Here is a 67,992-nt window from a genome sequence, read left to right as displayed (position 1 = left end):
GGGAAGACGTAAGAAGTGTCCGTGTAGTCATAGCAATGACAGTGCCCTTTTAACTGACTTCAGAAGAGTGGCCAACATTTCTCAAATCTGACTCCATGTCAGGGAAATTGCTGTAGAATGGGCTCTGTTCCACTTAGAGACAAAATTTCAACTCCTATAGAAACTATAGACTGTTTTCTATCCAATAATAATAATAATATGCATATTGTACGATCAAGGATTTTGTGGGAAGCCGTTTCAAAAATTAGCCAAATTAGCATAAATAGTCTAAACAGCGCCCCCATCCCCAACAGGTTAAGGGCAGTAAGCCCGCTGGCTTTTGTGCGGGCTTGTTTCTCTGTTATTTGGTGTTGGATTGTTATGTGGATTTATAATTTTTTCCGGACAGTTTAGTCCTGTGTTTTTGGACTCGTATTTTCATGCGCCCGTGTGTTTAGGGCATGATCGTTTTTCCCTGTCTACTGGAAAATAAATCCACGTTCTTGAATCCCTGCTCTCTGCGCTTGACTCCTCCACCCAGTACTCCTAGCAGCTCTGACACAGACTTGTTTCAAAATGTTGTGCAGTAATGTCATGCTTTACTGCATTCAGTTACCTCCTTACACCATTTGCACACACTGTATACAGACTTTTTCTATTGTGTTATTGACTGTACGTTTGTTAATCCCATGTGTAACTCTGTGTTGTTGTTTGTGTCGCACAGCTTTGTTTTATCTTGGCCAGGTCGCAGTTGTAAATGAGAACTTCTTCTCAACTGGCCTCAACTGGCCTACCTAATGGTGAAATAATATATTTTTAAAAAATCAGTCTGAAACTTTGCACACATGCTGCTGCCATCTGGTGGCCAAGATTGTAATTGCACCTAGCCTCATGTCATTTTATGGCCTTTCTCTGGCATTTCAAAGAAGATTTAAAAAAAAATATTTTGAAAACAAGTTTTATTGTTTGTATTATCTTTTACCGGATCTAATGTGTTCTATTCTCCTACATTAATTTCACATTTCCACAAACTTCAAAAGTGTTTCCTTTCAAATGGCACCAATAATATGCATATCCTTGCTTCAGGTCCTGAGCTACTGGCAGTTAGATTTAAAAATTCTTTAAACCAAATGGTACAATCAAATGATGGTAAATCAGCTTTTTAGTACCCATGTGGATTGTACTTTTGAAAAAAGCTCTACTTTATTTAAGGGAACATTTTATATTTTAGTTTTACAGAATAAGCAAATTAATTGTCATTTAGCTAAAATCACACTTTATTTATTTGATTTTTAGGTAACATTATTTATATATCATGATGTTTTGATAAGAATGTTGTCACATGGAATGTGGGGTTGATTGTCACTATCAGCTCCATTATAACCATATTGTTCTGGAACATTGCCACGTCCAGTATATAATGAATCCCTGTATAGGAAAAGGGATGCCATTTGGGAAGCAGATAAATGTCTCCCCATGTTCCTAATAATCAGTGTTATGGAGGCTCTGTCACTAGCCACCACTCTGATAGAAGACATATAGCCTTTGAGGACAAAGGTACACTTCAAATACTCATGTACACTTCAAACATTCCAGATTAGATTATGAATCCCTCATTCGGGAAAAGGATACCATTTGGGAAGCAGATAAATGTCTCCCCATGTTCCTAGTAATCAATGTTATGGTGGCTCTGATCGAACAAAGGTACACTTCAAACACTCATGTACACTTCAAACATTCAAGATTAGCCATCCTGTGTGAGTGGTGCACATACCCACTATACCCCCTCCCACAAGTATGGTTGTATAGAAATGCAACGTGGTTGTGTTGCCCTCTGGTGGTTGAGTTAAGTAAGTGCGGTGGAGGAGCAGAGTTTAATTGATGGAATGAGTTGAGTATGAGTTGTGTAGCCTACTCTATGTAATAAGAGGAGATTGTGTGAAAGGGCTGAGGATTTGGATGAGGTTTGTCCTCCATGTTAATGCAGGATCAAAATTTCCTTAGGTTGTTCTTGTTGGTTCTTCATATTAATCTAATCATTATTTTCACCATATGTGTTTTATTTATGATCCTGTATCTGTGTAGTCATGTTATTATTTCATATTATGGATATTTATGATTATTACTTCTTATTTAATTTGTACTATCAGATATTGGCCTAACATTTAAAAAAAATAGATATACAGGTTTGAATGAGAACACTTAAATTTCACGGTACTGTCACTCACTATATATTAAACAGAATGGGTCGATTGCAACCACTGATGGCAGCTAGATTATAGCCAGCTGGTCTCTAATTAAACCATGGACACCCAGGATATCCCCCTCACAGCTGATTTCAATAGCAACCATCATCCGCCACCGATTTACCGCTGCTTAATTAACGTTAATGTCGGGCTTATCGTTTAGTCCTGATTGCAACAAACGGTTTTCAAGACGATTACGCCCTCTGTTGGGTGTTATCATTTTTAGTTGAGCAGATTATGGGCAACAGCACCTCTTCAACCTCAGGAGGCTGAAGAAATTTGGTTTGTCACCTAAAACCCTCACAAACGTTTATAGATGCACAATTGAGAGCATCCTGTTGGGCTGTATCACCGCATGGTACGGCAACTGCACCGCCAACAACCGCAGGGCTCTCCATGGGGTGGTGCGGTCTGTACAACGCATCACCGGGGGCAAACTACCTGCCTTGCCGGACACCTACAGCACCCGATGTCACAGGAAGGCCAAGAAGATCGTCAAGGATAACAACCACCCGAGCCACTGCCTGTTCACCCTTCTATCATCCAGAATGCGAGGTCAGTACAGGTGCATCAAAGCTGGGACAAAGAGACTGAAAAACTACTTCTATCCCAACGCCATCAGACTGTTACCGTAAATAGCCATTACTAGAGAGGCTTACATACACAGATTTGAAATTGAAATTGTTGGCCACTTTAATAAATGGAATACTAGCCACTTTAATAATATCACTAATTTTACATATCTTGCATTACTAATGTCATAGCATAGAATACAGTTTATACATATCTACTGTATGTCAGTCTATGCCCCTCTGACATTGCTCATCCATATATTTATATTAGTCTTAATTCCATTCCATGTGGATTAGGTATTTGTTGTGAAATTGTTAGATATTACTTGTTAGATATTGCTGCACTGTCGGAAGTAGAAGAACAAGCATTTTGCTGCACCTGCAATAACATCTGCTAGACACGTGAATGTGATAAATAACATTTGATTTGATTGATTTGATTGAAATAAAAATGTTTGATCCATTTTAGAATAAGGCTGTAATGTAACAAAATGTGGAAAAAGTTCAAAGGGGTCTGAAATCTTAGGTGAGTACATGGGGAGATCTCTGCAGATGATCTGGTCTAAATCACTGATACAGGTCCTAAAGTTTAACTAAGTCATTGGCCCGCCCCCGTGAGCACAGACATGATCTGGTGTCAAAGACCCGCATTTTCTATTGTTACGAATTAAACCCCCTCCTGGGGAAATCGTCTGCAGACCACGCGTACCTCAGTCAGCTGAGGGGTCAAAGGTTTGAGTTTAGACTAAGCAAACCCACAGCGTGAGCTGTGATTGCGAATAGTTATTAGATTACTAACCATACCACGTGGAGCATTGGCTACACGGCTGGAAATGGTTCAACTCTGAGACTATCGATCCCTTCAGAATAAAAGCAAATAGTAGATAATAATTACTAATCTGTAGCTAGAAATTATGTCAACCTGGGATGCGACGACCGACAATGAGACTTAATGAGCCATTCGCAGTTTCACTATGAGAACATTTCTGAATGGTACTCTGAAGTATCCATTCTAACCACGAAAGACTGATCTTCAGGGATGCAAAGAGAGAGAGACAATGATAAACTGACTCTCCAACAGAAGGACTGACGATTCCAACAGAGATCATGATGACACACTGGGCAGAAATATATATATTGATTGCAATTATTCCCGAATGAGTGAGGGTTCATGTGCAAAGGATTAGCATTTCAATTCATATAATTATAGTAGTACTGTGTGTAGTGTAGAAAACAGTTGAAAATATACCCAGCTATTCCTGTAGAAACGGTACAAGTCCCTTTCCATCACATTTTGTTGAATTAGTAAAAGCAACAATACCCGGTGCCACATTCTTGTTATTGGAAATAAGAAGTCCCCTGAATCTCCCTGGGAAAAGACACACACACACAACTTAAAAAATATATATTTTAAATTGATTTTTTCCATATGGTTTGTACTAATTAACCTTTCTAGTGTCGGTGCAGTATCCTGAATTTCCGCCTGTCTGACGTGCACAAAGTAAACTGTAAAGTAAACAAAGTAAACTGCCTGTTACTCAGGCCCAGAAGCTAGGATATGCATAGATAGAAAAAACTCTGAAGTTTCTAAAACTGTTAAAATAATATCCGTAAGTATAACAGAACTGATTTAGCAGGCGAAAACCCAAGGAAAATCGATCCGGAAAATCTTTTTTGGGAGCTTGGAATGACTTCCAATGCAATGCTATTGAAAGATCTAATTTCCACCTCTCAGATTGCAGTTCCTATGGCTTACACTAGATGTCAACAGTCTTTATACAAGGTTTTAGGCTTGTTTTTTTTTTAAATGAAGAAGTATTTGTTGTCTTTCCAAGTTGTATTTTTGCGCGCGTGAGCGTGGGCGTACTCTTCGTTCTTTTCCTTTGCTATTGAACATAGTAATCTCCGTCTGAAATATTATCGTTTATTTAGATATTAGACAACATGAGGATTAATAAAAAACATTGTTTGACTCGTTTGGACGAACTTTGCTGGGAACTTTTTAGAATCCTTTGTATGCATGATGAAGGAGGGGATTATTGAATTCAGTGGCGCCAACTAAACAGCATTTTTGGGATATAAAGAATGACTTTATCGAACAAAACGGCCATTCATTGTGTAGCTGGGACCCTTGGGATTGCAAAAAGAGGAAGATCTTCAAAAGTAAGTGATTTATTTTATCGCTATTTGTTATTTCGTGATGCCTGTGCTGGTTTAGAAAATATGCTAATGTGTGGCGCTGTCCTCAGACAATTGAATGCTATGCTTTCGCCTTAAAGCCTTTTTGAAATCTGACAATGCAGTTCGATTACCAAGATTCTAAGCTAAAGAATCATGTATGACACTTGTATTTTCATGAATGCTTAACATTACGATTTTGTATTTTGAATTTGGCGCGCTCAGATTTCACCGGATGTTGTCGAATTTGATCCCGCTAGCGGGATCTCGGTGCTGAGAGGGCGGAGAGTGGGCGAAACCACTTGACCAGGAATTGTAAGGTTCTATTTTTGGTATCTTTTGGGAAATTGTGGTTCAAATACATACAGGATCATTGAGTAGGAATTTATTTATAACATGGAATAAATACGGTTATGTTAGTACACTATAATCAAAGTGCTTTCTAGTTATTTATTCCTGCTTGTTTAAAGACATGTTGGCACCATATCCGTGCAACACCTCTTTAATCCAGGGCATAAAGAAAGGGATTTTCATGTACACATGAGGATATTGGGAATCATCACATCTCTCAGCATAATTAAAAGCAACGATACCCTGTGCCTTGTTGTTACAAATAAGAGGTCCCCATGAATCTCCCTGGAACACAGAACAACAGGAATTAGAGAACAGACATACAGAAGTGTGATTGTGAAAGGAGAATAAGTGAACACTTCAAAGACTGTTTTAGTGTTCCAGTACAGTAATGTTACACATAAATAAACACTGCTTATCTGATCAACTAAAACCTGTACTGGTTGTCCTCTACAGCATGTTGATTTGATTTGATTTGGATCTATTTTAGTCCCCATTTGGACTAATCTTCCAAGAGTCCTTAAACATTAAAATACAATGTATAATACAAACACGTGTTTGTATTATACATTGTATTTTAATGTTTAAGGACTCTTGGAAGATTAGTCCAAATGGGGACTAAAATAGATCCAAATCAAATCAAATCAACATGCTGTAGAGGACAACCAGTACAGGTTTTAGTTGATCAGATAAGCAGTGTTTATTTATGTGTAACATTACTGTACTAATTCCTGTTGTTTTCACATATAACACACTTTTACAAACATACATAATATACTAACATAATGACCCAATAACATTTAACATTTAAGTCATTTAGCAGACGCTCTTATCCAGAGCGACTTACAAATTGGTGCATTCACCTTATGACATCCAGTGGAACAGCCACTTTACAATAGTGTATCTAAATATTTTAAGGGGGGGGGGGGGGGGGGCAGAAGGATTGCTTTATCCTAGGTATTCCTTGAAGAGGTGGGGTTTCAGGTGTCTCCGGAAGGTGGTGATTGACTCCGCTGTCCTGGCGTCGTGAGGGAGTTTGTTCCACCATTGGGGTGCCAGAGCAGCGAACAGTTTTGACTGGGCTGAGCGGGAACTGTACTTCCTCAGTGGTAGGGAGGCGAGCAGGCCAGAGGTGGATGAACGCAGTGCCCTTGTTTGGGTGTAGGGCCTGATCAGAGCCTGAAGGTACTGAGGTGCCGTTCCCCTCACAGCTCCGTAGGCAAGCACCATGGTCTTGTAGCGGATGCGAGCTTCAACTGGAAGCCAGTGGAGAGAGCGGAGGAGCGGGGTGACGTGAGAGAACTTGGGAAGGTTGAACACCAGACGGGCTGCGGCGTTCTGGATGAGTTGTAGGGGTTTGATGGCACAGGCAGGGAGCCCAGCCAACAGCGAGTTGCAGTAATCCAGACGGGAGATGACAAGTGCCTGGATTAGGACCTGCGCCGCTTCCTGTGTGAGGCAGGGTCGTACTCTGCGGATGTTGTAGAGCATGAACCTACAGGAACGGGCCACCGCCTTGATGTTAGTTGAGAACGACAGGGTGTTGTCCAGGATCACGCCAAGGTTCTTAGCGCTCTGGGAGGAGGACACAATGGAGTTGTCAACCGTGATGGCGAGATCATGGAACGGGCAGTCCTTCCCCGGGAGGAAGAGCAGCTCCGTCTTGCCGAGGTTCAGCTTGAGGTGGTGATCCGTCATCCACACTGATATGTCTGCCAGACATGCAGAGATGCGATTCGCCACCTGGTCATCAGAAGGGGGAAAGGAGAAGATTAATTGTGTGTCGTCTGCATAGCAATGATAGGAGAGACCATGTGAGGTTATGACAGAGCCAAGTTTCTTGGTGTATAGCGAGAATAGGAGAGGGCCTAGAACAGAGCCCTGGGGGACACCAGTGGTGAGAGCGCGTGGTGAGGAGACAGATTCTCGCCACGCCACCTGGTAGGAGCGACCTGTCAGGTAGGACGCAATCCAAGCGTGGGCCGCGCCGGAGATGCCCAACTCGGAGAGGGTGGAGAGGAGGATCTGATGGTTCACAGTATCGAAGGCAGCCGATAGGTCTAGAAGGATGAGAGCAGAGGAGAGAGAGTTAGCTTTAGCAGTGCGGAGCGCCTCCGTGATACAGAGAAGAGCAGTCTCAGTTGAGTGACTAGTCTTGAAACCTGACTGATTTGGATCAAGAAGGTCATTCTGAGAGAGATAGCAGGAGAGCTGGCCAAGGACGGCACGTTCAAGAGTTTTGGAGAGAAAAGAAAGAAGGGATACTGGTCTGTAGTTGTTGACATCGGAGGGATCGAGTGTAGGTTTTTTCAGAAGGGGTGCAACTCTCGCTCTCTTGAAGACGGAAGGGACGTAGCCAGCGGTCAAGGATGAGTTGATGAGCGAGGTGAGGTAAGGGAGAAGGTCTCCGGAAATGGTCTGGAGAAGATAGGGTCAAGCGGGCAGGTTGTTGGGCGGCCGGCCGTCACAAGACGCGAGATTTCATCTGGAGAGAGAGGGGAGAAAGAGGTCAAAGAACAGGGTAGGGCAGTGTGAGCAGAACCAACGGTGTCGTTTGACTTAGCAAACGAGGATCGGATGTCGTCGACCTTCTTTTCAAAATGGTTGACGAAGTCGTCTGCAGAGAGGGAGGAGGGGGGGGGAGGGGGAGGAGGATTCAGGAGGGAGGAGAAGGTGGCAAAGAGCTTCCTAGGGTTAGAGGCAGATGCTTGGAATTTAGAGTGGTAGAAAGTGACTTTAGCAGCAGAGACAGAAGAGGAAAATGTAGAGAGGAGGGAGTGAAAGGATGCCAGGTCCGCAGGGAGGCGAGTTTTCCTCCATTTCCGCTCGGCTGCCCGGAGCCCTGTTCTGTGAGCTCGCAATGAGTCGTCGAGCCACGGAGCGGGAGGGGAGGACCGAGCCGGCCTGGAGGATAGGGGACATAGAGAGTCAAAGGATGCAGAAAGGGAGGAGAGGAGGGTTGAGGAGGCAGAATCAGGAGATAGGTTGGAGAAGGTTTGGGCAGAGGGAAGAGATGATAGGATGGAAGAGGAGAGAGTAGCGGGGGAGAGAGAGTGAAGGTTGGGACGGCGCGATACCATCCGAGTAGGGGCAGTGTGGGAAGTGTTGGATGAGAGCGAGAGGGAAAAGGATACAAGGTAGTGGTCGGAGACTTGGAGGGGAGTTGCAATGAGGTTAGTGGAAGAACAGCATCTAGTAAAGATGAGGTCAAGCGTATTGCCTGCCTTGTGAGTAGGGGGGGAAGGTGAGAGGGTGAGGTCAAAAGAGGAGAGGAGTGGAAAGAAGGAGGCAGAGAGGAATGAGTCAAAGGTAGACATGGGGAGGTTAAAGTCACCCAGAACTGTGAGAGGTGAGCCGTCCTCAGGAAAGGAGCTTATCAAGGCATCAAGCTCATTGATGAACTCTCCAAGGGAACCTGGAGGGCGATAAATGATAAGGATGTTAAGCTTGAAAGGGCTGGTAACTGTGACAGCATGGAATTCAAAGGAGGCGATAGACAGATGGGTAAGGGGAGAAAGAGAGAATGACCACTTGGGAGAGATGAGGATCCCGGTGCCACCACCCCGCTGACCAGAAGCTCTCGGGGTGTGCGAGAACACGTGGGCAGACGAAGAGAGAGCAGTAGGAGTAGCAGTGTTATCTGTGGTGAGCCATGTTTCCGTCAGTGCCAAGAAGTCGAGGGACTGGAGGGACGCATAGGCTGAGATGAGCTCTGCCTTGTTGGCCGCGGATCGGCAGTTCCAGAGGCTACCGGAGACCTGGAACTCCACGTGGGTCGTGCGGGCTGGGACCACCAGGTTAGGGTGGGCGCGGCCACGCGGTGTGAAGCGTTTGTATGGTCTGTGCAGAGAGGAGAGAACAGGGATAGACAGACACATAGTTGACAGGCTACAGAAGAGGCTACGCTAAAGCAAAGGAGATTAGAATGACAAGTGGGCTACACGTCTCGAATGTTCAGAAAGTTAAGCTTACGTTGCAAAAAAAAATTAAAATAAAAGATCTGATTGACTAAAATGATATAGTACTGCTGGCTGGTGAAGTAGCCTGGCTAGCAGTGGCTGCGTTGTTGAAAGTGAAGCTGGCTAGGTGACCTCGACAATTTCTCTAAATTTCTCTAAACTACACAATTATCATGGATACAAGGACAGCAAAGACAACTAGCTAACACTACGCTAATCAAGTCGTTCCGTTGTAATGTAAGTTTCTACAGTGCTGCTATTCGGTAGAAGTTGGCTAGCTAGCAGTGTTAGCTAGCAGTGTTGGCTAGGTAGGAGGACGGCAGCGCGGCAGGCGAAAATAGCTGGCTAGCTAACCGATAATTACTCAAAGCTACACAATTATCTTAGATACAAAGATAGCAAAGAAAACTATGTAGCTAGCTAACACTACACAAATCAAGTCGTTCCGTTGCAATAAATACTCAATCTGAAAAATATTGATTCTTCATCTACTATAGTCCCACAATATTTCTATCTATAATATTTAAATCGTTGTAAAATAATGTTTACATTTATATATTGAAAGGTTTCTAGTTTGCTCAGTTAATTTATTCAATTTCTTTATTGCTCTAAATCGAAATGTTATTTTGCCTATTTCTCTTTTCTGTCTGGATAACGCATAGATTGTGGACAATCTATTCCTAGTATTTACGGAATGTCTATCTCTTACCACCTGAATACCGTTGTGAATAGAACTTGGCCGTTTTAATTGATGTATATTATGAAATAAAATAAGCATGTTTTTTTTCAATTATCTTGTCGATTGATGACCAACCAAGAACATTGCGCATGACTGCAACAGAAGAACCATATCTCCACCTTAAAACAATCCTTGCTGCTTTGTTCTGTGCATTCTGCAGCCTCCTAACTTTACTTGATGATGCATTTCCCCAGACCACAGAACAGTAGTTCACCTGACTCTCAATTAATGCTTAATGTTGTTTTTTTTTACATAGATTAGTTATTTGAGACGACCATGATAAGCAGTTGTCTAGCTGCTCTCCCAATAGTTTGGTTTCTGCCACTTCTTCAATTTGTACTCCTCCCATACTTAATTGTATCCTATGCTGTTTTGGCCTTTTCTTACTTGAACAGACCAACATAACTTTGGTTTTTTTGGTGTTTAACCTGTTTGGGGTGCAAGCCCGACCTCGGACCGAAAATGACAACAGCTGCAGAGCGCGAAATTCAAAATCTATTTTTTTAAAATATTTAACTTTTACACATTAACAAGTCCAATACAGCATTTGAAAGATAAACATCTTGTCAATCCAGCCAACATGTCCGATTTTTTAAATGTTTTACAGAGAAAACACCACATATATTTATGTTAGCTCACCACCAAATACAAAAGTGGACAGACACGTATGAATTATGATTATGAAGTATGAATTATGATTGAAGTAGCATGCACAACCAACCGAAATAAACTAAAACCAACCTAAAGAGCCCAGAAAAAACGACCTCAGATGACAGTCATATAACATGTTTGGGCAAATCGACTCCCTGATATTCTCCAAATCTCCTTGTAAAGCCTGTTGTACCTGTTGAACGGATTGACTTGCTGCATAAATTGTAGTATCATCTGCAAATATAGTAGCTTGAGTTTCAACTAAGGCATAGGGAAGGTCGTTGGTATATATTAAATAAAGAAATGGCCCAAGGCAGCTGCCCTGCGGTATTCCACAGTTTAACACATGAGGGGAAGAAAATGAACCATTGATATAGGTGGACTGTTTCCTGTCAGTTAGTTATGACTGTACCCAATTCAATGCTACCTCCTTAAAACCATAATGCATTAATTTTGTTAAAATTATTTCATGATACACTAAATAAAATGCTGCACTGAAATCTAAAAATAGTACACCCACAAACTTGCCATTATCCATCGCATTGAGCCACTGGTCAGTCATGTCAACCAATAGTGGAATGGTTTTTGCGATAAGCATGCTGATTGGCTGTAATCAGATCATTCTTTTCCATGTACTCCCACATTTGTCTACTCACAATACCCTCCAATATCTTACTGAGTGTAGGCAGTAGACTAATTTGTAGACTATTGGCAGGAGTAATGGGTTCTTTGCAGTTTTTCTGAATAGGACACAGTTTCGCATGCTTCCATACATTTGCAAACATCCCCTTTTCGAGTGACCAATTCAATATGTATCTCAGTGGAACTGCAGTCTGGGGAGCAGCACAGCGAAGCAAAAAATTGTCCATAATACCATAACCTGTAGATTTCCCATCAGGTAATGACTTCAATAGGTTTAACACCTCCTCCACTGACACCGTTTGCAGACTAAAAGAGCAGATCTTGTTGCTCATAATATGATCATCAATCCATTGGACAATAGCTTGTTTGGAAGAATGTATGTCTACATTGTTGCTCAGTAATTACATTTTCTGTGTAAAAAAATCTGCAAAATGATTGGCAATATCAACTGGTTTTGTTATTATTCTCCCGTCAACCTCCACACTAGATGGGCATGATGAGATAGATGTACCAAGGAAGCCCTTAACTGTGTTCCATACCTTTTTAGAATCATTTTTACAATCAATAAAAGCATTGTTGTAAAATAACTTTTTTTCCTTTCGATTCAATTTAACTGCATAATTACGTAATGTTCGATAATAATATATCAATCAATTTCTAATTTTGACTTGGCTGCTAAGACTTTTGACATATTTCTTTGAGAAAAAGCCTCACCCAGTTCATCATCAATCCATGGAGATGGATGGGTACCAACTGTACTCTTTTTTATAGGGGCATGATGGTCCATTACCTCAGTGAGCAAATCAACAAAACATTCTGTAGCGTGGTTTAAATCATCCTCTAGATAAATCAGCTCCCAGGGAAGAGCAGCCACATCATTTAGAAATAGCTCATGATTAAATGTTTAAACATTTCTTTTGACCACAGTCCTAGGGGGTTTCTTTGGAACCTTGGTGTTCATGGTTATGGTCACAATATTATGGTCTGTCCAGCCCACTGGCATTGTTCTGGCTTTTAAGCATTGCAATGGTATATTACAGAAAATCAGATCGATGCATGTGTCTGAACGATGACCTAACTTAATTGATGATCTAGTAGTATCATTAACCATTTGTTTCAAACCACAGTTCTTGGCATATCTCATCAATGTTGTTATATTCTAATTATTGTGATCCTTCCAATGTATATTAAAATCCCCCAAGATAAATACATCTCTGTTGCTATCTGTGGCCTGGTCAAACCCAGTACATAAGTCATCCAGATAGGACACCTTAGAGCTAGGAGGTCTATACACACATCCTACCAATATGGGTGCCTGGTGAGGCAGATGTACTTGAGCCCATAGTGCCTCTATTTGACATACATTAACCTGTTTGGGGTGCAGCCCGACACCGGTACACTTATGACAACATCCAGCTCAAGTGCAGGGCGCGAAATTCAAAAGATATTTTTTTTAAATATTTAACTTTCACACATTAACAAGTCCAATACAGCATATGAAAGGTACACATCTTGTGAATCAAGCCAACATGTCCGATTTTTAAAATGTTTTACAGGGAAGACAAAATATGTAAATCTATTAGCTAACCACGTTAGCAAAAGACACCACTTTTCTAACTCCATCAGTTTCTTACTCCATCACTAGCTATCACAAATTCGACCAAATAAAGAAATAAATAGCCACTAACCAAGAAAAAACTTCATCAGATGACAGTCTGATAACATATTTATGTATAGCATATTTTTTGTTCGAAAAATTTGCCTATTTCAGGTATAAATCATAGTTTACATTTCAGCTACAATCAGAAATTGCACCGAAAGCAGCCATAATATTTACAGACACCAACGTCAAATACCTAATTACTCATCATAAAACATTTCAGAAAAATACATAGTGTACAGCAATTGAAAGACAGGCATCTTGTGATTCCAGACAATATTTCCAATTTATTAAATGTTTTACAGCGAAAACAAAATGTAGCGCTATATTAGCGTAGCCACAATATCCAGAAACACTTGGGCGCCCACGACCAGTTCACATGCACGACAGATATTAGAAATAGCATTATAAAATGTTTCTTACTTTTGGTGATCTTTCGTCAGAATGCTGGACAAGGTGTTCTTTGTCCAGAAAAGTCGTTGTTTTGAACTGGAACGGCAAATTCCCCTCTTCATTTAGCATGGGCACTTGCCAAGTGCTACATATATCTCCAACGTAATCAAAGTCAGAGAACGGATCACGGCAAAACTCCCGAAAAAATTTCAATAATCTGATTAAACTATACTGAAGAAACATACTTTACGATGATATGGTCACATGTATCAAAAAAAATCTAAGACGGAGAAGTTATTCGTTCATAACAGCTAAACAGAAGCCAAATCCATGTCCCCTTTGCGCGCTCCAGAAACCGGAAGTGGATTCAAAGAAATAGCTTTTATTCCACCTTAGACCAAGATAAACACAATTTTTTTTTTCTCACCACCTCTTGACCAACCAGGGGAAGGTGTATGAAATGTAGGTAGGCTCTTACGTCTTATGCCCATGTATAGGCAAGAAGTTGAACAGAGCATCGATTTCTGACATTCCACTTCCTGGTCAGGAAAAGTGCTGCAGAAGGAGTTCTGTTTCACTCAGAGAAATAATTCCAACGGTTTTAGAAACTAGAGAGTGTTTTCTATCCAATAATAATAATAATATGCATATTGTACGAGCAAGAATTGAGTACGAGGCCGTTTGAAATGGGCACGATTTAACTGGCTACTCAATACTTTACCTTGCAGCCATAAGAGGTTTTAAGGTCATCCCTCCTCTTAAAAGGTATATGATTCTGAATATACAGTGCTACACCCCCACCAGTCCTATTCCTGTCCCTTCTCAGTAGACTATATCCTTGATTCCTGTCCCTTCTCAGTAGACTATATCCATGAATGATAACCTTTAACGAGTCACCAACCCGGATCCGGGATCACCCCCCACTCCCCCCCACTGAGTAGCATAGCTAGCATAGCGTCACAAGTAAATTGTAGCATCTAAATATCATTAAATTACAAGTCCAAGACACCAGATGAAAGATACAGATCTTGTGAATATTTCACGCCTATTTCTTTGGCGTGACCGACAACTTCCGGTTCTCTGAATCGCGCGATTTGGAGGTGCGATTGTCTACTGGTTTGCTGCCGTTACGGATGAAAACTATCTCCGTCTCGAAGTTTGTTTGATACATGTGACCATATCATCTTAATGTATGTTTTTTCAATATAGTTTAACCTCTACAGAGTACCTAACCCGGATCCGGGAGCACCCCCCACACCCCCCACACTGATTAGCATCGCTAGCATAGCGTCACAATTAAATAGTAGCATCTAAATATCATTAAATCACAAGTCCAAGACACCCAATGAAAGACACAGATCTTGTGAATAAAACCACCATTTCAGATTTTTTAAATGTTTTACAGGGAAGACACAATATGTAAATCTATTAGCTAAACACGTTAGCAAAATGACACCATTTTCTTACTCCAACAGTTTCTTACTCCATCAGGTGCTATCACCAATTCGGCTAAACTAAGATATTGATAGCCACTAACCAACAAAAAAATTCTTAAGATGACAGTCTGATAACATATTTATGGTATAGCATAGTTTTTTTTTTTTAAATGTGCATTTTTCAGGTATAAATCACAGTTCTACATTGCAGCTGCAATCTGATATAGTGCTGATGCAGCTAGAACAATTACAGAGACCAACGTTATATAACTAATTACTTGTCTTAAAACATTTCAGAAAAAATACACAGCGTACAGACATTGAAAGCCCAACATCTGGTGAATCCAAACAATATTTCAGATTTTTTAAATGTTTTATAGCGAAATTAGCATAACTAGCTAATTAGCATAACCAGGCCAGCCAAAACCAGCTGGACGCGCCCGACCAGTTCACATGCACGACAGATATATGAAATAACATCGTAAATTGGGTCTTACTATTGCTGGTCTTTCATCAGAATGTTGATCAAGGTGTCCTTAGTCCTGATGAGTCGTTCAATCCATTCACAATGGCAACTTCCCCTCTTCATTTAGCCTGGGTACTGGTCGACTGGCACGGTCCATGTCCAAAGTTAAAAAACTCAAAGAACGGAACACGGCAAAACTCCCGAAAAAATTCTAATAATCTGATTAAACTATATTGAAAAAACATACATTACGGTGATATGGTCACATGTATCAAACAAACTTCGACACGGAGATAGTTTTCATCCGTAACGTCAGCATAACAAAAGACAATGCCACCTCTGAAAACGCGCATTTCAGAAACCGGAAGTTGTCGGTCACGCTAAAGAAATAGGTCTTATTTCACGTCAGTACAAGATAAACAAAAAATTTCTCCTCTGACGTCTTCCAGACACCCAGAGGAAGAAGAAGGAAGTGTGTTTCGGGTCATAGGTCGCGTGACCATATATAGGCAGAGCTTTGAAGCGAGCATACACATCTTGCAATCTTTTTCTGGCTCAGGGAAAGTGCTGTGAAATGACCTGTGTTTGACTCAGAGACTCAATTGGAACGGTTTTAGAAACCATAGCTTGTTTTCTATCCAATGCTATATGGTTATATGCATATAGTAACAGCAATAATTGAATAAGAGGCAGTTTAGTCTGTAGAGGCAATTATGCTAATGCGAAACAGCACCCCCTGTATTCTCAAGAAGTTAATGAGATTATTTGAATTTTTTCGGGAGTTTTGCCGTGTTCCGTTCTGTGACTTTTTTTACTTTGGACAGATCCGTGCCAGTCGACCAGTACCTATGCTAAATGAAGAGGGAAAGTTGCCATTATGAATGGATTGAACGACTCATCAGGACTAAGGACACCTTGTCCAACATTCTGATGGAAGATCAGCAAAAGTAAGAAACATTTTATGATGCTATTTCATATATCTGTCGTAGATGTGAACTAGTCGTCGGCGCCCAAGTGTTTCTGGCTATTGTGGTAAGCTAATATAACGCTACATTTTGTTTTCGCTGTAAAACACTTAATAAATCGGAAATATTGGCTGGAATCACAAGATGCCTGTCTTTCATTTGCTGTACACTAAGTATTTTTCAGAAATGTTTTATGATGAGTAATTAGGTATTTGACGTTGGTGTCTGTAATTATTATGGCTGCTTTCGGTGCAATTTCTGATTGTAGCTGCAATGTAAACTATGATTTATACCTGAAATATGCACATTTGTCTAACAAAACATATGCTATACAATAAATATGTTATCAGACTGTCATCTGATGAAGTTGTTTCTTGGTTAGTGGCTATTTATATCTTTATTTGGTCGAATTTGTGATAGCTACTGATGGAGTAAAAAACTGGTGGAGTAAAAAAAGTGGTGTCTTTTGCTAACGTGGTTAGCTAATAGATTTACATATTGTGTCTTCCCTGTAAAACATTTTAAAAATCGGACATGTTGGCTGGATTCACAAGATGTGTACCTTTCATATGCTGTATTGGACTTGTTAATGTGTGAAAGTTAAATATTTTAAAAAATATATATTTTGAATTTCGCGCCCTGCACTTGAGCTGGCTGTTGTCATAAGTGTACCGACGTCGGGCTTGCAGCCAGAAGAAGTTAAATTAAAATAGCCAGGGAGTTACTCTACAAAAAAAGCTGTCATCAATGCAAAGGGTGGCTACTTTGAAGAATCTCAAATAATAAATATATATTTCATTTGTTTAACACTTTTTTGGTTACTACATGATTCCGTATGTGTTATTTCATAGTTTTAATGTTTTCACTATTATTCTACAATGTAGAAAATAGTAAAAAATTAAGAAAAACCCTGGAATGAGTAGGTGTGTCCAAACTTTTGACTGGTACTGTATATTGCTTGTCACTAGAGGCCTTGATCAAAGACTCCTCCCCAACAGGGATAATTGTCTCATGGGTATATCCTACTGCTGCTCAGACACTTTACCCCTGATTGTATGCATATAACTACCTCATCTATCACTGATATCGTTATTGATACTGTTCTTGTACGTACTGTATATTATTATATTTATATTGACACTATCTATTTCTGATATTGCTACTATGCTACTACAAGGAACCATTTGGCTGTACTGTTTACACCTTCTGTAGAGACCCATCCACTTGGCAAGATGTGGCTGGGGAGTTATAGCATTTCTCTCACGTGTTCATTAATTTAAACAAGTGTGTCTGGGTAAGAGTCATCTAATATTTATAATATATTTTTATCTGAACACTTTCTGTTTACCTGGAATAGTTTGTTATTGTCGGCCACTACTTTTACCACTTTTAGTCTTAATCTTTACTACACCACTCACTGTTTAGCACATGACCTTACATGTGAATCCTTCAAGAGACTGGTGGGGCGAAAGCTTTAGAGGGTGTGAACAATGGTGACTGGGTGTAAACAAAGGAGAGCTCTCCAGTAGGTGCACCAATACATTCAAAGGCCATTTTCTCAAAATTAAGGTTACATGTATATCAACTTTCAAAGCAGAATTACTTTCCCATTGTTTCTCAAAAATGCAGTGTATGATATACCATTTTGTTTCTCTGTGTCTCTGCTTATATCCAATATAAAAAATACCATTTCAAATGTTGCTACGTAAGACCGAATCAAGGTGGGAGACAGTATACAGTATACTGTTATTTCTATACATGAGTATCCAGATTCTAAGAGTGTACATAAACATGTCGTCAATTACTGAATACTGTGCTTATTATTTTAGGTCATAGAGAAGAGATGCTTCACAAGAGACCCAAGTCAAGGAAGTAAGTGTTTGTCTTTGTGTTCATAACAAACATGCAAACACTGGTCCTGTCTTTGACATGTTTAAAGCATTACTTTATCAGCTCCCGACTCTCTCCAGGTGACAGGTTTCACAGAGAGGAAACACTTTAACTTCAAAAGCCCCCATTATGACTGAGAGGAACACCACAGGTCTCTGTGGTTTCAGCATGCCTCTGTGCAGTCTCTCACTCAACATCTCTCTCTCTCTCTCTCTCTCTTTCTCTCTCTCTCTCATTTCTGTGTAAACACATGACCAGTTCATTGTTTTTGACTGCAATAGAGTGGGCCCTTAAATAGTGGAAGGCATCCTTGGTATGCTTGGAGAAACTGCGGTTCAAATGCACACAGCATAGTTATAAAAAAGTATTTATTATATATGTTTTTTTTATATACTTTCAACAAATGTAATTTATTGTTATCTTAAATATTTGTTTGCTATGTTTGCAAATGGATTATATATTTTCTGTGAACATTTCATTTTAACACGTAAAATAATAACAAACATGACACAGTAAAGATGTATTTAGTGTTTGCATTTTATTTTCCAATACTAATTGCTAAAAAAAACATTTGAGACGACATTAATCCTGGACACGAATGTATTTTCGTCTACACATCCTTGGGATGATCACATTCCTTGTAAGAAGTAAGAGCAGACACTGGGTCCAAGCATGGGATGCTTCCTGTGGTATTGTTGAATAGGATCCATCCTTAGTGCCCATATTTAGTCTAAGAGTTTGACCTCCAATTCATGGAAATGAAAGCGACTTGAAGAAAACCAGTGTGGATGAACATACAAGGTGTGTGTCCCCTGCTGTATACTATGTAGACTTAGGGTGTGTCCCCTGCTGTATACTATGTAGACTTAGGGTGTGTCCCCTGCTGTATACTATGTAGACTTAGGGTGTGTCCCCTGCTGTATACTATGTAGACTTAGGGTGTGTCCCCTGCTGTATACTATGTAGACTTAGGGTGTGTCCCCTGCTGTATACTATGTAGACTTAGGGTGTGTCCCCTGCTGTATACTATGTAGACTTAGGGTGTGTCCCCTGCTGTATACTATGTAGACTTAGGGTGTGTCCCCTGCTGTATACTATGTAGACTTAGGGTGTGTCCCCTGCTGTATACTATGTAGACTTAGGGTGTGTCCAATGAATCACTCTGTTTTAAAAGTACAGGAACAGATACTAGATTAGATTAGATGACTTTTATTGTCTACTTAAGGCAAATAAATACTTTCTTAAGGTCAGCACTCAGCACACAGTCACCTGACATTATGTAGTCAGAAACAAACAATTCACAGAATCAGAGAGAGCGTCAAAACAGCAGGTCTAGGGCAAGGTAGGACGTCCGGTGAACAGGTCAGGGTTCCATAGCCGCAGACAGAACAGCAGTAACTGGATCAGCAACACAACAAGATAGGACGTCCGGTGAACAGGTCAGGGTTCCATAGCTACAGGCAGAACAGCAGAAACTGGATCAGCAGCACAACAAGATAGCACGTCCGGTGAACAGGTCAGGGTTCCATAGCTACAAGCAGAACAGCAGAAACTGTATCAGCAGCACAACAAGGTAGCACGTCCGGTGAACAGGTCAGGGTTCCATAGCTACAGGCAGAACAGCAGAAACTGGATCAGCAGCACGACCAGGTGCAAAGGGGGACGGGGACAACCAGCTACCACCCAGGACACCATCAAGGCCCGTGAAAAAGTATTTTTTGCAGGCCCTCCAACTAAATAGTCAGAGGATAATCAAGTCCTTATCAGGGCCTCCTACAAGCAAATAGTCAGAGGATAATCAAGTCCTTATCAAAAAGTCATATCAGTTTGGTTCATAGGGTAATGATTTTACTGCAATCGTGATCAAATGGTCAAACTCTTTCACTTTCACGTTATATGCGTTCTATAAAAGCTGCAAGATTTGAGCTGTAGACCACTATACAAGAAGAGCCTGAAACATCTCAAACGATTCAGCAAGCAACTTGCCTGCCCGAAAGCATCTACTCCTTCAAGGTAATTAGTTAATTTATTAGTTCATTCTGCATGTATGTCAATCTCCAGGAAGACTACATCTGTAGCTCTGTACATTGTATTACTATACCACTGTACCATTCCTTTGTGTTACTATACCACTGTACCATTCCTTTGTGTTCCTATACCACTGTACCATTCCATTGTGTTACTATACCACTGTACGATTCCATTGTATTACTATACCACTGTACCATTCCATTGTATTACTATACCACTGTACCATTCCATTCCATTTTTGCTCATTCAAGGTCCCACACGGGAGTCTTTCAATGGTGAACACCTTATGCCATACAAATTAAATTAAATGCCATACAAATTACATTAAATGTTTAATGGATTTCATTTTTTTTTAATTGTCTGTGAGCAAAAAAATTGGTAAAATACATTTAAAATACTATAGTGACTTTAGTTCAACCTAATCAATATATATATTTAGCCTCTTGGGAAGGCTATGTTGGTTTCTAGTTTGAGTTTGAAATACTTGCTTTAAATAAAAGTTATAGGTTACATGTATGATGTATATATATATATGCTGGGGCCAATGGAGGGTGGATAAGAGCCAGGGGCCTGAAGAGTTACTATATTAGAGACCGCAGGAGCAGTAGAGATACTCTTAATGATCGGCTATGAAAAGCCAACTGACATTTACTCCTGATTATTATTTGACCATGCTGGTCATTTATGAACATTTGAACATCTTGGCCATGTTCTGTTATAATCTCCACCTGGCACAGCCAGAAGAAGACTGGCCACCCCTCATAGCCTGGTTCCTCTCTAGGTTTCTTCCTAGGTTTTGGCCTTTCTAGGGAGTTTTTCCTAGCCACCGTGCTTCTACATCTGCATTGCTTGCTGTTTGGGGTTTTAGGCTGGGTTTCTGTACAGCACTTCGAGATATTAGCTGATGTACGAAGGGCTATATAAAATAAACTTGATTTGAATTGATTTGATTAGAAGTTGTAGGCTACATTTATGAGGACTATATATGCTGGGGCCAATGGAGGGTGGATAAAAGCCAGGGGCCTGAAGAGTTACTAGGTATGGGACAAGGCAATCACATGTTTGCGTCACTGATAAGGGTGGATAGCTGTGGATTAGTGATGAGGTCAGGTCAGGTCACACGAAGTTGGAAGGAACAGTTTATTACCCACATCACTTAACTTCCTGCCTAGCAACAAAGATGTAATGTTTAGAGAAAAGGAGGAGACTTCGACCTAAAGGGGGGTATAAATACTGATGCTAGTGGGAATATGTCCTGGTCTTTTCAGCTGTTGGACCCCATTGGACAAATGAAGTTGGTTTCAGTTTTTCCTAGTTGTCTGTCAGTCTTAACTCTGTTTATTTAGAACCTAACGGCTAAAAGAGGCATCCAACTAGGAATAAGCTGGTTTAACAAGCCACGTTATTTCAACAACAACAAAAAAAGCAATATGATGACATTGAATCAACTTAGAAAACTGATTGGATTTGCTAAATTTCATAATTATAACTTTTAATTTCAATCAATTGACATGGTTCACATTTTTGTTGATTTCAGATTGAATTCACATTAGTTGACAACTCAATCAAATATAAAATCAAAACTAGACGTTAAACCAACGTCTTAGACCAGTGGGATTGTTCAGCCATAATCCAAGAGGATGTTGTGCATCTCCTTATTGGAAGCTTGAGGACATCATATTTGTTATAATTTCCATTTTTTAAATATTTTTGATGAAAATTGAAGAAGGGAATTTGTTAAACATTTAATAAAATGTGTATGGCCTTAGGCTACAATAAATATACCAAGTTTTCACCATTGAAAGCCTACCCATGTGAATGAATACAATATAATATGACAGATAAGTAGTGACTTATAATCCTTCTAAAAGCAAATTAATTGCTCTTAAAAAATGATAAAAGTTAAGAAATAAAATTCTGAATATTGTAACAGCTGCATAATGCAGTAAGATAAATAACATTTATTGAGTAGCTGGCTTCTGATATAAGTTTAACAAATGCCCAACTATACCTCATTCCCAAACATTCAATGAATGCTTGAAAATGTGAAAAATGACCATATGGACGTGCTCGCTTTTCACAAATGTGTTTGTAAGTCGAGAAGCAAGTACGGGGAGTTGAACATAAGGAACAGCCATCAAACAGGACAGCGTCAGAACTGGGTACGCAAAGACAAACCAACGTTAATCCTGAAGCGGGGGAACAGAGCTTAGGAACAGACAGATATAGGGGAGGTAATGACACAGGTGATTGAGTCCAGGTGAGTCCAATAATCGCTGATGCATGTGACAGGGGAGAAGTATGTAATGCTGGGGAGCCTGGTATTTTGGTATTTTATTAGGATTCCCATTAGCTGTTGCAAAAGCAGCAGCTACTCTTCCTGGGGTTGCATGTAAAACATAATACAGAATGACATAATACAGAACATCATTAGACAAGAACAGCTCTAAGACAGAACTACATAGGGATAGGGAGTGGGAGCAGGTGTGACAGAAAGTATCATGTATTTACTCAAAGGTGTATATGAACATATTTTTATAAGATTTAATAGTGCTACAATGGTCAGTTCCTTTTTAAAAGTCCATAAAAATGTCAATTGAATTCCAGAAAGTCAATGGATTCCAGACAGTTTTGAAATTCAAGTATTCAGGTAAATGTTAAATATCTGAGGTGGGTTTGGCATGTGCTTAGCTACAGGTATCCAACTTGGTGGAACTTGAAGGTGCATCTTCAGGATAATGGTTTGGTCTCATGGGAGAAAAAAATATGGTTTAATTGATACGGGTGAGAGATAAATAGCCCATGGTCCTTTAAGAAATGTTGTTATGATTTTTTTAATCATTATTTGGCTAATTGGCTGCTGTACCATTTCAAAGATACCAGCTGAAAATGAACCCAAGTGTTAGAGAGTTCTGGTTCCAGTCTGGTCCGGTCAAAAAACAGGAGACGCTCCACTCTTCAAGAACGGAGAAAATAAAGGATCTCCGGACTACAGTGATGAGGGAACCAGTGTATCTGATTGAGGTGAGACGTTGGTTTGTTAGGGAGTGAACGTTATTTATATTGAGGGATACCTGGATGGCCCGCCACCTGAGGAAAATATTTATTTACCTGGACCTCCACGAGCGTTTGAAAAAACAAACATGTAACCCCTCCCAAAACGATAATTAAAACAAAGTAGCAGGGAATATTAAATCCCTTTTTAGTAGGCAATCAAGGTTGCAGTCCTGGGACCGGATTCAGAAAAAAAACGTTTTACACAAAACAAACTGAAGAGGCTTCTTAAGAAAAACAATAAGAAGGTCATGAGGGTTGTGATCGCTCCCTTAGACAGGACACCGTCTGGACAAATGATTTGTACTTTTAATGTGTTCTATTGTTTATTTGATTTTCTGTGTAGTCCACGTTTGGAAATTTAAATATACAGATCATTTATCTTTTATATTTTGAAATATTTATTTAAATGTTTAAATCATATACTGAAGTTCTAGAGTTAAAGGGCATCCTAATAACAACACCACTAAATACATTTTATTTGTACTTAAATTCAAAGAAAATACGTTAAATATATTAAAAGTGTTTCCAATTTAGTATGACAAGTAATAAGAATATATATATTTTTTTATTATTAAAAAGTTAAAGTATTGGGATGGCCACAACTCAATATAAACAGTTCAATAAGATGTGCCCCACTCTTTCCGATTTAAAAAAGGCGACTCAACAAAGATTGCACAATTCAACCGCCCTCGGTTATGTCCAGTCTGACCAGGCAGTTTCTACAGTGATGATGGAGGAACCAGTGTGTCGGATTAAACACGACATCGCTCGTGTGTTTGAGCCCCTGGAGGAGGCTTTGAGTCATGGATCCTATATTCACCCAGGGGGTTACAAAGACTTCCATGACAACCTACAGAAGCTAACCAAGCAATACAGAACAGAGAGAGGCAGAGGAGTTATGGTATGTATGAGGACGTGGGGGGGGGGGGGGGGGGGGCTAGCATTTAAACACATGTCCATGTTTCATACAATAACCATGTAACTGCTCGTAGGTGATCTAGTACTCTTAATAGCTGCTCTGGTCTTATTTGTGTGTGTGTGTGTGTGTGTGTGTGTGTGTGTGTGTGTGTGTGTGTGTGTGTGTGTGTGTGTTTTCAGAGTGAGGAACTATTGAGAGAATATCTGGACGAGAAGGCTAGAGTGGGGAACACTATCCTCTTGGTCGACCAGACTCTCAGCAAAGAAGAACACAAAAGTGAAGGTAAAGTCTGTATCATAATTACTGTGCCATTTGAGATGTGTGATCAGTTCCAAATTGCATAGACTTTTAACAATCAAATAATTAAATTGCATTTAAAAACAAAAAATAAATTGGGGGGGCAGGAAATGGAAGAAAAAAAATATTGAGGCATTGTACATGTTTCCATTTTTTGTCAAATATCCATTCATATACTTAAATAAAAGTACTAAAATAAAAGTACAAATAAAAGTTTTGGGCTTTGTAACTGAAAAACACAAGAGGCTGCTGAAGGGAGAACGGCTCATAATAATGGCCGGAACGGAGCAGGTGGAACGGCATCAAACTCCTGGAAACCCTGGAAACCATGTATTTGATGCCATTCCACTTAAACACTAAAATACACAGATACAACTTTTTCCATAGTTTTTTCCATCCCGCTTGACTTAATCGATTTTGTGCTGATTAGTATCCTTTGTTTTGACATTTTTTTGGCTTGGCCACAAGATTTCTTACATTTACAATAACTTTGCTCATCAGACAGAGTGCCAGATCTGTCTGAGGTCTTTTATGGTATCATTACAATGAACCATTGCATTTCTTATGTCATCATCAATCCATGAGGCACCATTTGACCTCACAGTGTGTTTTCTTAATGGGACGTGCTTATCAACAATTCTCATCAATATTTTCATAAACACAATCAGTGCCATTTCAGGGTCATGCTCACTACCTGGGACGGCAGGTAGCCTAGTGGTTAGAGTGTTGGGCCAGTAACCAAAAGGTTGCTAGATTGAATCCCTGAGCTGACAAGGTTAACAATCTGTTGTTCTGCCCCTGAACAAGGCAGTTATTCCAGTGTTCCTAGGCTGTCATTGTAAATAAGAATGTGTTCTTAACTGACGTGCCTAGTAAAATAAAAAAAAACGAAACACTTCTAAGCACATTCTTAACTTCATCCACAAATGAGTTCTGATTCAACTCCTTGTAGGACCTTCGGTCACTACAACCTAGTGCTCAGCCATGTTGGTAAAAATAGGATCAATACAGGTTGATGATGTGATGCTGAACCTATGCTCAGGTTGGTAGTGTCATAACATGGAAATAAGGTGTGTCCTTAGTGGACAGTTGATGGCAATCAATTTTCAAATCACCCCCAAAATACATTTTCCTGTTTTCATCAGATACCTTATTCAACATTTCACAAATTACATGAAGATATTTCACATCAGCACTATGTAGCAGCAGCGAGCTAGTTTATGTTTCCAATATGGTAAAATGCAAGAGCTTATATTTAATTCAAAATTAAGTCCTTGCATTGTTTGGGTGGAATCGAGCCTGTGCAGCCGTCTTCATCGACCTGGCTTTCGAATGTCAACCACCGTATTTTTATCGACAGACTATACAGTCTTGGTTTCTCAAATGACTGCCTCGCCTGGTTCACCAACTATTTCTCAGACAGATTCCACAGTGTCAAATCGGAGGGCCTCTTGTCTGGACCTCTGGCAGTCTCTATGGGGGAACCACAGGGTTAAATTCTCGGGCCGACACTTTTCTCTGTATATATCAACAATGTCGCTCTTGCTGCTGGTGATTCCCTGATCCACTGTGTTAACCTTTCACGAGTATCTACCCCGGGTCCGGGAGCACCCCCCACCCCCCCCACACTGAGTAGCATAGCCTAGCATAGCGTCACAATTAAATAGTAGCATCTAAATATCATTAAATCACAAGTCCAAGACACCTAATGAAAGATACAGATCTTGTGAATAAAGCCACCATTTCAGATTTTTAAAATGTTTTACAGGGAAGACAAGATATGTAAATCTATTAGCTAACCACGTTAGCAAAAGACACCACTTTTCTAACTCCATCAGTTTCTTACTCCATCAGGTGCTATCACCAATTCGGCTAAACTAAGATATTGATAGCCACTAACCAAGAAGAAACCTCATCAGATGACAGTCTGATAACATATTTATGGTATAGGATAGGTTTTGTTAGAAAAAAGTGCATATTTCAGGTAGATATCATAGTTTACAATTGCACCCACCGTCACAAATGGACTAGAATAAATACATCGAGCAACGTGTTTACCTAATTACTAATCATCAAACATTTCGTAAAAATACACAGCATACACTAATCGAAAGACACAGATCCTGTGAATACAGACAATATTTCAGATTTTCTAAGTGTCTTACAGCGAAAACACAATAAATCATTATATTAGCATACCACATATGCAAACGTTACCAGAGCATTGATTCTAGCCAAGGAGAGCGATAACGTAAACATCGCCAAAATATATACATTTTTTCACTAACCTTCTCAGAATTCTTCAGATGACACCCCTGTAACATCACATTACAACATACATATACAGTTTGTTCGAAAATGTGCATATTTAGCCACCAAAATCATGGTTAGACAATGACAAAAGTTGCCCAGCTGGTCAGACAATGTCGTGCGCCATATTAGACAGTGATCTAGTCGTATACATAAATACTCATAAACGTGACTAAAAAATATAGGGTGGACAGCGATTGATAGACAATTTAATTCTTAATACAATCGCTGATTTACATTTTTAAAATTATCCTTACTTTTCAATACAGTTTGCGCCAAGCGAAGCTACGTCTAACAAGATGGCGTCATAAGCGATTAACATTTTTCGACAGAAACACGATTTATCATAATAAATTGTTCCTACTTTGAGCTGTCTTCCATCAGAATCTTGGGCAAAGAATCCTTTCTTGGGTCTAATCGTCTTTTGGTCGAAAGCTGTCCTCTTGCCATGTGGCAAGAGACAGGTTAACTCCTATAACGAGTAAAAACATGACCTGAGAAATATTACTGGCTACACTAATGCTTGGAAAAAGAGCAGGTCGGTGTCCACCGCGCGCCCGACGCATCTGGAAAAGAGTTCCTACCTACAGGTTTTTTTCATTTATAGTGGCTGTGATTGCGCAATCGATACCATTCAAATCGTCATCACGTAAAGGCATCCAGGGGAAGACGTAAGCAGTGTCCGTATCCTGATAGCGTTCACAGTGGCCTTTAAACTGACTCCAGATCAGGGGCCAAAATGTGTGAAATCTGACTCCATGTCAGGGAAATTGCTGTAGAATGAGTTCTGTTCCACTCAGAGACAAAATTCCGATGCCTATAGAAACTAGAGACTGTTTTCTATCCAATAATAGTAATAATATGCATATTGTATTGTTTAATCTGTAATGCAATTATGCTAATGAGAAAACAGCACCCCCTGTAGTCGCAAGAAGTTAACTAACCTCCAAACGAACTTCAATACCACACGAACTCCAACTGCTCTTAAATGCTAGTAAAACCAAATGCATGCTTTTCAACCTTTCGCTGCCCGCACTCGCCCGCCCGACTAGCATCACTACTCTGGACGGTTCTAACTTAGAATATGTGGACAACTACAAATACCTAGGTGTCTGGCTAGACTGTAAACTCTCCTTCCAGACTCATATTAAACATCTCCAATCCAAAATTAAATCTAGAATCGCCTTCCTATTTTGCAACAAAGCCTCCTTCACTCATGCTGCCAAACATACCCTCGACTTCGGCGATGTCATTTACAAAATAGCTTCCAATACTCTACTCAGCAAACTGGATGCAGTCTATCACAGTGCCATCCGTTTTGTCACCAAAGCCCCATATACTGCCCACCACTGCAACCTGTATGCTCTAGTCGGATGGCCGTCGCTACATATACGTCGACAGACCCACTGGCTCCAGGTCATCTATAAGTCGATGCTAGGTAAAGCTCCGCCTTAACTCAGCTCACTGGTCACGATAACAACACCCACCCGTAGCACGCGCTCTAGCAGGTATTTCTCACTGGTCATCCCCAAAGCCAACATGTCCTTTGGCCGCCTTTCCTTCCAGTTCTCTGCTGCCAATGACTGGAACGAATTGCAAAAATCGCTGAAGCTGGAGACTTATATTTCCCTCACTAACTTTAAACATCAGCTATCTGAGCAGCTAACCGATCGCTGCAGCTGTACATAGCCCATCTGTAAATAGCCCACCCAATCTATCTACCTCATCCCCATATTGTTTTTATTTACTTTTCTGCTCTTTTGCACACCAGTATCACTACTTGCACATCATCATCTGCTCATCTATCACTCCAGTGTTAATCTGCTAAATTGTAATTACTTTGCTACTATGGCCTATTTATTGCTTTACCTCCTCATGCCATTTGCACACACTGTACATAGACTTTCTTTTTTCTATTGTGTCATTGACTGTACGCTTGTTTATTCCATGTGTAACTCTCTGTTGTTGTTTGTGTCGCACTGCTTTGCTTTATCTTGGCCAAGTCGCAGTTGTAAATGAGAACTTGTTCACAACTAGCTTACCTGGTTAAATAAAGGTGAAAAATAAATAAATAAAAAATATGACTCCGGACGTAAACTGCAACTACCTCCAAATCTATTGGCCCAGTAAGCTGCCAGAAGGGAACACGACCAGAAAACATGGGTCAAGTCCCCCAGAGAGCTTTTAGACCTGTCACATGTTCGATCAATATTTGGGTGTCATTTGGATAATCTGTTTTTACTGTAATGGAGCGCATGTACAAGGCTGAGCCGGGCATAAGATGCACTCGCATCTCAAATATTTTAAACCCGGGGACCGATGCGTATCGGAGAATCGTTACATCCCTAGAACAAGTCCTCAGATCTCTAGAGAACTCTCAGATCTCTAGAGAACTCCCAGATCTCTTCAGACCATGACCAAGGCTTGACAAACTGATAGCTGATTGACAGCTCCTCAGGCGACTAAGAAATAGATACACTTCCTCAGTTAAAAAGTTAATTCAAACTTTCTCAAAATACTTTCTCAAAATGTTTGGCTATCTACCAGGAAGTTTGAAAAGACAGGCTGAGTGGGCGGGGAGATTATATTCACGAGCTTGCCTTGACTGACACCCCTTTGAAACACCTATCTCAAGCAACTTTGATGCAGTGTTGCAGTAAAATCGTCTCAAGAAAATGTGGTGATACACAAAGGAACTTAAAACTATATTGAAATTGCATCAATGGTGTATTTTTTTTATATACATCTCCCGTTTGGCATGTCTCTTATGTTGCGGTTCACAGCAGCACTGATGAAAGTGTTGACATGACAACTGCAGCAGAGTTTTGAAGAACCCTTTCCTCCCTCTTGTTCCATGCTAGCTGAAGACCTACAGTAGCTAGCCAGTAACTAGCTAACACCAGACACAGATGAAGACCTAGCTAGCCAGTAACTAGCTAACACCAGACACAGATGAAGACCTAGCTAGCCAGTAACTAGCTAACAGCAGGCACAGATGAAGACCTAGCTAGCCACTAACTAGCTAACACCAGACACAAATGAAGACCTAACTAGCCAGTAACTAGCTAACACCAGGCACAGATGAAGACCTAGCTAGACAGTAACTAGCTTACACCAGGCACAGATGAAGACCTAGCTAGCCAGTAACTAGCTAACACCAGACACAGATGAAGACCTAGCTAGCCAGTAACTAGCTAACATCAGACACAGATGAAGACCTAGCTAGCCAGTAACTAGCTAACACCAGGCACAGATGAAGACCTAGCTAGCCAGTAACTAGCTGACACCAGACACAGATGAAGACCTAGCTAGCCAGTAACTAGCTAACACCAGACACAGATGAAGACCTAGCTAGCCAGTAACTAGCTAACACCAGACACAGATGAAGACCTAGCTAGCCAGTAACTAGCTAACACCAGACACATATGAAGACCTAGCTAGCCAGTAATTAGCTAACACCAGACACAGATGAAAGGGGTAACACATAAGAATATTTTCTATAGATGAATAGGGTAAACTTATTATTATTTTGGCTGACACCCTACAGTCAAATTTTAGCACTGGTTAGAATAGCTATTGAGCTATATAAACCACGCCACCTCTAATAACACTCCTTCTCCGATGTTGGTTAGAAGGTCGTACTTATTTAAATAGGTAAGAGAATATAATGTTACCATTGGTGTATTTAAATGAGAGAGTTAGGGTGATGTCACCCTATCTCTTGAATAATCCCGCCTCCTGAAACCAAGTGTTTGACACGGGAGGGGATCAGTAACTTTATGATCCAACTGTATCAATGTAGAAGCATCAATCATATTTCAGACTTTGGTCATCAATACTTTGATCTGGTTTCATCCAAATATTATCACATTTCATGAAAAACTTGATTTTGACTGTTCATGACCTTTAATGCACTAAAACCTGTGGATTCCTCTCCTTTCCTGCTTAAGCATGTCGTTTCAGACTAAGTAGTTTCAGACTAAATTAAGATAAGTGCCGCTTTTATCACAGAATAATTTTAATTTGAAAGAAATGGTGGTATGACTGGCCCTGGTCAGTCAGCTGACTGCTCTTCCCCCCACACTGCTTTCAGTTGGCTCAATGGAAGATCAATCAACTTCGAGTGAATCTTTGTTTTCACTTTAGCAATTTCCTGCTGGTGGTATGCTAGAAGCCTTGCTTAAGATGTAAAGAAATCCACTGGAATTGATGTACAGTGCATGTAGTTCTCTATATTCAGTAAAGAGACAATATGGAGGCTATATAGAGTAAAGAGACAATATGGAGGCTATATTCAGTAAAAAGACAATATGGACGCTATATACAAGGGGTACCGGTTCCAGGTAAATGTGCTGGGGTAGAGGTTAGTTGATGTACAGTACATGCAGGTTGGCTATATACAGGGGATAACGTTACCAAGTCAATGTACGGGGGGTACAGGTTAGTCTTTTTCGGTTATTGTACCACCAACTGAATTTTGCTCTGTCAGGAGTAGCCCTGAAGTAATGTTTACATACCCTACATTACTCATCTCATATGTATATACTCTATACCATCTACTGCATGTTGCCTATGCCGTTCGGCCATCTCTCATCGATATATCTTTATGTACATATTCTTATTCATTCCTTTACACTTGTGTGTATAAGGTAGTTGTTGTGAAGTTGTTAGATTACTTGTTAGATATTACTGCATGGTCGGAACTAGAAGCACAAGCATTTCGCTACACTCGCATAAACATCTGCTAACCATGTGTATGTGACAAATACAATTTGATTTGATTTGATTTCAAGTAACCCCTCATACGCTTTTTACCAGTAGGCGTATGGTCTCATGAGTCTTCTCAAGGGTTCCCTGTGTATAGGCCAATATCTTTTTGAGCTTCAATCTACCTTTTACTGCCTGGCGGAAAGCCTTTGTTGAATTGAAGCTGGTTCTTAATGCAGGTAAAAAAAAATAGTTTATGCTATTTTCTAAATCACATTAAAAAACATTCTGATGATTTGTGCACTCATTGATCATATCTAGGCATCTGGATTGACGACAGAATTTCCTACGGAAAAAATGTTGACGAGTTAGTTAAGAAATTGAGAATTAAAATAGGCTTCCTGTACAGCAACAGATCATGCCTTTCATTAAATATCAGAAATAAATAATTCAATCAACATTTATTCCACTTTCGACTATGGCAGTACGATCTAGACCAGGGGTGGGCAACTCCAGTCCTCCAGAGCCTGATTGGTGTCACACGTTTTCTACATCTGTCACGCCCTGACTTTAGTTATATTTGTTTTCTTTATTATTTGGTTAGGTCGGGGTGTGACAAGGTGTGGTTTGTTTTAGTTTTTGTCTTGTCTAGGGTTTTTGTTATCTATGGGGATTTTGGATTGTCTATGGGTTTGTGGTGGCCTGAGTTGGTTCCCAATCAGAGACAGCTGTTTCTCGTTGTCTCTGATTGGGGAGCCTATTTAAGTTGCCATTTTCCATGTTGGTTTTATGGGTAGTTGTTTTCTGTTTTTGTGTTGGTCACCGTACAGGACTGTTTCGATTTTCGTTTATTCACTTTGTTATTTTGTATTTAGTGTTCAGTTTTGATTAAAGTATGAACACTTACCACGCTGCGTTTTGGTCCGATCCTTCCTGTTCATCAGACGAAGAAGATCGTTAGAACATTCCCTGCAAACACAGCTGATTAATCAAATGTTATTCTAAACTGAAGATCATGATTAGGTGACTATTGGAGTCAGGTGTGTTAGCTGGGACTGGGCCAAAACTGTGACACCTATCAGGCCCTCGAGGACTGGAATTGCCCAACCCCTGATCTATATGAATGCAGCTTCCACTGTATTGAAGCTCTTAGACACAGTTTACCATAGAGCTCTACATTTTAATAAGGGCGTGGTCTCTTGGTCTCATTGTGACTTCCCTGTTTAAAAAAAATAATACTAATAAAAACAATAAAAAAAAAACATATATTGTGCAATTGCTTCTGCTGAGTGGGAAGAGAATATTACTACTAAGAATATTACTCCTGCTTATTATGAAGAAAAAATACATTTGTTTAACTCTGTAAAGTAAAGGTGTGTTTAGAATTATTTTTGTTGTATTAATGCTATTTAATCTCTCCTCAGACTAATATTATTCTGTTTGTCCTGTGGGTACCTTTGCCACTGTTCCACCCTTTGTGTATTGCGCTGTCATGGTGTATTTGTTGAGATCCATTGGACCTCTCTCTCTCTCTCTCTCTGTCTCTCTCTCTCTCTGTCTCTCTCTCTCTCTCTCTCTCTCTGTCTCTCTCTCTCTCTCTCTCTCTGTCTCTCTCTCTCTGTCTCTCTCTCTCTCTCTCTCTCTCTTCGGAGTGCATGCTGGGAAGTGAGTCGTCAAGCAGGAGTGTTTGTGAGAGCGACTGGATTTCTTTTCATTCTATTGGGTTTTGGTATGTAAATATATATATATTGATTAGTTTAGTTGGTTTAAAGATAATTGTTCTAATTATTAATTAACAAGTAGAGGGGTGGTGGGATAGTTTGAGGTTGTTTGTTTTCGCGAGGGCACAACCAGCTGGTTGAGGCTGGTTGAAATGTCCACTCGTGGGAGTTTGGAGTATGAAAAACTTAGTCGGCGCAATGGAATTAAGATTTTGGCAGAGGTTGGATGTTCAGTGGAAGAATGTGTTTTAGCGGTAGGTAGTATGATTGGGTATGATAGCATTAAATCAGCCTCAAGGATGAATAGCGCAGTAGTGATATTCTTAGATTCTATTGGAAAAGTGAATACGATGGTGGAGAACGGTGTTGTTTTGAGGGAGACACAGACGCAGGTATTTCCACTTATGAATCCGGCTAAGAAGGTTATATTGTCTAACGTACCACCATTTGTTAGAGATGAAGTGTTGGAGAGAGAATTATCGCGTCATGGTCAAATTGTATCTACAATAAAGAAAGTTCTTTTTGGATGCAAATCTCCGTTGCTGAAACATGTCGTGTCTCATAGGAGGCAAGTGCATATGATCTTAAAAAAGGACGTTGATGAACTGAATTTAGCGTTCAGTTTTAAGATTGATGGATATGATTATGTTTTTTACGCTTCTACTGAATCAATGAAATGTTTTGGGTGTGGAAGAGAGGGGCATTTGGTGCGTAGTTGTCCTGAGAAGGAGCGCGCAGAGCCCGGTAGTAGTTATAGTGATGGTACAGATAACGCATCGACGCAAAGGGATGAAACTGCTAAAGGTACAGGGGAAGGAATAAGGTGGGCAGATGTGGTTGGAAAAGGGGGAGAGGAAGGCAGTGTGGATACGGGGACAATTGTGGTAGATCAGAACAAGGAGGGAGGGGAAGCAGTCTGTGAGATTGCGACTGCCGTTGCTGAGGTGGTGTTGGAAAATGAAATTGGAGATAAAGAGGAAATTGAAATAACAGGAAAGGAAGAAGCTGTTTTCAAAGTACCGAGAAGTAAGAGAAAGAATGTAGGGGGTGGTGAAGGGTCTAATTCTAAGAGGAAGGTAGAGATTGATAAATTAGTTGAAGATGAAAAGGTTGAAGAGATGGGGGAGTTTTCCTCTGGGGAAGATAGCGGGAGTGAGTCATCTGACGCGTCACAACAAAATAGTGAGATAATTGGGGAGGAAGGAAGGTATGGAATTAAGAAGGTACGCCAATTTCTGAAGTTGACAAAAGGGAAGAAATATATGCACGATTACAATATAACTGATTTTTTCCCTGAAAGTGAATTGTTTATTGAATCAGCAAAGTTTTTGATGTCAAAAATAACAGGGGGAGGTTTGACAAGCCCTGAAATTGCTAGACTTAAGAAGGTGGTCACGAGAGTGATAAGTGATGTAAATTCTAAAGAAAATGAAAGGGTTTAATTGCAGTTTTAACCCTGTAAAGAGATGGGATGTCTGTATCTTCCTCTGTATATTTTTTTCATTCATGAGCAGTTTTAAGATTTCTTCTTTAAACATAAATGGCGGAAGAGATGTTAAAAAAAGAGCGATAGTGTATGAGTTAATTAGGGGAAAGGGAAGTGACATAAATTTTCTACAAGAAACGCATAGTAATTTGGAAAATTAAGTTATGTGGCAACAGGAGTGGGGGGGGACAGTGGTGTGTAGTCATAAAAATTCTAAAAGTGGGGGTGTGGCTATATTGTTCTCAAGGGGGTTTTTGCCTTTGTCTTATGAGGTTGAAGAGGTAGTTGAGGGGAGGTTATTAAAAGTTAGAGCAAGGTATGAAAACATCACTATGTGTCTGATAAATGTCTATGCCCCAGTGGTGGCAGTTGAGAGGGTATGTTTTTTAGAGACATTATCAAATACCATTGAGAAATGTAACAATGAAGATTATTTATTTATTGCTGGGGATTTTAACTGCACAGTCAGTGATTTAGATAGAAATCACCAAGAACCTCATATAGCCTCAAGGACCTTTTTAAAACGCCTCATTGTAACACATGAATTGTGTGATATTTGGCGGAGTCAAAATGGAGGCACAAGGCAGTACACCTGGGCGCATGTGAGAGAGAACATCATCTCTATGGCAAGGTTAGATAGGTTTTATTGTTTTGAGCATCAATCTCAGGTCTGTAAATCAAGTGTGATAACCTGTTGGGGATGGGGGCGCTGTTTAGACTATTTATGCTAATTTGGCTAATTTTTGAAACGGCTTCCCACAAAATCCTTGATCGTACAATATGCATATTATTATTATTATTGGATAGAAAACAGTCTATAGTTTCTATAGGAGTTGAAATTTTGTCTCTAAGTGGAACAGAGCCCATTCTACAGCAATTTCCCTGACATGGAGTCAGATTTGAGAAATGTTGGCCACTCTTCTGAAGTCAGTTAAAAGGGCACTGTCGTTGCTATGACTATACGGACACTTCTTACGTCTTCCCCTGGATGCCTTTACGTGATGACGATTCCAATGGGGTCGATTGCGCGTTCACAGGCCCCACAAATGAAAAAACCCTGTAGCTAGTCATTCTTTCCTTGGTGCGTAACGCGCGTGCTGGACACCGACCCGCTCCTGTTCCAAGCGTTAGTTTAGCCTGTTATATTTCTCCGGTCATCTTTTCACTCGTTATAGGAGTTAAAAACATCATAAAGTAGTTAATTTAAAGCGTTTTATAGCAATTTATATCCGTTTAGTGCGATTTTGGGACATTTATTTTTGCAACGATGTGAAAAGTTGGGCACGCTTTTCAGTTCATCCCGAACGCAGTTGACATTTCCACATGGCAAGAGGACAGCTTTCCACCAAAAGACGATTTCTCCCAAGAAAGGATCCTTTGCCCAAGATACTGATGGAAGAACAGCTCAAGGTAGGACATTTTTATTATGATAAATCGTGTTTCTGTCGAAACATTTTAGTGGCTTAGGACGCCATGTTTTTTGACGTAGCTTCGCTTGGCGCAAACTGTATTGAAAAGTAAGGATAAATTAAAAAATGTAATAACGCAATTGTATTAAGAATTAAATTGTCTATCAATCCCTGTCCACCCTATATTTTTTAGTCACGTTTATGAGTATTTATGTATAAGAGTAGATCACTGTCTAAGTGGCGCAAGGACTTTTTCTTTACCAGCTTGTCTACATTTCACATTGTCTAACCATGATTTTGGTGGCTAAATATAAACATTTTCGATCAAACTGTATATGCATGTTGTAATGTGATGTTACAGGAGTGTCATCGGAAGAATTCTGAGAAGGTTAGTGAAAAAATTAATATCTTTTGGCGATGTTGACTTTTATCGCTCACTTTGGCTAGAATCAATGCTGGGCTGCTAATTGCTATGTGCTAAGCTAATATAACGATTTATTGTGTTTTCGCTGTAAGACACTTAGAAAATCTGAAATATTGTCTGTATTCACAGGATCTGTGTCTTTCGATTCGTGTATGCTGTGTATTTTTACGAAATGTTTGATGATTAGTAGTTAGGTAAACACGTTGCTCATTGTAATTATTCTAGTCCATTTGTGATGGTGGGTGCAATTGTAAACTATGCCATCTACCTGAAATATGCACTTTTTTCTAACAAAACCTATCCCATACCATAAATATGTTATCAGACTGTCATCTAATGAGTTTTTTTGTTGGTTAGGGGCTATAAATATCTTAGTTTAGCCGAATTGGTGATGGCTACTGGCGTTGGTGGACAAATAAAAGATGGTGGATTATGCTAATGTGTTTTTAGGTAATAGATGTACATCTTTACATATTGTGTCTTCCCTGTAAAACATTTTAAAAATCGGAAATGTTGACTGGATTCACAAGATCTGTGTCTTTCATTAGCTGTATTGGACTTTAATGTGTGAAAGTTAAATATTTTAAAAAAATATTTTTTTTGAATTTCGCGGCACTGGTTTTTCAGTGGGGGGGGGGGGGGTGTGCCGCTAGCGCCACGCTGATCCTAGACAGGTTAACCCCAGTGGGATTTTCTGATCATTGTTTAATAACAGAGGTGGTGTTCATTAATGATGTAAAACCCAAAAGCGCATACTGGCATTTTAATATAACTTTATTGAGTGATGCTCACTTCAGGAAATGTTTTTGTTTTTTCTGGGAGAGGTGGAGGTCTCAAAAGGACAGTTTTGTATCCATTCAACAGTGGTGGGATATAGGGAAAATCCAGATTCAACAATTTTGTAATCAATACACGAGGAATGTCACCAAGGATATCATCAGATCAATGAAAGCCCTAGAGTTTGAAATAGTGGAACTCATGACGTTGATTGAGACCACAGGAGATCGAGGCCATACGCAGGCACTCAAGAAAAAAAAAGTTGAATTGGCAGACCTGCTGGGTATCAGAGCACAGGGGGCATTGGTGAGAAGTAAGTTTCAGGGAATATCTGAAATGGATGCCTCATCCAAATTTTTCTTTGGTTTAGAGAAAAAGAATGGACAAAGAAAAATTATTCATTGTCTCAAATCAGCTGTTGGACAAGAGCTCACTAGCCCTAGTGAAATTAGAAAGAGGGCAGTAGAGTTCTATGCTGAGCTCTACAAGTGTGAGTACAAAGAGGATAAAACAGTGACACAGCAGTTCCTTGATGTGCTCCCAAAGGTGGATGCAGAAGCTCAGGTTGAGCTTGAGCAACCATTGTCTTTGCAGGAGTTATACTCTGCATTAAAAGGCATGGAAAATGGAAGGGCACCAGGCTTTGATGGGCTTCCCGTTGACTTTTTTAAGTCTTTTTGGACTATGTTGGGAGAAGATTGGCTAGCAGTAGTTAGTGATAGTTTAACCGGAGGGTTACTACCATTAAGCTGCAGAAGGGCTGTCCTCACCCTACTGCCCAAAAAGGGAGACCCTAGGGAGGTGAAAAACTGGAGGCCGGTGGCTTTATTGTGCACTGATTATAAGATCCTGTCCAAGGCTTTGTCCAACAGGCTGAGGGAGGTGATGGGGCAAATCATACTTACGGACCAGTCCTACTGTGTTCCTGGCAGGCAGATAGGGGATAACATTTCTCTGATTCGTGACTTTTTGGACGTCTCTAGGGCTATTGGGTTGGATGCAGGTCTAATTTCAATTGATCAGGAAAAGGCATTTGACCGAGTTGAACATCAATATTTATGGCATACGCTTGAGGCGTTTGGGTTCAGCTCTGGTTTTATTGACATGATAAAGGTGATATATGGTGACATTGAAAGTGTATTGAAAGTTAACGGTGGTTTGAGTGCTCCTTTTAAAGTGTGTAGAGGTATTAGACAGGGATGTTCTTTATCAGGGATGTTGTATGCCATTGCTATAGAGCCACTACTAAATAGCATTAGAAGTCGCATTGAAGGGGTGTACCTTTCCAAGGATATTCCTCCTATTCGTCTTTCAGCCTATGCTGATGATGTAGTTGTTTTAGTGAAAAATCAAGCGGAGGTGGATAGTTTGAGTCTAATGGTTGATCGGTTTAGGGGAATATCCTCGGCAAAAGTAAATTGGGAAAAGAGTTGTGCTTTACAGATTGGAGAATGGTCTGGAGGGATCATGGCTTTGCCAGGGGGATTGGAATGGTGTAAGGGAGGGTTTAAGTATCTTGGAGTGTACTTAGGAGATGAGGGGATTATGGAAAGAAATTGGATTGGGGTGGTTGAAATGGTGGAAGGGAGGATGTGAGGAGATGGCGTTGGTTGTTATCTCGAATGTCATATAGGGGGCGAACTATTATAGTTAACAATGTGATTGCCTCTGCACCATGGCATCGGTTGGCAGTTTTAGAACCACCATCTGGTCTTCTGGCTAAGATGCTGCTTTCCGGTTTCAGTTTATTCAAAGGTTGCTTTATGGACAGGAAAATGTGGTGTGGAGGGGGGTAGCAGGCCTTGTGTTACAGAGGGTTGGAGGATTAGGTTTAAAGAAGGCTTTATTTCTGGTTGATAGTAGCCAGATTTCTAGGGAGGGAGTACCTCTGTTTTACAGAGGTCTTCTCAGAGTGTGGAGCATAATGAAGGTGTCCAGACGAACTTCAGCGGAGTCAGTGCATTGGCTGTTGGAGGAACCTCTGGTGTTTGGGGCAAGACTGGATTGTACAACTGCAGCTGTTCCACATTTCTCCAAGATTCTGGTGAAGGGAAAAATAATCACCTTAAGACAGTTAATGGCAATGGCTGGGCCCGACTTAATGGATGGAAGACGGTTGGCTGAACATTTGGGGGTGAGGTCGGAAAGGATTGTTGGACAAATGCTGGGAAGCTGCAGGAAAGCTCTGTCAGCGGAAGAGTGGGGAATGCTTAATAGCCACAAGAAGAAGGAACAAGATGAAGACGTCTCATTTCCAAGATTAGGGATTACACCAAATATCACAGAGTCAGAGAGAAAGGGTATATTGTTGGATTTGAGAGGGTTGGAGGAGGTGGGTTTGGATGAGGTGAATGGGAAGGATTTGTATAGAGGGTGTGTTAAGGTGTTAAATAAAGAGAAATTGAAAAATAGAAAAGACACTCCATGGAGGGTAAAATTGGGAATTGATGACAAGGTAAAGCCAGCATGGAGAGCACTGTACAAACCACCGTTACAAAAGGGTACTGGTGATATGCAATGGAGGGTGTTACATGGCATTATTGCAGTTAATGCTTTTGTATCTGTCATTAATTCAGATGTTAGAGATGGATGTCCTTTTTGTAATATAAGAGAAACCATTTTTCACTGTTTTATGGAGTGTGAGAGGATAAAACCTTTATTGGAAATACTGGAATCATTGTTTAGAGCTGTAGGTGAGATTTTTAATAACAATGTTTTTATTTTGGGGTTTCAATATAGTAAGCAACAGAAAAGAAAATGTCAAATGTTAAATTTTATTTTGGGACAAGCTAAGATGTCAATTTTTTTGAGTAGGAAACATAAGATAGACACGGGATATGAGAAGGATATAAGATGTGTTTTTAAAGGATTAGTGAAAGCAAGAGTAAAAGTGGATTTTGAGTTCTTCTCAGCTGTAAAAGATCTCCCATTGTTTGAGGAGAAGTGGGCATATGAAGGAGCGCTTTGTTTTGTAGAGGAGGGGAAATTATTTTTTTTTGAGGAAATATGTTGAATGTATATGTTCTTTTGTATTTTTATTTTATTTATTTTGTGTAGGAATTACATTCATTGTTTCATTTCTGAAAAGGCAGTGTGTCATTATTTATGTTAACAATTGAGTAGAAAATAAAGGTTTTATAAAAACTCAACTCTCTCTCTTGCTCTCTCGCTCTCTCGCTCTCTCGCTCTCTCTCTCTCGCTCTCTGTCTCTCTCTCTCTCTGCAGTGGAGAGGGTAAAGAAGGAGGCAGCAGAACAGGCTCAGAGAGCGGCAGAAAAGCAGATTCAGATTCAGCAACAGCTGATGGAAAAGATTGAGAAAGAACGAGAGATCACCAAACAGGAATATAAACAAGTGCTGGATGCCGGACTTAAGGTAAGGAAGGTAGGAGAGGGAGATATCTTCTGATATCCCTTTCATATCTAGACAAAAACCTTTACCAAACCATCTTCTTAGCTAGCTGGCTAGCCAGTTCAAATAATGACCACAAATTATGACAAAATTGACTGCAGCCAACTTGTATTCATTATAACAGGAAAATGAACACATTACAAGTTAATTATTTACAAGTTACAAGTTGCTGCCGAATATATTGGCACCCTTGCACTTTTCTAAAATACTTCCCTATTCTAAAATAAAAAACATGTTTGGTCTTCACATGTTATGTGATTGTCAACATTGCAGAAACAAATGTGTTTTGGGAAACTTAAAGTAAACAATTTGAATTAAGAAAGACAAAAGACATGGACAAAATTATTGGCACCCATGAGCTTTAGCAAAGACAACTGCAAAAATATACTTATTTTAGCCATCAATTAGCTTGCTAGACCTTTCTACGGGCAATTTGGCCCCTTCGTTAGAAACAAACTGCTCAATTCTTCAATGTTTGAGTGTAGCCTTCCACCAACAGCTGCTTTCAGATCTCGCTATAGGTTTGTGATGAGATTCAGATTTAGACTCATTGCTGGTCCAGTGTTTATTCTTGAGCCGTTCCTGGGTTGTTGTCCTGCTGGAAGACCCACAACCTTCAACAGAGACCCAGTTTTTGGACATATTGCACTCAAAAAACCTTGATAATGTCTTGTACATGTTCAATACCCCCAGTACCAAAGGCAGCAAAGCAACCCCACAGTATTATCAATGACAACAGCCAGCTCAAAGTGCAGGGCGCGAAATTCAAAAAAATTTTTCTTGTAAATATTTAACTTTCACACATTAACAAGTCCAAGACACCAGATGAAAGGTGCACATCTTGTGAATCAAGCCAACATGTCCGATTTTTAAAATGTTTTACAGGGAAGACACAATATGTAAATCTATTAGCTAATCACTTTAGCAAAAGACACCAATATTCTTACTCCATCAGTTTATGACTCCATCAGTAGCTATCACAAATTCGGCCAAATAAAGATAAAAATAGCCACTAACCAAGAAACAACCTCATCAGATGACAATCTGATAACATATTTATTGTATAGCATATGTTTTTTTCAAAACATTTGCATATTTCAGGTATAATTCATAGTTTACATTTCAGCTACAATCAGAAATTGCACCGAAAGCAGCCATAATATTTACAGACACCAACGTCAAATACCTAATTACTCATCATAAAACATTTCTGAAAAATACATAGTGTACAGCAATTGAAAGACAGGCATCTTGTGATTCTAGACAATATTTCCGATTTATTAAATGTTTTACAGCGCAAACAAAATGTAGCGTGATATTAGCATAGCAGCAATAGCAAGAAAAACTTGGGCGCCCACGACCAGTCAACATGCACGACAGATATATGAAATAAGATCATAAATTGGCTCTTACTTTTGCTGATCTTTCATCAGAATGTTGAACAAGGTGTCCTCTGTCCAGATGAGTCGTTGTTTGGATTCAAAATGGCAAATTTCCCTCTTCACTTAGCATTGGCACTTGCCAAGTGACACGGATTACTCCAAAGTCAACAAAGTTAGAAAACGGAACACGGCAAAACTCCCGAAAAATGTTCAATAATCTGATTAAACTATATTGAAAAAACATACGTTACGATGATATGGTGACATGTATCAAATCAAATCTAAGTTCTAAAATCTGTTCGTCTTTCATAACCACAGCTAAACAGAAGCCATTTCCGTGTCCTCTTTCGCACGCTCCAGAAACAGGATATGGACGGTCACGTCAAACAAAGATCTTTTATTCCACCTCAGACCAAGGTAGACACGAAATTTCTTCTCTCACCGCATCTAGACAGCCAGGGGAAGGCGTAGGAAGTGTTTGTAGACTCCTACGTCACACGCCCATGTATAGGCATGAGGTTGAACAGAGGATAGATTTCTGACATTTCACTTCCTGGTCAGGAAAAGTGCTGCAGAAGGATTTCTGTTTCACTCAGAGAAATAATTCAAACGTTTTTAGAAACTAGAGAGTGTTTTCTATCCAATATTAATAATAATATCCATATTGTACGAGCAAGAATTGAGTAGGAGGCCGTTTGAAATGGGCACGATTTCACTGGCTACTCAACACTTTACCTTGCAGCCATAAGAAGTTTTAACTATGGCCCTGTAGCAGCTCAGACCTTAGGCAGGTAGTATTAATATGACTGTGTTAACTATGGCCCTGTAGCAGCTCAGACCTTAGACAGGTGTATTAATATGACTGTGTTAACTATGGCCCTGTAGCAGCTCAGACCTTAGACAGGTAGTATTAATATGACTGTGTTAACTATGGCCCTGTATTAGCTTAGACCTTAGACAGGTAGTATTAATATGACTGTGTTAACTATGGCCCTGTAGCAGCTCAGACCTTAGACAGGTAGTATTAATATGACTGTGTTAACTATGGCCCTGTATTAGCTTAGACCTTAGACAGGTGGTATTAATATGACTGTGTTAACTATGGCCCTGTAGCAGCTCAGACCTTAGACAGGTAGTATTAATATGACTGTGTTAACTATGGCCCTGTAGCAGCTCAGACCTTAGACAGGTAGTCTTAAACTAAATTAGAGCTCCTTGGCAATACCGATCAGAACTATACTGACTGATGACCAAATGAAACATTCAAAGAATAGAACACCCTCACAACAGTCAAACATGGGGGAGGTTTGATAATGTTCTGGGGTTGTTTCGCTGCCTCTGGTATGGGAGCCTTGAAGGTGTGCAAGACATTATGAAATCAGGAGATTATTAAGTTGTTTTGGAGGGCAATGTTCAATCCGCGGTCAAACAAAAAATGGGTCTCTGTTTGAATGTTATGGGTCTTCCAGCAGGACAACAGCCATAACAGATTTAGACATAGCGTTTCAAATTGTACGGCTCTTTAACTTATTCAAAATAACGGTTGTTTTCTTTCTTTGTATTATCTTCTACCGGATCTATTGTGTTGTATTCTACTACATTCTTTTCACATTTCCACAAACTTCAGAGTGTTTTATTTCAAATGGTACCAAGAATATGCATATCCTTGCTTCAGGTCCTGAGTTACAGGGAGTTAGATTTGGGTATGTCATTTTATGCGAAAATTGGAAGAAAGGGTCCGATCCTTAAGAGGATTACGATAGAAACAGCAAAAAACTTCAAATGTTCAGACTTAAAATAGTATTATTATTATTTTTATAACCACTACAATTATGGATTTTGTTTATTTAGATGGTTGAAGCAGGCACACACCTTTTCCCTTAAAATCTACATTTTCTACTTGTTCATTTGTTTTCATTATTACATTTCAGGAGCTGAAGGACCTAACGGATAAAGGCTTTAAGGAAATAGGGGAATACATGGAAAAAAACAAAAACGGCGTTCAAAGTAACGATAATCCAACTCCTCAGAATAATGTCTCCAAAATGTTGGATGGAGTCGGGACTATTTGTTCCTTTGTTCCTGGCGTTGGCACTGCGATTGGGGGCGGTCTTATTGCCAGTGCCAAAGCTTTAGACTACGCATCAGAACTCGTAAAGTAACTGTCCAGTGTTTACAGATTTCTATCAAATGTAACCTATTAATAATAAAAATATGAGGGAAATATTTTCCTTATTAAAAGAAAAAAAGGTAATTGGGTATGTTTTCCGTGTTGGAATGGTGCGGGTCTGTACAGAAACAGAAGGTTGTGAGTGTATACCAGTCATTGCAGATATTCATGTAAGTAGACCCCTAATTGGTCAGCTTAGCCAATGATGCAGGATGGCATCATTCTCTATGAGGAAATAGCGCACATTTTTTAAACTGTATGTTTGAGATACAAAGTTTGACTATGTTTAAAAAATATATATATATTCTCCAATTATTGCTTTGGCCAAAATTACGAGTATTGGAAGAGTCAACAACAGTATTTCGGTATGAGGTAACAGAATATGTGCGATTTCAACTGGACACATACTTTAAAGGGGCAACAGCCCAAATGCATTTTGTACTTTGTAATGGAAACAAATAAGCAGCAATTGGCCAGCTGAAGGCCAGGCACCACAGGCTGTACTTGGCCAGCTGAAGGCCAGGCACCACAGGCTGTACTTGGCCAGCTGAAGGCCAGGCTCCACAGGCTGTACTTGGCCAGCTGAAGGCCAGCTGAAGGCCAGGCACCACAGGCTGTACTTGGCCAGCTGAAGGCCAGGCACCACAGGCTGTTCTTGGCCAGCTGAAGGCCAGGCACCACAGGCTGTAATTGGCCAGCTGAAGGCCAGGCACCACAGGCTGCACTTGGCCAGCTGAAGGCCAGGCACCACAGGCTGTAATTGGCCAGCTGAAGGCCAGGCACCACAGGCTGCACTTGGCCAGCTGAAGGCCAGGCACCACAGGCTGTAATTGGCCAGCTGAAGGCCAGGCACCACAGGCTGTACTTGGCCAGCTGAAGGCCAGGCACCACAGGCTGCACTTGGCCAGCTGAAGGCCAAGCACCACAGGCTGTTCTTGGCCAGCTGAAGGCCAGGCACCTCAGGCTGTTCTTGGCCAGCTGAAGGCCAGGCACCTCAGGCTGTACTTGGCCAGCTGAAGGCCAGGCACCACAGGCTGTACTTGGCCAGCTGAAGGCCAGGCACCACAGGCTGTAATTGGCCAGCTGAAGGCCAGGCACCACAGGCTGCACTTGGCCAGCTGAACGCCAGGCACCACAGGCTGTAATTGGCCAGCTGAAGGCCAGGCACCACAGGCTGTACTTGGCCAGCTGAAGGCCAGGCACCACAGGCTGTTCTTGGCCAGCTGAAGGCCAAGCACCACAGGCTGTTCTTGGCCAGCTGAAGGCCAGGCACCTCAGGCTGTACTTTGCCAGCTGAAGGCCAGGCACCACAGGCTATACTTGGCCAGCTGAAGGCCAGGCACCACAGGCTGTACTTGGCCAGCTGAAGGCCAGGCACCACAGGCTATACTTGGCCAGCTGAAGGCCAGGCACCACAGACTATACTTGGCCAGCTGAAGGCCAGGCTCAACAGGCTGTACTTGGCCAGCTGAAGGCCAGGCGCCACAGGCTGTACTTGGCCAGCTGAAGGCCAGCTGAAGGCCAGGCACCTCAGGCTGTTCTTGGCCAGCTGAAGGCCAGCTGTAGGCCAGGCACCTCAGGCCGTTCTTGGCCAGCTGAAGGCCAGCTGAAGGCCAGCTGAAGGCCAGGCACCACAGGCTGCACCAAAAGGCTGAAATTACATGTTTGCATCTACCTATCAATAATGAGAAATGTTGATATGTTGATCCATAGTATTATTCAAAAGTAACATACATTCAACTGGTAAACGTTGATTGTTATACGATTAAGGGGGAAAACATTACCTTATGAGGGTGGTGCCTGGCCTTAAGGCCACAATCTAATGAATTATGTTTTATTTTCCTTTATTTAAGTCCCTTTATTCGTCCAGCGTGTTTTCCTTTGATCTACTTTTAGATATTTACTGTAAAGTGTATTGCAATTTTAAATAAAGATTGATTTGATAAACAAAATGATTTGTAATAATGTTACCAACAATTTGTTGATTATATCTAATCTAGTAATGATGAGTCGATTATTAACTTTATAAATAGGTTGACAAAGTTTTGCCAAAAAGTCTAAATACTTCTAATCACGTACATTACTTTATGACAAATAATGTAACCGTATTGTAAAGAGTTACAAGATATGATATCCTTTCAACATGTAAAATATGACACAGTAACAATGTATCTTTAGAAAAAGTTTGATTTAATAAACGTTCAAAGCAGTTTTTTGGGGACACGCCAGCACTGGATAGCTACGCCGATCTAAATAATACATTTTCAAATGTAAACAAAATAAAATCTGCTGAGACATGTATTTCCTGTTTTTTAAGGTATACAACAGACAAAGTGTACTAGGCAGAATTAGATTAATTTATATTAGTACACAACATGTTAAAATGTATCTATCAATGCATTATAGAACTGTGTTTTGTGACACTTTGTCAATATCCACAAATCACCTCTTCAATCCAGGACGAACAAATAATTGTTAATGTAAACACAGGGGTACTTAGGATCATCACATGTTGTTGAATTAGTAAATGCCAAAATACCCTTCAAAAGCCTACACACACACACACACACACACACACACACACACACACACACACACACACACACACACACACACACACACACACACACACACACACACACACACACACACACACACACACACACACACACACACACACACACACGCTCTCTCTGTCTCTCTCTGTCTCTCTCTGTCTCTCTCTGTCTCTCTCTGTCTCTCTCTGTCTCTGTCGCTCTCTTTCTCTCTGTCTCTCTCTCTAACAACTATGAAAGGGTAACGGTTTAGCTCTATCAGAAATGTGTCCTCTATCCAGGGCATGATAAGCAGTGTATTTATGCAGGAATAGATACCATTATGTTAGTACACTAGCGTCACAGTACTTTCTAGTTATTTATTCCTGCTTGTTTAAAGACATGTTGGCACCATATCCGTGCATCACCTCTTTAATCCAGGGCATAAAGAAAGGGATTTTCATGTACACATGAGGATATTGGGAATCATCACATCTCTCAGCATAATTAAAAGCAACGATACCCTGTGCCTTGTTGTTACAAATAAGAGGTCCCCCTGAATCTCCCTGGAACACAGAACAACAGGAATTAGAGAACAGACATACAGAAGTGTGATTGTGAAAGGAGAATAAGTGAACACTTCAAAGGCTGTTTTAGTGTTCCAGTACAGTAATGTTACACAGACATAACCACTGCTTATCTGATCAACTAAAACCTCTACTGGTTGTCCTCTACAGCATGTTGGTTCTACTATTACTATAATCATTTGATCCAAATTCAATTTAGTTACCTGACAAAATCCTTTCCCGCCGGTAGTACGAGTGCACATCATTTGATTTATGTCAAAGTTTTTCTGCCACACGCTCTTGCATTCAGAGTTATCCTCCACCGTCACCGCCACTTCCATCAAAACGTCCGAACCCTGGTTGTTGTTCGAGTTAGTCTTGCCCCAACCAGCTACGGAGCACTTGGGGGATGCTGGGATATGTTCATCCTCCTTTGGGAGTCCAACGACCGTCACATACTGGGTTAGACGAGCTGTGGTCTTTAGCTATAACAGGAAATATAATAAAATAAAATTGGGTAAAATTATTCTATTCTATTTGTATAATTCAGAATAAACCTTGAATAAACTGTATAAATGTTGATGTTAGTGAAGATAATCAGTATCAATTGAATGCATTTTTTATAAGCCCCTGTATTCATTTAAAGTTTCTACAAAATAAGTACTATATACTGTAGAAAGGAGACATTAGGGGTGTCTTGAAGATTACCTTCAGTAGCATGATGTCATAATTAATCTGCGTTATATTCTCATGTAAGGGATGCCGATGGTAATGTGACACCTGAATCTTCTGACAGCTCTTCTTCCACTTCTTTAAGTCGTGGGCTCCAAGCACCACCGTTACAGGATAAGCACTAACAGAAAATAAAAAAAGGTTCACAAGACATAGAATGAAATAGAAGAAGTCCTCAAGAGACGTAACAAGATGCAACAAAACAAACCGAATCTGGATTAATTTGTTGTCTACGACAAAGAAAGACTCACTTCCTTAAGCAGTGTGCTGAAGTCAGGACAAAGTCCTCTCGGATGAGCATTCCTCCACAAACATGGCGTCCTCTGTGTTGCAGAGAGACCATATAGGGCCTGGAGTGGGGCTTAGCTATCTTACCACCCACAATACCACTCTCAGAGGCTCCTTGGAAGGAGGGGGAAAGAGGATATCATGTTAGCTATCTTACCACCCACAATACCACTCTCAGAGGCTCCTTGGGAGGAGGGGGAAAGAGGATATCATGTTAACTATGTCTTCTGGGACACACAAGGAGCAAAAAAACTACATCATTTGTGTTCAATTTGGTTAACAAATAGCTACCTCTACTGTCTGCTACCAACTGGTTATTTTTAGAGGATAATCTGATATACCTTCTTTACTAGCTGGTTCTTTGTAGAGAATAATCAGCTGTACCGTCTTTACTAGCTGTTTCTTTGTAGAGAATAATCAGCTGTACCTTCTTTACTAGCTGGTTCTTTGTAGAGAGTAATCAGCTGTATCTTTTTTACTAGCTGGTTCTTGGTAGATATATAATGTATAGAATAGATCAACTCACCAGCAGAGGAAAGGAGTTGGAGGAGGATGAGGAGGTAAAGGTACATGGTGGTGGACAGGCAGAGATCTAGATGATTAGAGAGACTGCAGGTTTCTCCTCTCTATACATACCACATTTACAACCTCCCCCTTTCCCTCCTCCATACCCCCACATACCTCAGCTTTCACTTTCAGTATGAATAAGTGTAAGGTGAGATGGAGTGGAAATATCACACGTTTTTAAGTTGGTTGTAAGTGGCCTCAGATGATTCATACCAAAAAGCACCTTATAAAACAAAGTACACCGTCCGTATGTCTCCTTAGAATGTCATTCATGTCCTTAACCTGTTAGGACATTAACAGGAAACAGACTAGAATCATTAGAAATGCTTATCTGACTATACAATTCAACCAATAATTACCTTGCTTACTACCTCACTGAGCACTTTGTTATGAAGAAAATACGTTTTGACACAAATGTAACGTCTAACTTGCGCCGAAATGGTTTGTAGTTGTAAATGACCAGGTTGCAAAGCTGTAACACACGGTGGGTATGTTGTGGGCAGGGATTTTTCCTACGACCAATCAAGAGAGTGAATTTCTCTTTCGACCAATCAGGTGAGATGTTGTCTATCTATATATATGCCTACTTCCTTTTCAATTTCCAACTTCCTCCTTCCACACCCCTCCCTCCCTCCCTACACACACACACACACACACACACACAGACACACATACACACACACACACACACACACACACACAGAGCAAGAAGAATCTGGTGGTCTTGCAGATTATTCATACTGAAAGTGAAAGCTGAGGTAACGGTAGATGGAGTGGAAATATCTCTCATTTTAATATGTTGATTGTCAGTGGTGAGTGGTCTCAGATGAAGCAAAAAGCATATTTTTAAATAAAGTAAAAACCCATCTGAATGTCTGCTCAGATATCCTCGTTTTCCTTCCATTCATGTCCCTGACTAGCCTGACAGGACCTCAACAGAAACAAGACTAGGGTGTTTTAAAATCCTTCACTTTATGTCAAACTGAACCAATAACCTCACTACTTTCTTAGACAATGAGCTTGGAAAGCATATTTACACAAACATTTATACAAACGCTGATTTTGCCTTTAGACACAAGTCTCCACTCCAGCAACAACAAAAAAACACTTCATAATTGTCCCAAGGGAATAGATTCTACATCTCCATGAGGGCAGAGGAGGTTCTGCCGTCACAGTCAAGCTGCAATTAATATTGTCCTTGTTAAAGTGAAGCCTCAAAGTCTTTCTGTAGGGGGTCCTGTTCCCAGTTTAACCAGTCTTTGTAGTGGAGGTGGTCCTTATGGAACCCCGTTCTCTGCTGAAGAGTAGGTCAACAGTGCAGTATATTACAGTACAGTACAGTACAGTATAGTAGGTCAACAGTACAGTACAGTATAGTAGGTCAACAGTACAGTACAGTATAGTAGGTCAACAGTACAGTATAGTATAGTATAGTAGGTAAACAGTACATTACAGTACAGTATAGTATAGTAGGTCAACAGTACAGTACAGTACAGTAGGTCAACAGTACAGTACAGTACAGTAGGTAAACAGTACAGTACAGTACAGTATAGTATAGTAGGTCAACAGTACAGTACAGTACAGTAGGTAAACAGTACAGTACAGTACAGTACAGTAGGTCAACAGTACAGTACAGTACAGTAGGTCAACAGTACAGTACAGTACAGTAGGTCAACAGTACAGTACAGTACAGTATAGTAGGTCAACAGTACAGTACAGTACAGTATAGTATAGTAGGTCAACAGTACAGTACAGTACAGTATAGTAGGTCAACAGTACAGTACAGTACAGTATAGTAGGTCAACAGTACAGTACAGTACAGTACAGTATAGTAGGTCAACAGTACAGTACAGTACAGTATATTAGGTCAACAGTACAGTACAGTATAGTATAGTATAGTAGGTCAACAGTACAGTATAGTATAGTAGGTCAACAGTACAGTATAGTATAGTAGGTCAACAGTACAGTACAGTATAGTAGATCTACAGTACAGTATAGTAGGTCAACAGTATAGTACAGTACAGTATAGTAGGTCAACAGTACAGTAGGTCAACAGTACAGTACAGTATAGTAGATCAACAGTACAGTACAGTACAGTAGATCAACAGTACAGTAGATCAACAGTACAGTAGGTCAACAGTACAGTAGATCAACAGTACAGTAGATCAACAGTACAGTATAGTACAGTAGGTCAACAGTACAGTAGGTAAACATTATAGTACAGTAGGTCAACAATACAGTAGGTCAACAATACAGTAGGTAAACAATACAGTAGGTCATTTTGATTAAATGACAGGAATTGTGATAAACTGAGTATAAATGTATTTGGCTAAGTTGTATGTAAACTTCCGACTTCAACTGTTTATTCTGCCTGGTTAGCCATGTGCGGGGGTATCGTCGAACGGAACCACGGTGTCCCCGGACCATCCCGTCTCAGCCTCCAGTATCTATGCTACAATAGTCTTTGTGCTGCGGGGCTAGGGTCAGTCTGTCCTATCTGGTGATATTCTCCTGTCTTATCTGGTGACATTCTCCTGTCTTATCTGGTGACATTCTCCTGTCTTATCTGGTGACATTCTCCTGTCTTATCTGGTGACATTCTCCTGTCTTATCTGGTGACATTCTCCTGTCCTATCTGGTGACATTCTCCTGTCCTATCTGGTGACATTCTCCTGCCCTATCTGGTGACATTCTCCTGTCCTATCTGGTGACATTCTCCTGTCCTATCTGGTGACATTCTCCTGTCCTATCTGGTGACATTCTCCTGTCTTATCTGGTGACATTCTCCTGTCTTATCTGGTGACATTCTCCTGTCTTATCTGGTGACATTCTCCTGTCTTATCTGGTGACATTCTCCTGTCTTATCTGGTGACATTCTCCTGTCCTATCTGGTGACATTCTCCTGTCCTATCTGGTGACATTCTCCTGTCCTATCTGGTGACATTCTCCTGTCTTATCTGGTGACATTCTCCTGTCTTATCTGGTGACATTCTCCTGTCTTATCTGGTGACATTCTCCTGTCTTATCTGGTGACATTCTCCTGTCTTATCTGGTGACATTCTCCTGTCTTATCTGGTGACATTCTCCTGTCTTATCTGGTGACATTCTCCTGTCTTATCTGGTGACATTCTCCTGTCCTATCTGGTGATATTCTCCTGTCTTATCTGGTGTCCTGTGTGAACGTAAGTATGCTCTCTCTGATTCTCTCTCTCTCCCTACCCTCCCGGAGGACCTGAGCCCTAGGATCTTAACGGTCACAACTTGCAGACTTGTTTACGTGCTGCTGTTCGTTTCAGTGCTAACCTTACTTTGCTACCTGACAATTTTAAGGTTTTTACTTTTTAATTACCGTTTATATTTTTTGTTTTTCTTTCACTCAACATTTTGTCCCTAATTGTCCCTAGAATTTCTAAGCAAACAGCTGAAGCCAGGGCTTTCTCCTATAGAGCATTTTTATGGAATGGTCTGCCTACCTATGTAAGAGACGCAGACTCGGTCTCAACCTTTAAGTCTTTATTGAAGACTCATCTCTTCAGTAGGTCCTATGATTGGGTGTAGTCTGGCCTAGGAGTGTGAAGGTGAACGGAAAGGCTCTGGAGCAACGAACCGCCCTTGCTGTCTCTGCCTGGCCGGTTCCCCTCTCCCCACTGGGATTCTCTGCCTCTAACCCTATTACAGGGGCTGAGTCACTGGCTTACTGGTGCTCTTTCATGCCGTCCCTAGGAGGGGTGTGTCACTTGAGTGGGTTGAGTCACTGACATGGTCTTCCTGTCTGGATTGGCGCCCCCCTTGGGTTGTGCCGTGGCGGAGATTTTTGTGGGCTATACTCGGCCTTGTCTCAGGATGGTAAGTTGGTGGTTGAAGATATCCCTCTAGTGGTGTGGGGGCTGTGCTTTGGCAAAGTGGGTGGGGTTATATCCTGCCTGTTTGGCCTTGTCTGTGGGTATCATCGGATGGGGCCACAGAATCTCCTGACCCCTCCTGTCTCAGCCTCCAGTATTTATGCTGCAGGAATTTATGTGTCGGGGGGCTAGGGTCAGTCTGTTATATCTGGAGTATTTCTCCTGTCTTTTCCGGTGTCCTGTGTGAATATAAGTATGCTCTCTCTAATTCTCTTTTTCTTTCTTTGTTTCTTTCTTTCTCCCTCTCGGAGGACCTGAGACCTAGGACCATGCTGTTTTGTTCAGGAACCTATTTGGCTGGATCCGGTACCTCTCTGTTTCGTTCAGGAACCTATTTGGCCGGATCCCTCTTTTCACACCTCTTGTGGCATGAAAAGTAATAGTCACATTTTACAATGTAAACATTTGAATAAAGGAGATCAAAGTTAATTCGAGTTTCCTTTTCCTTAATTAGATTTACTACCTGGGCCTGATATTTTAAGAGTTGATTTGGGTTGGGTTGGCCCGGGCTTATGATTTGCGTAACATTGTAAGCTATATTTAAGACCAACGTGTTGCCATGGCTACGTGAGAAGCTCACCTGTATCTCTCACAGATCAACTCTCATCTCTCCAGCGTAGCATTGTGTAAAGGCAGTCATTGTTGTTCTCCCCCTTAGACGAGGAGGAGCATGGATAGGACCAAGATGCGGATTGAGGGAAATAAGCCATCTTTTAATGACAACAGCAAACAAGACACTACAAAACAACAAATGTGACTAACCTTCAACCGTCCTGTGAGGACACAGGAACAAACACCCACAAAACCCCAGTGAAACCCTGGCTGCCTTAGTATGACTTTCAATTAGAGACAAACGATACACACCTGTCTCTAATTGAGAATCATACCAGGCCGAACACAAAAACCAACCTAGAAATACAAAACATAGACTGCCCACCCAAAACACACGCCCTGACCATAAACACATACAAAAACAACATAAAACAGGTCAGGACCGTTACAGAACCCCCCCCTCATGGTGCGAACGCCGGGCGCACCAGCACAAAGTCCAGGGGAGGGTCTGGGTGGGCAGTTGACCACGGTGGTGGCTCAGGCTGAGGGCGAGGTCCCCACCCCACTATAATCAATCCCCGCTTCTTTATCCCCCTCCCAATGACCACCCTCCCACTAACACCACCTAAATGAAGGGGCAGCACCGGGATAAGGGGCAGCACCGGGATAAGGGGCAGCAGGTCCTGGCTGAGGGACTCCGGCAGGTCCTGGCTGAGGGACTCCGGCAGGTCCTGGCTGAGGGACTCCGGCAGGTCCTGGCTGAGGGACTCCGGCAGGTCCTGGCTGAGGGACTCAGGCAGGTCCTGGTTTAGGGACTCAGGCAGGTCCTGGTTTAGGGACTCCGGCAGGTCCGGGCGTAGGGACTCCGGCAGGTCCGGGCGTAGGGACTCCGGCAGGTCCGGGCTGAGGGACTCCGGGAGGTCCGGGCGTAGGGACTCCGGCAGGTCCGGGCGTAGGGACTACGGCAGGTCCGGGCTGAGGGACTCCGGCAGGTCCGGGCTGAGGGACTCCGGCAGGTCCGGGCTGAGGGACTCCGGCAGGTCCGGGCTGAGGGACTCCGGCAGGTCCGGGCTGAGGGACTCCGGCAGGTCCGGGCTGAGGGACTCCGGCCGGTCCGGGCTGAGGGACTCCGGCCGGTCCGGGCGTAGGGACTCCGACCGGTCCGGGCGTAGGGACTCCGGCAGGTCCGGGCGTAGGGACTCCGGCAGGTCCGGGCGTAGGGACTCCGACCTGTCTTTCTCCTCATCCTCGGACGAGGAGAGGAGAGAAGGATCATCAGACCAAAATGCAGCATTAGGGAAATAAGCCATCTCTTTATTTGAAAACGATGATGGCAACACGAAAAACAAAACACTTTCAAAAATACAAAACAAGAAAACGACGTTGACGAAACCTGAACATAAACTTACATAACTAAACGTAAACTCACGGACAGGAAACAGACGACATCAAAATAAACGAACAGCCAAACAGTCCCGTATAGTACATACATTCGACGACACAGGAGACAATCACCCACAAACAAACAGTGAGAACACCCTACCTAAATATGACTCTTAATTAGAGGAGAACGCAAAACACCTGCCTCTAATTAAGAGCCATACCAGGCAACCAAAACCAACATAGAAACAGATAACATAGACTGCCCACCCAAAACACATGCCCTGACCTAAACACATACAAAAAACAACATAAAACAGGTCAGGACCGTTACAGTGTCAAGAACTGCAACCCTGCTTGGTTTCCCAGGGCCACCCAGGTGGCACAGTGGTCTAAGGCATCGCAGAGATTCTGGGTTCGAGCCCAGGCTCTGTCGCAGCCGGCCGCAACCGGGAGGCCCATGGGGCGACGCACAATTGGCCCAGCGTCATCCGGGTTAGAGAGAGTTTGGCCGGCAGGGATATCCTTGTCTCATCGCGCACTAGCGACTCCTGTGGCGGGCCGGGCGCAGTGCACGCTGACCAGGTCACCAGGTGTACGGTGTTTCCTCCGACACATTGGTGCAGCTGGCTTCTGGGTTGGATGGGCATTGTGTCAAGAAGCAGTGCAGCTTGGTTTTGTTTCGGGGAGGACGCATGGCTCTCGACCTTCGCCTCTCCTGAGTCCGTACGGGAGTTGCAACGATGAGACAAGACTGTAACTACTACCAAGTGGGCACCATAAAATTGGGAGAAAAAAAAAAGTTTCCCGTGTGTTTCAAGAATGGTCCCCCACCCAAAGGACATCCAGCCAACTTGACACAACTGTGGGAAGCATTGGAGTCAACATGGGCGCAGCATCCCTGTGGAGTCAAAATGGGCCAGCATCCCGTTGGAGTCAACATGGGCCAGCATCCCTGTGGAGTCAACATGGGCCAGCATCCCTGTGGAGTCAACATGGGCCAGCATCCCTGTGGAGTCAACATGGGCCAGCATCCCTGTGGAGTCAACATGGGCCAGCATCCTTGTGGAGTCAACATGGGCCAGCATCCCTGTGGAGTCAACATGGGCGCAGCATCCCTGTGGAGTCAACATGGGCCAGCATCCCTGTGGAGTCAACATGGGCCAGCATCCCTGTGGAGTCAACATGGGCGCAGCATCCCTGTGCAAACCTTCCAACAGTAGGTCAACAGCACAATACAGTAGGACAACAGTACAATACAGTAGGACAACAGTACAATACAGTAGGTCAACAGTACAATACAGCAGGTCAACAGCACAATACAGTAGGTCAACAGTACAATACAGTAGGTCAACAGTACAATACAGTAGGACAACAGTACAATACAGTAGGTCAATAGTACAATACAGTAGGTCAACAGTTCAGTAGGTCAACAGTACAATACAATATACTGTAGGTCAACAGTACAGTAGGTCAACAGTACAGTACAGTAGGTCAACAGTACAATACAGTAGGTCAACAGTACAATACAGTAGGTCAACAGTACAATACAGTAGGACAACAGTACAATACAGTAGGTCAACAGCACAATACAGTAGGTCAACAGTACAATACAGTAGGTCAACAGTACAATACAGTAGGTCAACAGTTCAGTAGGTCAACAGTACAATACAATATACAGTAGGCCAACAGTACAATACAGTAGGTCAACAGTACAGTAGGTCAACAGTACAATACATTAGGTCAACAGTACAATACAGTAGGTCAACAGTACAATACAGTAGGTCAACAGTACAATACAGTAGGTCAACAGTTCAGTAGGTCAACAGTACAATACAGTAGGTCAACAGTACAGTAGGTCAACAGTACAATACAGTAGGTCAACAGTACAATACAATATACAGTAGGTCAACAGTACAGTAGGTCAACAGTACAATACAGTAGGTCAACAGTACAATACAGTAGGTCAACAGTACAATACAGTAGGCCAACAGTACAATACAGTAGGTCAACAGTACAATACAGTAGGTCAACAGTACAGTAGATCAACAGTACAATACAGTAGGTCAACAGTACAATACAGTAGGTCAACAGTACAGTAGGTCAACAGTACAATACAATATACTGTAGGTCAACAGTACAATACAATATACAGTAGGTCAACAGTACAGTAGGTCAACAGTACAATACAGTAGGTCAACAGTACAGCAGGTCAACAGTACAATACTGTAGGTCAACAGTACAATACAGTAGGTCAACAGTACAATACAGTAGGTCAACAATTCAGTAGGTCAACAGTACAATACAGTAGGTCAACAGTACAGTAGGTCAACAGTACAGTACAGTAGGTCAACAGTACAGTAGGTCAATAGTTCAGTAGGTCAACAGTACAATACTGTAGGTCAACAGTACAATACAGTAGGTCAACAGTACAGTACAGTAGGTCAACAGTACAGTAGAGTAGGACAACAGTACAATACAGTAGGACAACAGTACAATACAGTAGGACAACAGTTCAGTAGGTCAACAGTACAATACAGTAGGTCAACAGTACAGTAGGTCAACAGTACAGTACAGTAGGTCAACAGTAGAGTAGGTCAACAGTACAATACAGTAGGTCAACAGTACAATACAGTAGGTCAACAGTTCAGTAGAGTAGATCAACAGTACAATACAGTAGGTCAACAGTACAATACAGTAGGTCAACGGTACAATACAGTAGGTCAACAGTACAATACAGTAGGTCAACAGTACAATACAGTAGGTCAACAGTACAATACAGTAGGTCAACAGTTCAGTAGAGTAGGTCAACAGTACAATACAGTAGGTCAACAGTACAATACAGTAGGTCAACAGTACAATACTGTACAGTAGGTCAACAGTACAGTAGGTCAACAGTACAATACAGTAGGTCAACAGTACAGTAGGTCAACAGTACAATACAGTAGGTTAACAGTACAATACAGTAGGTTAACAGTACAATACAGTAGGTCAACAGTACAGTAGAGTAGAGTAGGTCAACAGTACAATACAGTAGGTCAACAGTACAATACAGTAGGTCAACAGTACAATACAGTAGGTCAACAGTACAGTAGAGTAGAGTAGGTAAACAGTACAGTAGGTCAACAGTACAATACAGTAGGTCAACAGTACAGTAGGTCAACAGTACAGTACAGTAGGTCAACAGTACAATACAGTAGGTCAACAGTACAATACAGTAGGTCAACAGTACAATACAGTAGGTCAACAGTACAGTACAGTAGAGTAGGTCAACAGTACAGTAGAGTAGGTCAACAGTACAGTAGGTCAAGTGTACAATACAGTAGGTCAACAGTACAGTAGGTCAACAGTACAATACAGTAGGTCAACAGTACAGTAGGTCAACAGTACAATACAGTAGGTCAACAGTACAATACAGTAGGTCAACAGTACAGTAGGTCAACAGTACAATACAGTAGGTCAACAGTTCAGTAGAGTAGGTCAACAGTACAATACAGTAGGTCAACAGTACAATACAGTAGGTCAACAGTACAATACAGTAGGTCAACAGTACAGTAGAGTAGGTCAACAGTACAGTAGAGTAGGTCAACAGTACAGTAGAGTAGGTCAACAGTACAATACAGTAGGTCAACAGTACAATACAGTAGGTCAACAGTACAATACAGTAGGTCAACAGTACAATACAGTAGGTCAACAGTACAATACAGTAGGTCAACAGTTCAGTAGAGTAGGTCAACAGTACAATACAGTAGGTCAACAGTAGAGTAGGTCAACAGTACAGTAGAGTAGGTCAACAGTACAATACAGTAGGTCAACAGTACAATACAGTAGGTCAACAGTTCAGTAGAGTAGGTCATCAGTACAATACAGTAGGTCAACAGTAGAGTAGGTCAACAGTACAGTAGAGTAGGTCAACAGTACAATACAGTAGGTCAACAGTACAATACAGTAGGTCAACAGTACAATACAGTAGGTCAACAGTACAATACAGTAGGTCAACAGTACAATACAGTAGGTCAACAGTAGAGTAGGTCAACAGTAGAGTAGGTCAACAGTAGAGTAGGTCAACAGTAGAGTAGGTCAACAGTAGAGTAGGTCAACAGTACAGTAGGTCAATAGTACAATACAGTAGGTCAACAGTACAGTAGGTCAACAGTTCAGTAGAGTAGGTCAACAGTACAATACAGTAGGTCAACAGTACAGTAGGTCAACAGTACAATACAGTAGGTCAACAGTACAGTAGGTCAACAGTACAGTAGGTCAACAGTACAATACAGTAGGTCAACAGTACAGTAGGTCAACAGTACAATACAGTAGGTCAACAGTAGAGTAGGTCAACAGTACAATACAGTAGGTCAACAGTACAATACAGTAGGTCAACAGTACAGTAGGTCAACAGTACAGTAGGTCAACAGTACAGTAGGTCAACAGTACAGTAGAGTAGGTCAACAGTACAGTAGAGTAGGTCAACAGTACAATACAGTAGGTCAACAGTACAATACAGTAAGTCAACAGTACAATACAGTAGGTAAACAATACAGTAGGTCATTAGGTCAACAGTACAGTATGGTGCGGTAGGTCAACAGTACAGTACAGTAGGCCAACAGTACAGTACAGTACAGTACGTCAACAGTACAGAACACTTGTTCAACAGTAAGGTAGGGCCAGTAGTAAGGATTGTCTGTGTTGGCCACAGCCCTGTAGCATCTCAGACCTTAGACAGGTAGTATTAATATGACTGTGTTAACTATGGCCCTGTATTAGCTTAGACCTTAGACAGGTAGTATTAATATGAATGTGTTAGCTATGGCCCTGTAGTATTGTTACGTTCCCCAGTTTCTGTGTTTTAGTTTGTATTTGAGTGTGTTTCAGGAGATGGCTTCCTGAAGTACTCCCCAACCAGATGATTGGTCGACCCCAGGCTAATTGATGATTGGAGCTGACCCCGCCCCCTCGTCAAGAAGCAGCTGACTCTAATCACCATTGCCAACTGAAGATATAAAAGCAAGTGTTCTGTTCAGAAGAAAAGAGATGAGATCAGGAGAGAGATTAGAGGGAGATTGAATATTTTGGAGAAAAGATTAGAAAGAGTTCTGTGTTTGTTGCTTTGTCAAAGCTTCTTTAGTGGCCTGAGTTAGTTTACTCAGTTTTGTTGTAAAGTGTTTGTGAAATTGTTAATAATTATTCTGTTTCATTTGCTCCCAGGGGGGAAGGGGAAGGCACTTAGGGAGTGCTTAGGCAAGAGGCCCGCGGGCATACATATACCCGTAGTATATTTACTGTCTAGGCACACTAGGTAAGACCTGGGCGGACCACCCCCTGTATTTTGGTTAGGGCACCAGGTGGTGCTAAGTTAGGTAAGTTATTAAGTGGGTAGGCAGGTTAGATAGGAGAGGGGGAACTTTGATATTTACTTTCTTTGCTTTGGTTCCGTCCAGCCCCTTTTCCCCATATTACCGTGTAAGAAAATAAATCCTAGTAAACGGTAAATTCTGCCTTTGTCGTCCTTTCTCGCACCTACAGTTCATACCTCTTTTGCTTCACGGGGAGTTGAGTTGCAGCAGGGAGTTGCGTTCCCTCTTTTTCAGAGGCGTGCGTAACAAGTATTAATATGAATGTGTTAGCTATGGCCCGGTAGCAGCTCAGAGCTTAGACAGGTAGTATTAATATGAATGTGTTAGCTATGGCCCTGTAGCAGCTGGGCCATAGCTAACAGCTGTGTTAGCTATGTAGCAGGGCCATAGCTAACAGCTGTGTTAGCTATGTAGCAGGGCCATAGCTAACAGCTGTGTTAGCTATGTAGCAGCTGTGTTAGCTATGGCCCTGTAGCAGCTCAGAGCTTTGACAGGTAGTCTTTCTCCACATGTTTCTTCACCATGTTGAGAGTGGTACCTCCAGGATGAGAGTGTTACCACCAGGATGAGAGTGTTACCTCCAGGATGAGAGTGTTACCACCAGGATGAGAGTGTTACCTCCAGGATGAGAGTGTTACCACCAGGATGAGAGTGTTACCTCCAGGATGAGAGTATTACCTCCAGGATGAGAGTATTACCTCCAGGATGAGAGTGTTACCTCCAGGATGAGAGTGTTACCTCCAGGCCAGGATGAGAGTGTTACCTCCAGGATGAGAGTGTTACCTCCAGGATGAGAGTGTTATTTCCAGGATGAGAGTGTTACCACCAGGATGAGAGTGTTACCTCCAGAATGAGATTATTACCTCCAGGATGAGAGTATTACCTCCAGGATGAGAGTGTTACCTCCAGGATGAGAGTGTTACTTCCAGGATGAGAGTGTTACCTCCAGGATGAGAGTGTTACCTCCAGGATGAGAGTGTTACCTCCAGGATGAGAGTGTTACCACCAGGATGAGAGTGTTACCTCCAGGATGAGAGTGTTACCTCCAGGATGAGAGTGTTACCTCCAGGATGAGAGTGTTACCTCCAAGATGAGAGTGTTACCTCCAGAATGAGAGTATTACCTCCAGGATGAGAGTGTTACCTCCAGGATGAGAGTGTTACCTCCAGGATGAGAGTGTTACCTCCAGGATGAGAGTGTTACCTCCAGGCCAGGATGAGAGTGTTACCTCCATGATGAGAGGGTTACCTCCAGGAACAGAGTGTTACCTCCAGGACGAGAGAGTTACCTCCAGGATGAGAGTGTTACCTCCAGGCCAGGATGAGAGTGTTACCTCCATGATGAGAGGGTTACCTCCAGGAACAGAGTGTTACCTCCAGGACGAGAGTGTTACCTCCATGATGAGAGTGTTACCACCAGGCTGAGAGTGTTACCACCAGGCTGAGAGTGTTACCTCCAGGCCAGGATGAGAGTGTTACCTCCAGGAAGGTCTGGCCCAGCAGTAAAACACTGAGGGTGAAGGTCTGGCCCAGCAGTAAAACACTGAGGGTGAAGGTCTGGCCCAGTAGTAGAACCCTGAGGGTGAAGGTCTGGCCCAGCAGTAGAGCCCTGAGGGTGAAGGTCTGGCCCAGCAGTAAAACCCTGAGGGTGAAGGTCTGGCTCAGCAGTAAAACACTGAGGGTGAAGGTCTGGCCCAGTAGTAGAACCCTGAGGGTGAAGGTCTGGCCCAGTAGTAGAACCCTGAGGGTGAAGGTCTGGCCCAGCAGTAGAACCCTGAGGGTGAAGATCTGGCCCAGCAGTAGGACCCTGAGGGTGAAGGTCTGGCCCAGCAGTAGAGCCCCGAGGGTGAAGGTCTGGCCCAGCAGTAAAACCCTGAGGGTGTAGGTCTGGCCCTGTAGTAGAACCCTGAGGGTGAAGTTCTGGCCCAGCAGTAGAGCCCTGAGGGTGAAGGTCTGGCCCAGCAGTAGAACACTGAGGGTGAAGGTTTGGCCCAGCAGTAGAGCCCTGAGGGTGAAGGTCTAGCCCAGCAGTAAAACATTGAGGGAGAAGGTCTGGCCCAGCAGTAGGACCCTGAGGGTGAAGGTCTGGCCCAGCAGTAGAGCCCTGAGGGTGAAGGTCTGGCCCAGTAGTAGAACCCTGAGGGTGAAGATCTGGCGCAGCAGTAGGACCCTGAGGGTGAAGGTCTGGCCCAGCAGTAGAGCCCTGAGGGTGAAGGTCTGGCCCAGCAGTAGAGCCCTGAGGGTGAAGGTCTGGCCCAGCAGTAAAACACTGAGGGTGAAGGTCTGGCCCAGTAGTAGAACCCTGAGGGTGAAGGTGTGGCCCAGTAGTAGAACCCTGAGGGTGAAGGTCTGGCCCAGCAGTAGAACCCTGAGGGTGAAGGTCTGGCCCAGCAGTAGAGCCCTGAGGGTGAAGGTCTGGCCCAGCAGTAAAACCCTGACGGTGAAAGTCTGGCCCAGTAGTAGAACCCTGAGGGTGAAGGTCTGGCACAGCAGTAGAACCCTGAGGGTGAAGGTCTGGCCCAGTAGTAGAACCCTGAGGGTGAAGGTCTGGCCCAGTAGTAGAACCCTGAGGGTGAAGGTGTGGCCCAGCAGTAGAACCCTGAGTGTGAAGGTGTGGCCCAGCAGTAGAACCCTGAGGGTGAAGGTCTGGCCCAGCAGTAGAACCCTGAGGGATGAAGGTCTGGCCTAGCAGTAGAACCCTGAGGGTGAAGATCTGGCCCAGTAGTAGAACCCTGAGGGTGAAGGTCTGGCCCAGAGGTTTGAGATGGTGGATGTAGTTGGTTTGAGGTTTGAGGGTACCTGCAGTCCCAACAACAGGGCAGGACAGGACATGAAAACACCAAAACCCACAGAAACACAGAGGAGAGGATGTGAGAAGGTGAGAAACAGCATGCTAGACCTGCAAATGTCACCGTGAAGTTGTTTCCGGGTAGTGTATTGCCTAGCAACAGAGACCATGTGGAGCTGTGTGGGTTTTAGGGTCTATTTCTGAGACGGTGTTGGTTCACAGAACAACAACAGGAAGAGCACAGAGGTGGATGGTGGTTTCTCAATAACTAGGTGAGAGAGAGACATATATGACAGGTTTCAGTGGAACAGAAGAGGGCACGCCACACACACACACACACACACACACACACACACACACACACACACACACACACACACACACACACACACACACACACACACACACACACACACACACACACACACACACACACACACACACGTACAGGGTCAAAAGTCCAAACATGAATCTATGGTCACGCACACACATGGCGACCTGAGGAAGAGAGTGCATGTAGTCAACACACTTCTACAATTTCCGAAGGCACACTCCTCACAAACTTCAGAATGGGTTTGGTTCTGAGGCCCCTCATACCCCAGACACTCTGTCCCCTGGTCCTGAGGCCCCTCATACCCCAGACCCTCTGTCCCCTGGTCCTGATACATCTCACACCCCAGACCCTCTGTACCCTGGTCCTGATACATCTCACACCCCAGACCCTTCGTCCCCTGGTCCTGATACATCTCACACCCCAGACCCTCTGTACCCTGGTCCTGATGCATCTCACACCCTAGACACTCTGTTCCCTTTCCTGATGCATCTCATTCCCCAGACCCTTCATCCCCTGGTCCTGAGGCATCAAACCCCAGATCCTCTGTCCCCTTGTCCTGAGGCCTCACACCCAGACACTCTGTCCCCTAGTCCTGATGCATCTCACACCCCAGACACTCTGTCCCCTTGTCCTAAGGCCTCACACCCTAGACACTCTGTCCCCTGGTCCTGATGCATCTCACACCCCAGACCTTTTGTTCCCTTTCCTGATGCATCTCATTCCCCAGACCCTTCATCACCTGGTCCTGAGGCATCAAACCCCAGATCCTCTGTCCCCTTGTCCTAAGGCCTCACACCCAGACACTCTGTCCCCTAGTCCTGATGCATCTCACACCCCAGACCCACTGTACCCTGGTCCTGAGGCCTCAAACACCAGACCCTTTGTCCCCTGATCCTGAGGCCTCACACCCCACAGAGTAAATATGATGACAAAGTCCCAGCAGGACCAACGTTTGCCCATAGTCTGGGACCCTGCTTCATACTACAAGTCCCAGTCTCAGTCCGTGTCCCTGCTGCCCCCCTGGACAGTCCATCTCTCTGTGGAGCTGAAGGAACTCGTGGAGGAGGTGCATGGCTTTTGCTCTGGGCGATGAGAGGGACAGAGAGCAGAGACACACCATTATGAGAGATAGAGAGCAGAAACACACCATTATGAGGGATAGAGAGCAGAGACACACCATTATGAGGGATAGAGAGCAGAGACACACCATTATGAGGGATAGAGAGCAGAGACACACCATTATGAGGGATAGAGAGCAGAGACACACCATTATGAGGGATAGAGAGCAGAGACACACCATTATGAGGGATAGAGAGCAGAGACACACCATTATGAGAGATAGAGAGCAGAGAACCACCATTATGAGAGATAGAGAGCAGAGACACACCATTATGAGAGATAGAGAGCAGAGACACACCATTATGAGGGATAGAGAGCAGAGACACACCATTATGAGAGATAGAGAGCAGAGACACACCATTATGAGGGATAGAGAGCAGAGACACACCATTATGAGAGATAGAGGGCAGAGAACCACCATTATGAGGGATAGAGAGCAGAGACACACCATTATGAGGGATAGAGAGCAGAAAGAAACACACTGTGAGAACCTGAAGAAATAGTTCATGTATAGCGAGAGCTCCCTTTGTCAAGCAAAAGAGCTTAAACATCTGACTTTGATGCTGGTGAGCAGACGTGGTGGTTTGAGCGGTTAAACAAAGCTGAAGAGAGAGAGAAGAAAAACAAAGAGGGAAACATGGAGAAGTTCACTGTAAAAGACAAGGTATGTGGCACACTGTAGATTCTACTGGAGGACTTCTCCAAAAGGACTGGCCTGCTCGCCTCCCTACCACTGAGGAAGTACAGTTCCCGCTCAGCCCAGTCAAAACTGTTCGCTGCTCTGGCACCCCAATGGTGGAACAAACTCCCTCACGACGCCAGGACAGCGGAGTCAATCACCACCTTCCGGAGACACCTGAAACCCCACCTCTTTAAGGAATACCTAGGATAGGATAAAGTCATCTTTCTGCCCCCCCCCCCCTTAAAAGATTTAGATGCACTATTGTAAAGTGGCTGTTCCACTGGATGTCATAAGGTGAATGCACCAATTTGTAAGTCGCTCTGGATAAGAGCGTCTGCTAAATGACTTAAATGTAATGTAATGTTAAATGATTGAAAGAGAAGTTGGGGAAACACGTGTACAATATGCGACATCAATACTCCAAACTGAGAGAATGAACAGAATCTGGGGAAAGAGGAGATCATTGTGCATATTGACTTTGCAGAGAACTACCTGTGTAAATACACCAGTGAAATCCAGGCAGTTCACTTTGGTGATTCTCACAATCAGGTGACCCTCCACACCTGTGTTGGATATTACCATAAATGATACCGTTTCACTTCGCTCACTGAGCTCTTCTATGCGGCATGGACCCCCCCTCTGCTATCTGGGCCCATCTCTCAAAAACACAGGCCTACTTCCTTGAGCTCTGCCCATCGACTACTGCTGTAGACTTTGTGAGTGATGGGCCTACAACCGAGTATAGGTCTGAAATGTTTAACGATGGTTGTTGTTCAAAATGTTTGCAATAAAATATTGTTTTCATATTTATTTTTATTTTTTACGTAGATGTAATTTCCACCCCCACCTTGTCATTTCCACCCCACCTTGTCATTCCCACCCCACCTTGTCATTTCCATCCCACCTTGTCATTTCCACCCCACCTTGTAATTTCCATCCCACCTTGTCATTTCCACCCCACTTTGTCATTTCCACCCCACTTTGTCATTTCCACTACACCTTGTCATTTCCACCCACATCTTCTCATTTCCACCACACCTTGTCATTTCCACCCCACCTTGTCATTTCCACCCACACCTTGTCATTTCCACCCCACCTTGTCATTTCCACTACACCTTGTCATTTCCACCCACATCTTCTCATTTCCACCACACCTTGTCATTTCCACCCCACCTTGTCATTTCCACCCACACCTTGTCATTTCCACCCCACCTTGTCATTTCCACCCCACCTTGTCATTTCCACCACACCTTGTCATTTCCACCCCACCCTTGTCATTTCCACCACACCTTGTCATTTCCACCACACCTTGTCATTTCCACCCCACCCCACCTTGTCATTTCCACCCCACTTTGTCATTTCCACCACACCTTGTCATTTCCACCACACCTTGTCATTTCCACCACACCTTGTCATTCCCACCCCACCTTGTCATTTCCACCACACCTTGTCATTTCCACCCCACCTTGTCATTTCCACCCCACCTTGTCATTTCCACCCCACCTTGTCATTTCCACCACACCTTGTCATTTCCACCCCACCTTGTCATTTCCACCCCACCCTTGTCATTTCCACCACACCTTGTCATTCCCACCCCACCTTGTCATTTCCACCACACCTTGTCATTTCCACCCCACCTTGTCATTTCCACCCCACCTTGTCATTTCCACCCCACCTTGTCATTTCCACCACACCTTGTCATTTCCACCACACCTTGTCATTTCCACCCCACCTTGTCATTTCCACCCCACCCTTGTCATTTCCACCACACCTTGTCATTCCCACCCCACCTTGTCATTTCCACCCCACCTTGTCATTTCCACCACACCCTTGTCATTTCCATCACAACCCATATTTTGAGGTAAATTAGTATATTCTGTATAATTTACATACATTTATTTGTTTTAGATATGGAAATCATATGGTCGTTATCATAATCTCACTAAAAGGTCGGATGGAAATATCTTATTTTTCATGATAAATAAATGTTTTCAGCTGTCACCAAGGCAAGTTTATACATTCAGACATCTTGTTGAATTATTCATATTAGGAAAACCTTAAAAATCACGTAAAATAATATTCAATACAAGTTCATGTACAAATGTATAAGAAATCTGTTATAAATTAATTGTATGCTATTTCATTTTCAACTAAAATTGATGTTTAATGATGTGATGGAAATTACATTTGTGTTTGGCTGTCTGGGAAAATTGACAAAAATATATAAATTCCTGAATAGTACAATCGAAGCCATTATCAAATATAGTTTCTAGACAAATCAAAGACAAGTTCAATACTGGTAAAATTGTGTTTTAATTTCTGAAAGTTTGCACAGCCAAAGTGCCCGAAGTTGCATAATCACCGAGTTACACAATCATTACTGAATGACAGTTTACCATGAGGTCTGTAGCTCAGATCATTCACGAGCTATTTGAAGTTTGAAGGTTCAAAGGTCTGAGGAATATCCAGTCTCAAACCAATTTTACCAGGTGTCAAACTGACAAAGTCAAACATTTTAACAAGCCATGAGTCAGGACATGACGATCATGGAGTAATCGATTCCACAATCTGTCACTAGAGGGAGCCAGAGTTCTACATAAGATATCAGGATCCTTGACTTGAATATAGTATTGTCTATTATATTGACAAGATAGTCAAATAACCCGCTCTAACAATGGAAATACATGTCCTCAAAGATGGAAGGCGGGAGGAGGTGGGATCAGTCTAGCCAACGAGAGGGCAGACAGGTGTGTGAACAACAGGCCATAGAGATAGATCACTCATCTTTGTATCTGTGCCTTTATTGCGTCTGTGGCAGCATGGGCAGAGGCATTGAGGTAGTCTCTATTTTAATTTAAAGTAGACCATTTTCTTCTTCTTCATTGGCTCTTCCCTTTGCCTTGATTCGCCAGTGTCGTACAGATCATCATGGCATTTGTAGTTCCTTATGATAGCCACATTAGCAGCT

General features: G+C 42.0%; 2 protein-coding genes across 3 annotated transcripts; one reads left to right on the top strand and one right to left on the bottom strand.

Moving 5' to 3' along the window:
* The first annotated feature begins 19,438 nt into the window (after positions 1-19,438).
* LOC129820819 (guanylate-binding protein 1-like) lies at positions 19,439-46,333 on the top strand. Of its 2 annotated transcripts, XM_055877807.1 has the most exons (6): positions 19,439-20,140; positions 23,035-23,182; positions 23,871-24,116; positions 24,314-24,416; positions 40,491-40,639; positions 43,989-46,333. In XM_055877807.1, exons 2-6 carry the CDS (start codon positions 23,048-23,050, stop codon positions 44,217-44,219), a joined length of 864 nt encoding a protein of 287 aa, XP_055733782.1. In that variant the 5' UTR covers positions 19,439-20,140; positions 23,035-23,047; the 3' UTR covers positions 44,220-46,333. The 2 variants fall into 2 exon arrangements, with proteins under 2 accessions (XP_055733782.1, XP_055733783.1); XM_055877808.1 differs by lacking the exon at positions 23,035-23,182.
* A 65-nt stretch (positions 46,334-46,398) lies between these two features.
* LOC129820820 (mast cell protease 1A-like) lies at positions 46,399-49,360 on the bottom strand. The gene is made up of 5 exons (XM_055877809.1): positions 48,874-49,360; positions 48,311-48,461; positions 48,036-48,180; positions 47,552-47,812; positions 46,399-47,327 (listed from the first exon to the last, which is right to left on the bottom strand). Exons 1-5 carry the CDS (start codon positions 48,917-48,919, stop codon positions 47,142-47,144), a joined length of 789 nt encoding a protein of 262 aa, XP_055733784.1. The 5' UTR covers positions 48,920-49,360; the 3' UTR covers positions 46,399-47,141.
* Positions 49,361-67,992: the final 18,632 nt, after the last annotated feature.

This window comes from Salvelinus fontinalis, chromosome 23, assembly GCF_029448725.1.
Source record: "Salvelinus fontinalis isolate EN_2023a chromosome 23, ASM2944872v1, whole genome shotgun sequence".
NCBI classification, from domain to species: Eukaryota; Metazoa; Chordata; class Actinopteri; order Salmoniformes; family Salmonidae; genus Salvelinus; species Salvelinus fontinalis.
This window is presented reverse-complemented; position numbering and strand designations above follow the sequence as displayed.

What these genes read in the sequence shown, in the direction of transcription:
- LOC129820820 (XM_055877809.1), bottom strand. Translation starts at nt 48,919, where the DNA reads ATGTACCTTTACCTCCTCATCCTCCTCCAACTCCTTTCCTCTGCTG. An exon ending in TCAGCACACTGCTTAAGGAA is followed by an intron (nt 48,181 to 48,310) that starts GTGAGTCTTTCT and finishes ATTTTCTGTTAG; the next exon opens with TGCTTATCCTGTAACGGTGG. An exon ending in ATGACATCATGCTACTGAAG is followed by an intron (nt 47,813 to 48,035) that starts GTAATCTTCAAG and finishes TTCCTGTTATAG; the next exon opens with CTAAAGACCACAGCTCGTCT.
- LOC129820819 (XM_055877807.1), top strand. Translation starts at nt 23,048, where the DNA reads ATGAACCCAAGTGTTAGAGAGTTCTGGTTCCAGTCTGGTCCGGTCAAA. An exon ending in AACCAGTGTATCTGATTGAG is followed by an intron (nt 23,183 to 23,870) that starts GTGAGACGTTGG and finishes GATTTAAAAAAG; the next exon opens with GCGACTCAACAAAGATTGCA. An exon ending in TGCTGGATGCCGGACTTAAG is followed by an intron (nt 40,640 to 43,988) that starts GTAAGGAAGGTA and finishes ATTACATTTCAG; the next exon opens with GAGCTGAAGGACCTAACGGA.